General features: G+C 43.6%; 1 protein-coding gene across 3 annotated transcripts; it reads left to right on the top strand.

The window, feature by feature from the left end:
- Window positions 1–13,305: 13,305 nt before the first annotated feature.
- On the top strand, window positions 13,306–61,202 carry LOC112607900 (A-kinase anchor protein 2). Of its 3 annotated transcripts, XM_025359215.1 has the most exons (5): window positions 13,306–13,395; window positions 24,480–26,904; window positions 44,791–44,969; window positions 50,853–50,891; window positions 57,094–61,202. In XM_025359215.1, exons 2-5 carry the CDS (start codon window positions 24,591–24,593, stop codon window positions 57,190–57,192), a joined length of 2,631 nt encoding a protein of 876 aa, XP_025215000.1. In that variant the 5' UTR covers window positions 13,306–13,395; window positions 24,480–24,590; the 3' UTR covers window positions 57,193–61,202. The 3 variants fall into 3 exon arrangements, with proteins under 3 accessions (XP_025215000.1, XP_025215001.1, XP_025215002.1); XM_025359216.1 differs by lacking the exon at window positions 50,853–50,891; XM_025359217.1 differs by lacking the exons at window positions 44,791–44,969; window positions 50,853–50,891.
- The last annotated feature ends 10,887 nt before the right edge of the window (window positions 61,203–72,089 follow it).

Raw genomic sequence — 72,089 nt, 5'->3', positions numbered from 1 at the left:
TTTTTTTTTCTTTTGAGATGGAGACTCACTGTCATCTAGCCTGGAATGCAGTGGTATGATCTTGGCTCACTGCAACCTCTGCCTCCCGGGTTCAAGTGATTCTCCTGCCTCGGCCTCCTGAGTAGCTGGTATTGCAGGCACCTGCCACCATCCCTGGCTAATTTTTGTATTTTTAGTAGAGTCGGGGTTTCACAATGTTGGTGAGGCTGGTCTCGAACTCCCGCCCTCAAATGATCCACCTACCCCAGCCTCCCAAAGTGCTGGGATTACAGGCATGAGCCACCATGCCTGGCCTACGCTCCTGAATTCTTAAATACTGCAAATGATGCGATCTAGGCTTACAAGAGAGGAAGGAGAATTAGATCTATGAATCTAATTAGGCTAAATATTTTAAACAGCTCTTCTCTCAGGTTATTGTTTTTGTTCATATCCCAATTCTGAAATTCATTAGCCTTATAGAAATTTGTTAAACCTGAATTACAGAGTAAAATCAAGAAGCTTTTTTTTTTTTTTTTTTTTTTTTTTTTTCTTTGAGACAGAGTCTTGTTCTGTTACCCAGGCTGGAGTCCAGTGATCTCTGACCTCAGCCTCCTGAATAGCTGGGGTCACAGGCATGCCCCACCAAGCCCAGGTGTTTCTTTTACTTATTTGTAGAGATGAGGTCTCATTATGTTGCCTAGGCTGGTCTTGAGCTCCTGGCCTCAAGCAGTCCTCCTGCTTTGGCCTCCCAAAGTGCTGAAAATATAGGCATAACCCCCTACACCTGGCTTCAAGAAGTAATTTTAAATAATGTTTTTCATAAGAAGTTGAGCCACTTTACTGAAATGATGACATGCTGAATGGTGCATTTCAGCATTGCATAGTGAAACTGAGGGGACTTGACTAAGTTGGGAGCTGGCAAACCCCTTGCCAGCACCACAGCCTTTGCAGATAAAGTCTTGCCTTGCTTCCCCATCCCCTAATGGCAAAATGAATTGCTAAGGTGAGAAAAAGGAATTTTGCACCATCTGCACCAATTCTGAGGCTTTGCAAGTGGTCACCAATGTAGAGAGCATGGTTCAGGGCTACATGTTTATTTTTATTTTCTTTATTTTTATTTTGCATCCAGCATGCTCAGAAAAACTAAAGAGAAAAAAAATGGAAGGATGAACATTTTAGAATACAACAAAGCTGCACCATCCTCCAGTCAACGTTTTGGTTCCAGCTTCCTTCTAGCATTGCACAGCTTGAGATGTTTGTTGCTTGTGTTCCTGCAGCATTGAAGCCCCCACTCCCACACCCAACCCCTGTCATTTCCTGTTTTTAGATCCCCACCTTCTGTCCTGCATGCTGGGGAGGGGTCCATGGCCAGAACCGACTGGCAGCTCTCTGCTATTGTAGGATCCCTCCTATTGTGCTTGAACCTGATTATAAGACAGTCATTCTTGGAAGTGACCAGACATTATCTAGAGAATTCCAACCACTCAACTGAAGAGAAAGTCACTCACCTGGAGTATTTAGAGGAGAACTCCAGGCATCTTTAAGCAGATGCAGATGGGAGACACAGCCCTTGAAGATTACCATCCGAGATGCAGCTAAGATCTCAAAGTGAATTCTTAGATTCAGTAAGCCATGGCGCATCATGTGTTTTGGAAGAGCAAAAAGTGTGTCAAGATGTGCTTCTTTATAGTGGGCTTTGGAGAGCTGGACAGGCCAGGGCTTGGCTCTCAACTCTGCCCCTCCTTGTTTTGTGTCTTTGGGCAAATTACTTAAGCTCTGAGCTTCAATGTGTTCATCCACAAAATAGGGATTAACCCTATTTCACAGAGTTGCCATGAGGATTTATTGAGATAATGTATGTAAATGCCTACGTATTGTAGGTATGCAATGAATAATTGTTATCATCATCCATATCATCTGTATTTCCTGTCAAGGAAACTGGCATATCAGCTAAGCCAGCAAGCACGTGCAAATAGTTCTAGGACCCATTTAGAGTATATGATAAAGTAGAAAAAGAATCTTGAAGCCAGTCTTCCTCGATAAGCTTCCAGCTGAGATTGTCCCAGTTTCTACCTTTGTATCTATAAGAGGCAAGATAGTGGTTAAAGGACCTGGGACAGACTGCCTCCAGTTCAATCCTTGCTTTAGCACTTATGGCTGGAGCCCTTGGGCAAGTCACTTAAAACTCTCTGAACCTTGGTTTCCTGACATGTAAACTAGAGCTCTCAAGAGTACTGACCTCCTACGCTTGTTATGAGGAATAAATGTAATTATGCATAAAAATCGCATGGTCTAATGCCTGGCATATCATAAATGCTCAACAAAGGTTATGAGCACCTCATCATCAACTAAAGTTGCTAATACCTTTGAGGACTCTCAGGCCCTGGGTTCCTTCTCCAGTTTGACAAGGTACATTCCCATTGCCAGCTCTATGACAGGCTGTCTTTGTAACCTGGCTTCTGCGTACAACAACCTACACGTATGCTTCTGCTCCAGTTGGGCAGTCGATAAGCCTACAGCCTTTGCTACGCTGATATGCCTTTATTCCACAGGTATTCCTTTGCTGTTTCTGTTTTATCTACAGGTTTTTATTTATTTATTTATTTATTTATTTATTTTTGAGACGGAATCTCACTCTGTCGCCAGGCTGGAGTGTAGTGGCGCAATCTTGGCTCACTGCAACCTCCGCCTCCCAGTTTCAAGAGATTCTCCTTACTTAGCCTCCCAAGTAGCTGGAACTACAGGCATGCACCACCACGCCCAGCTAATTTTTGTAATTTTAGTAGAGATGGGGTTTCACCATGTTGGCCAGGATGGTTTTGATCTCTTGACCTTGTGATCCACCTGCCTTGGCCTCCCAAAGTGCTGGGATTACAAGTGTGAGCCACTGCACCTGGCCTTTTTTCTTTTGAGACAGAGTTTTGCTCTTGTTGCTCAGGCTGGAGTATAGTGGCACGATGTTGGCTCACTGCAACCTCCGCCTCCTGGGTTCAAGCAATGATCCTGCCTCAGCCTCCCAAGTAGCTGGGATTATGGGATTATAAGCGCCCACCACCACAACAGGCTAATTTTTTGTATTTTTAGTAGAGACGGGATTTCATCATGTTGGCCAGGCTGGTCTCGAACTCCTGACCTCAGGTGATCCACCTGCCTTGGCCTCCCAAAGTGCTGGGATTACAGACGTGAACCACCATACCCGGCCCTGTCTACAAGTTTTAAGAAGCATGAATATCTTGGGGCAACCTGCCTCTGAGAAGGCTGGAAAAATGCTATTATTAGCCTATGGCCAGAGTAGAGAGCAACAGTGAACTACCTGGCATTGAAGTCCCACCATGTTCCCATTGTGGGGCTGGCTGCCCTCACATGCTGTTTTTTCGGAAATCTTCATAACAGCTCCAGAAGGTAGGTGTATCCATTTCCTAGGGCAGCTGTAACAAATTCTCACAAATTATGTGGCTGAAAGCAGTAGTAATTTCTTCTCTCACCGTTCAGGAGGCCTGAAGTCTGAAATTACAGATGGCAGGGTTGGTTCCTTTTGGAGGCTTTGAGAGGAGAATTCATTCCATGCCTTTCTCCTAGCTTCTCGTGGTTGCTAGCAATGTTTAACATTCCTTGACTTGTAAATTAATCATTCCAATTTCTGCCTCCAGATTCACATGGAGTTTCCTCTGTGTACATATCTGTATGCCCTCTCTTCCCCTTATAAAGACACCAGTCATTGGATTTGAGGCCCGCTCTCACCCAGTATGATCTCATCCTAACAAATTATATCCGTAAAGACTCTATTATTTCCAAATGTTCCATTCTGAGGTTCTGGGTGGACATGAATTTTGGGGCGGGACACTATTTGACTCCCTTCAGTACTTACTATATCCATTTAACAGATGAGGACCCTGAGTCTCAGGGAGGAGAAAATCCCTTGCATAAGCATCATACAATCAGTTTGTGATACCCAAGTATTCGCAAACCCTGACCTTCTTTTCTCTAGATTTGTGTACTTCCCACCGTATCACTTTACCACATATAAACAAATGGAGAACAAAGAGTCTAAAAACTATGGCAGCAAAATGGTCAACAGCAGGCAGCCCTGGGATCAAAGAGGGTCTCTGGAGGGTAAACAGGATGAAGCAGAGGCTTTGCAAGCAAATGGCGACCCCTTCCTTGTTGCTGGTTCTCAGATTTCATCCTGTTTCCATAATCAGTATTACTTATTGGCTCTCAACCACCCTGCTCTGCCCCTGGGATTCCACAGTCGGGCAGAGAGAGTCTTCATAAATGAGAGAAGGTAGTAGTTGGTTTCGTTTGCATTAAGAGAAGGAACACATTTCTTTGCACAAAGCAAAATACCCTCCCACGACTCCCCACTGCTCCCCGTATCCCTGCTGGCTTATGCTTATCATGCATCCCAGTGGTACGTGGAGAAATTCCATGCTTTCCTTCTCCTGCAGAGGTTCCTTCCTGGCATTCAGAGCCATAGAAGCAGTGGACGGAAACAGGTGGCCAGCCCTCGGCTGCCCCCAGAGTCTGGCTGCCTAAACTTTTCCCAGAGCGTGGCCCACCAGTGCTGGCCCAGGGTGGGCTTGAGAGAGCAGAGCTGTGAGCAAGACAGGTGTGAGTCCATGTGGTCCCCCTGGTTCTGGCTAAAGGCCAGGGCTGGGGCAGAATCGCGGTCAGAACCAGGTCAGGTCACTGAGGACCTGACAAGGCAAATTTGTCAAGGGCAAATATCTTGCTTTAAACCGCAAGTGCACCTCTGGTATCGTGCTCAGAATCCCTTGTAGACAGTGGCATTCGTTTGCCGCATGAGATGGGAGAAAAATTAGCAGCCCTGGCTTGAGTCTTCATTGCCCCTTGGCTGCCCGCTGTGTCCTGTTTCTCATCAGGCGAGTGTCCCCAGTGCCTGTCCTGATCCAGAATTACCACTTAACCCTAGTGGAGCAGGACTCTCAGACTGACCATCTGGACTTTCCTGGAGTTCTTGTTTCCTGCCAGACTGTGTCAGAGTGAATTGGATTAGCGGTCTGTTTGCTGCACAGCCTGGCTTCACATGTGGCTTTGTGCTTTTGAAGAAACTTGAGACAAGACTGTTCATGAGTTCCTAGAGTGGGTGGCAATTCACAGTGATGCTGATATCCATGACGGTGGGGTGGTTCTGTGCAGGGATCTCTGAACCTTTTAGAACTTTCCATCAGTTTCCCTGAAATCAATAGGTAGCTGATTCCATCAGCTCAAACCATTTTCTTGTTGGAAAGTGGTAGCTCCTTTTGTTAAGTGTTCTTAGAACTCACCAATGATTTCATCAAAAAAGCATCTCTGATGGTTTTCTTTCTCCTCTGGAATTGTGAACATTGTCTTGGAGAAGTGAAGCTTGCCATGTAACACCTGCTTTGAGCAGGGAAGAGCATGGTGGGTAAATGTACGAGAGAGACCTGTTCTGTTCCCTGGACTCAGCTCCCAGAGTCCACCACTGACCTTAGACCCTCAGGCTTCACCGGATGGATAGGAATTAAGTAACAGAAGGGTAGGAATCCCATACATAATCGGTATGGAATTTGGGATTGCCTAAGTGCAGAGTTACATTCTGTTCCAAACCCCAGCATTCACTTTAAACACTAATAAGAGATATGGTGCTTTTTGCCTATGGAAGACTAGATTGAACAAACCCAAAATATTATTTTTAAAACTTTACTCAAAAATTTAAAATACTATAAGAAAAAATGGGACTTAAATTTAATGAACCCGTGTGTGTGTGTGTCTGTGTGTGTGTGTGTGTGCGCGCGCGCGCGCGCATGCACACCTTGTAGGTAGGTGAGGAGATTACTAGATTGACTCACCTGTACATTTAAGTTAAATGGAATAAAAAAAATGACTATTGTTTAGAATAATGGATAAGCCGGCCTCCTATTTTTTGTTCTCCACTTGACTGATTAGTCCTTGGGAAATTCTTCAATGGGATTTTCCTATGACATATTCTGTCTGTGACATAGTTCATGAAATTCGATGGTATTTGATTCCCAAGGGGGAATCTGGTTACTCACAGTGTGTTTCAAAACTTTTCTGGGAATAGGCAGCTCTAGGAAGGAAAATGTCTATGTATAGCAGTAAGCCAATAACTTATCTTCAGTGAAAACGGAAGGCGATATTGTCATGCAGCTGTGTAGAGTGACAGTACTCCTAAACAGATAATAAATTACAGCCAGAAAGCAAAACCTCCTCAAGAGACGGCCAAGTTTTGGTACACATTTGTTCATTGTGGCTGATTAAAGCCTCACTTTTTAACATGTAGATGGAAAATGAAGATCAGAGGTGTTGTAAAACCTAACAAGTAGATGAGCCTTGGCCGTTTAAAAGTCTAAATGTATTTAAAGCTCGAATTTGTAACTTTTTAATTTATGTATGATACTCTCAATCTTTGCTTTTCCAATTACAATACTAATACATGCACCGTAATATGCATCTTTGTTTGTTTTTTGTTGTTGTTGTTGTTGTTTTTTGTTTGTTTTTTGAGACAGGGTCTCACTCTGTTGCCCAGACTGGAGTGCAGTGATGTGATCACAGCTCACTGCAGCCTCCACCTCCCAGGCTCATGTGATCCTCCTGCCTCAACCTCCCACGTAGCTGGGACTATAGGTTCATGCCACCATGCCCGGTTCATTTTTTAAAATTATTTTTTGTAGAAATGGGGTCCCACTATGTTGCCTAGGCTGGTCTTGAACTCCTGGGCTCAAGCTGTCCTCCCAACTCAGCCTCCCAAAGTGCTGGGATTACAGACATGAGCTACTGTACCCTGCCAATAATTCACATCTCTATGAAATAAAAACTATGGACTCCACTTCAGCTTTTCATCACCCCTTTAGCACTGAGTTTCCCCCATTCCTATTCTCCAGGGTTAACCACTGTCTTTGTCTAATTTCTGCTGCTAAAAGAGGATACCTGAGTCTGAGTAATTTATCAAGAACAGAGATTTAGTTCTTACATTTCTGGAGGCTGTCTCATCCCATAGAAGAAGGTGAGAGGGCAAAAGAGCATACAACCTGTGAGAGAAAAGAGAGGGCCAGCCTCACTTTGATAATGAATCCATTCCTGGTTGACCATTCGTGAAATCAGAGCCCTCATGACCTTATCCTCTCTTTAAGGTCCCACCTCTCAACACTGTTAAGTTTCCAACACAGGAATTTTGGGAGACACATTGAAACCACAGCAGCCACAGATAAACTCTCTCTCTCTCTCCCTCCATATATATATGCATATATATACACACACATATATATACACACACACATATATATACACACACACACGCACACACACACATATATATATGAACTACAGAGAGAGGGCAAACTATATATATAGAATAAAGTACATATATATGTGTGTGTGTATACATATATATGTGGTTGCGTGTGTGTGTAGTTCTACTTCCAAGAATTTATACTACAGCCATAGAGGCACATGTAGAAAATGATCTATATCCAAGGATCTCCAATGCCACAATGTTTGCAACAATAGAAGACTAGAAATAATCTAAATTAATAGGGAACTGATCTTTTCATAAAATGGAATATATATTACATATATATATATTCCACGTATATATACACAAACATACACACACACAAATTATATCCTTTATTATTTAATTCAATTTAATTTTTGTTTCTGAGATAGAGTCCTGCTCTGTCACCCAGGCTGGAGTGCAGTAGCACAATCTCGGCTCACTGCAACCTCTACCTCCCAGGTTCAAGTGATTCTCCTGCCTCAGCCTCCCGAGTAGCTGGGACTATAGGAGCCCACCACCATGCCCAGCTAATTTTTTGTATTTTTAGTAGAGACAGGATTTCGCGACATTGGCCAGGCTGGTCTCGAACTCTTGGCCTTAAGTGATCTGCCCGCCTCAGCCTCCCAATGTGCTGGGATTACAGGCATGAGCCACTGCGCCCGGCCTTCTTGACTTTTAGAGAGTGAATTTATCTCCTCCAGGTGCCTAATCACCCATTGGCGCACCATATTTCCTTTTAGTGCTTTCCCACCTTTCTGTCTCTATTTTTAAGTGCTTAATTCCTTTTTCCAGAAGTTAATATATGCATATATTCTAACATTGAAAAGGTGTAGAAAAGAACACAGTGAATAGAAGCTTACCTACACCTGATGTCCAGTGACACCCTTCCCCATTCCAGAGAAAATCTTTGTGATCAGTTTCTTATGTGTCCTTCCAGGGATGGCTTATGAATATGCAAATATATATACACACATACCTACATATATACATATAAGATTATTCATATTCATGTTTGTTAACATCAAAGGTAACATGTTCTTTATAAAATGTTCCATAGCACTTGTTAGTAGATTTTGAAGATTGCTATATATAAATTATTGTAGAGCTGGGAGTTCTTCTATTCTTTTAAAGTTGTATAATATTCCACTTAATGAAAACATCAGGCCAGGCGCAGTGGCTCACACCTATAATCCCAGCACTTTGGAAGGCCGAAGTGGGCAAATCATGAGGTCAAGAAATTGAGACCATCCTGACCAACATGGTGAAAAATCCATCTCTACTAAAAATACAAAAATTAGCTGGGCATGGTGGTATATGCCTGTAGTCCCAGCTACTTGGGAGTCTGAAGCAGGAGATTTGCTTGAACCCGGGAGGCGGAGGTTGCAGTGAGTCAAGATCATGCCACTGCACTCTAGCCTGGAGACAGAGTGAGACTCCATCTCAAAAAAAAAAAAAAAAAAGGGAAAATGTTAGTCCCTTATTAATTTAGGTTATTTCTAGTCTTTTATTATTGCAAACATTGTGGCATTGGAGATCCTTGTGTATAGATCATTTTCTACATATGCCTCTATGTCTGTAGTATAAATTCTTGGAAGTATAACTACTGGGTCAAAAGCATTGTGTGTTTTTTGCCAAATTCCCATCCAAGTTTATGGAGTTGGATGAGGGTACCTCTTTTCATTACATACTGATAACTAATTGTATAGGTGGATAATTGATAACTAATTGTATATTGCTCCAATCAGGGATTCCTTCAGGGATTCCTTTGGGTAAACAAAATCCTGTCTTGAATTGTAAGTATTCCCATCCGATTCACATGTAAGTGCAAATTGTTTTAAAGACCTGACTGCATGCTGAGATGTAGGGTCTTTTGGTGACGGGGCTTGGAGGAGGAACCTATCTGAAGGGTAAGGAGGGAGAGGGCAAGACTGGGCGTGTGAGGAGGAAGGGCAGTTGTGAGGCCCAGGCTTCCTTCTCTGTGTGCCTTGAATTGGGCCTTGGAGCAGCTTGAGAAGCTGCCCCAGCTTCCCTAAGCGCCAGGAAACGGGGAGGGGAACCTTCCCAGTGCCACCCTTTCCCCTGCACCTGCTACTTTGCAATTCCAGGCAATGGACTGGCTCTTAACTGTGTTTGAAGCCAGCCTCTCTACCCTGCGGGGCTCACTCCTTCCTGACCTCTTCAAACCTATTTTTGGAACTTTATGTCACACTAAGGTACTAGTGACTGGTGACTGTCACAAGTGGGATAGTTACATTTAGCAGAATAAAATTCTTCCATTAAAGAGACAAAGTTCTGACAAGGGGATTGTCTATAAGCCACGCCTCCTTCCGGGAACTCTTAAAATCCCTCTCTGCAAAAGTATCACCTGGTTTCCAAGGCAGCTGCTGCTTCTATCATCTCGCAGGCTTTCTTGAGACTCTGCCCACTCAGAACGAGTTCACCTTTGCCCAAAGTTTATGCTAAAACCACAGAACTTACAGAGATTAGGAGAAGTGAATTGTGAGGGTTTACGTAGCTGGGATCTCATTTTACAGACCAGAAAACTAAGACTCAGAGGGGAAATGAGGCCTTCCCAAAACTCCTAGCAGCTGGCCTACAGTTTCAAAGTAGTCTCTTGCTGCCTTACATTACAGACACGTCTTAAGGTTTTTCGTTTTTTGATCATGGCTCACTGCAGCCTTGACCTCCCAGGCTCAAGTTCCTCCTGCTTCAGCCTCCAGAGTAGCTGGACTACAGGTGCATGCCACTGAGCCTGGCTAATTTTCAAATTTTGTAGAGACAAGGTCTCACTACGTTGTCCGGGTTGGTCTCAAACTCCTGAACTCAAGTGATTGATTCTCCCGCTTCAGCCTCCCAAGGTGCTGGGATTACAGGTGTGAGCCACTGGTCCTGGCCTTAAGATTTTTTTCTTTTATTTGCATTGGCCCAAATGCTGCTTGGGTCTGCTCCTTCCTGAGCTGCCTGGTGTGGCTTCCATGAGCCCTGCTGCATTTTGGGGATTCATGGCTTCTAGCCAGAGCTCTGTTCCTAACCAGCAGAGTGACCCTAGGGAATAGGTGGCTGCCATTGGCTGGGGTCTGCCCCTCTGCAGAGTGCATGGTAATCCCCACTTTGCCATTAATGGGAGGATTAAATAGAAGCTATGGAAGGGTATGTGGCACAGACAAGGCACACAGTAGGCGCACCACAGATGTTCACTGAATGATGATCGTAATGGTATCAATTGTCTTTAAACCCCAGTGGCTAGACCCTCATAAATTGAAGTTTACTTCCCAATCAACCAGGACCAAGTTTCAAAATGGCTTCTTTTCCCCTAGGGCAAGGCACCCTCAGAGACTAATGAGATCAGGTTACCGCACCAGGAGAATTAAACCGGCAGTGCAAATTTATTTTCAGAAAACCCACCCCAAGCTCACGGTCTGCGCTTAGAGGGTGTAGAGGTGTGAGCTGCAGCTTCCTGTTACCTGCTGGATTCCACACTGGTCATTTCTCTCTAGAGACTCCACTGTCATCAGGTGTAGGATGGCTCCGTTCATGCTTTTGCAGGCTGAGGCTAGCTTGCTGGTGGTTCATGTCTCCGTCTGCCTCTGAGTATAATCCACTTTTCTGGAGTACCTAACTGTGACTTTGCCACAGAGTATTTTTCTAACCTCAACCCTATTTTTGCAGCTTGGGGTTGAGGGAAGACTCAGGGAAGTGTGTGAATGTATGTGTTTTTGTGTGCATGCACACATACAAATGCATGGGTGTGCATGTGTGAGTATATAGATTAGTTTGCTAGGGTTACCATGACAAGGTGCCACAAATTGGTGGGGGGAGGCTTAAACGACAGTCTCACAGTTGGCAGGCTAGAAATGCAAAATCCTCAGCAGAGTTGGTTCCTTCGGAGGGCTGTGAGGGAAGGATCTGTTCCAGGCCCCTCTCCTTGCCTTATAAATAGTTGTGTTCCCTCTATGCACATCTCTGTGTCTACATTTCCTCTTGTTCTAAAGATCCTAGTCATACTGGATTAGGGCCCACCCTGGTGACTTCACTTAAACGTGATTACCTCTGTAAAGTCTGATCTCCAAATAAGGTCACATTCTGAGGTTCTTGGTGTTAGGACTTCAACATAAGAATCTGTGGAGATGACTCAAGTCAACACACAACGGTGTGCCTGTGTGTGGGTGGAGCATATGTGTGTTGGTGTGTGTAGTGGACTCTGGTGTCTCTGAGATGCCAGGTCATATGCAAACCTACTCCTTGGAAAATAGTACTTTAAGAGCACATACAGTTGTCTTTTGTGGATAGGGCAGATTTAAAACCTTTTTTTTTAAACAAATCTTCCCACGGATGTGGAGGGGCAGGTGCGGTAATGGAGTGGGTCCCGGGTACCCCTTTTGCATCGCTGGTTGAGGGCACCTCATAATGGAAAGTCCTGCCCTGGTTCTTCCTTCTCAAGTGGAGCAATGCCATTGGCATGTGATTTCCCCGCCTCATTTTACTTTAGATGACTAAGTAGCATATTCAGGTGCCTTTGGCTACACAACAGAACATTCCAATTATTCCACAGGGCAGCATCAATTCAGAGTTCCCTTGGAGCTCCCTGGTGACTTGATACCACCAAGTCAGTCACTGAGGAATTCCCCAATATTTCTAAATAAATTTGGAGAATGTTTTTAGCATATGGAAAATGTTGTTTAGATGCTGTAAATATTTGTGAAGTCTACTTTTAGCTTCCTTTTCAAAAGAGCCTGCCTGGGTGCCATCTACTCTGATTATCCCTTCCTTGACTTGTGTGCTTGGGAGGGTCCCAGGAGGTCTGCTGTACTGGCTGGTGTGCAGACCACAGGTGAACCCTGTTCCATCTTTCGGCTACTCACCAGGACAAACTGCTCCAAAACTGACCGCAAATGAGCTAGCCCCACAGAACCATGCGTGGCCTTTGTCATCTTTCCCCCAGTTTACTGTAAATCTCAGTTCTCTTTGTCCTCTAAAATCTTACTGAAAAAGTGAGTACTTCATGGTACTGAAGTGATCTGGAATTCTGACTGACTTTCTAGTTCCGCCTGTAAGTTATGCCCCAAATTTTCCAGGTCAACGTAGAGTTCCAGGGAACGAGGTGGACAGAATCTGGAGGCAGAGTTGAGCCAGCGGTGTTATCAGGCAGGGAGCACTGATAAACACGCCAACTCCCCGTTAGACTCAGTGTAGTGCTGGGGACCCTATTTTGAGGTGACACTGATGTCTCTATCCAAGGCAAATGCGCATCTGTTTTCTTGATGGCAGAGGACTGTTGTTAGCCATGGGATGGTGCAGCTACTTACTCCAGACATTCCTTCAAATGAGAGCACTCATTTCAGACTTCAGATGCATCTGTCCACTTTGGCATGGACTGTAATGTAGCCACTTAAAATACATCTTACGAGGGCCGTTAAATAACGTAAAAAGTGCTTGTGAAATGATATGAGTAAAAAAAAACTTGGCACAGAATTGCATTTACTGTCTGGTCTCAATGATATTAAATATGTATTTCTGAGAAGACAATGGAATGAAACGAAATATTAACTTTTTTTTCTGAGCGGAGGGGAATGAATATTTTTTTTTTCCAAATGTTCTGTGGTGAGCATTTGTTATCACACACACACGCACACATGCACATACCACATGCATGTACACACGCACAAGCACACACCACAAGCTGTCCTGAAAAGTCTAACTGGAGATTTCTCCAGGGTCTTTCAGATTTTTTGCTGCCTCAATACCCCTGGGATATCAATTCCCTGCTTGTCCCAGGGCCCACCTCTGAATTGCCGAGAAGACAGGTATCTGATTCACATCAATGCCACCAGCTCCTGCCTCTCTGTTCAGCCCTGAGTGTGACAGGAGCAGGCTGGGCCTGCTCTCGCTGGGAATGCCGCTGCCCTCCAGCTCCGGCCAGCCAGGGAGGGGCCAGGCTTCTCCGAAGGAGGTTAAAGTCCTTCTTTGTGTGAATGGCCTTTTAGGGAGCAGAGGGAGGGCCCACGGTGACATCACAGTCTTCCGTCAGGAGGCTCAGGAGGAATTTGTCCAGCTTGAGCCAGGGCGCACGCAGGAATCTGTCTGGAAAAAGGCAGTTCTCACTGAGGAGGTTTGAGGCGCACGCTCTGGGCAGGGTAAGCCAAGTCTGCTGACTTATCTTCTTGTCCTTTTCTTTCTAATTTGAAAGGACAGGGTCTTTTTTGAGGCCAGTGTCTTTATGGAGGAGGTTTTCTGAGTCTCTCATGTGTTGTGGAGAGTCCTTTCTTGCTGTAAAGTGGGCAGCCGAGCTCAGACTGGTGTCTTGCTTCTCCTCTCTCTCTCTTTTTTTTTTTTTGCAAATCTTATAAAACTCTCAGCTTTTGTGCTAAGAGGAAAAGAGGACACTCAGTCCTGCACATACAGTGCAAAGCTATATGAGTCGTCTGTGGCAGATCATGCTTTGAAGATGGTGTGAGTGTGTCTGAGAATCTGTGTGCCCTTTTCCAGAACAGAACCAAGTGACTGGGTGATTCTGGTGCCTTGTTTCCTAGCCATCCTCTAGTATTTGTTCAAGAGACTCAGTCCTATGGTCTACAGCTAGCCTTCTGTTTCCATGCTGTGGAACTCACCACATTCACAGGGTGGCTTGGGGGAATACGGTTTTTGGGGGAATGTGTGGTACCTGTCTCTTGGAGGTCTCATGGGGATGGAAGGAGACCCTCACCAGCTTCGTTTATAGGCACAGAATCGTCTGTAGACAGAGGGTTAACCACAAATGCGTCTGGCACCGTTTTTCCTTGGGGCTCGGCCTCAATATAGTGGATTCTGCTGGGTCCACAGTGGTGCTTGGCTTTTGATCCCTGCCGTGACCTGCTCACCAGGCATGAACCCAAGATCCGGAACTATTTTTAAACCAAGAGGGACACAGCAAATTTATAAAGAATTGAAAAACGAGGCTTGCTTTTGTCTTTACCAGAATCAGTTACCCTAGAAATCTCAGCTTGCAGGAGCCAGAGTTCCCTCTGTGGCCTTGAGCTTGGTTTATTCTGGGGTGGGGACTACCTTGCAAAATAATCTCACAGTGAAAAGGGCCTTTGGTGAGAAGAGCATCTGAGGGCTCCTTGATAGGGCCCTCAGTATTCCCCATTGAGGAAAACATGAAACTCACGTCTCTCCTCATTCACGGGAAACCCGGAAGCCTCCCAGTCACTCCTGTAAGAAGTGGGTCTCCAAGTAACGGAAAGAAACAACCCTTTCATCCGCTGCTGCAGAAAAGGCAACAGCAGCTTCCTTCCTTTCCTCCCCTCCCCACTGCTGACCCCCACCACACACACCATCTTCAGTTTCTTTCACAGAAAGCCCAAGCTGTAAATGTATTCATCAAATAACACCTTAACATTTTCCAGATGTGATTGGAGCCACTGACTTTTCAGCAGGGCTAAGAGGATGTTATTAATAGGCTAAGCTGTGGTGCTGGGGGAGACTCCGTTCTATGAGAAATTGACCAGGTCTCCTTCACCAGGAATGTGGGTCAAGACACAGGCAAGCCTTGTTTCCAGTGAAGAGGTGGGGAGTTCCAGAAGTATTTTCATCCCGTCTTCATACTTGTACCTGAGGCATAAGACAGAGGGAATAGCAGAATGGTGAATTACTCTTTTGACCAATACCGTAGAAGCTTTCAGAAAAAAAGGCTGGGCCTGCAGGAGCAGGAACAGGACTCCTGGCCTCCAAAGCGTTGAGTTTTCTTTTTAGAACTGCCCTAGTCACATTGAGCTGTAATGGCTTCATGGCAGGAGATCCATGGAGGCAAACCCAAGAAGTGGTTTTAGTATCTGCCCCTTTTAAGGGTCACAGCATTGACCCAAGCCTGCCGGGTCCAAATTTAGCCTGCGTTTGCCCCAGGAGTGCTTGAGGTCTGGAGTCTGGCCGGCTGTCTTCCATCAGCTAGGAGGGGAGGCTCTAGCCTCCTTAGGGAGTGGCTTGGTTCCCAGTTTCCCACAATCAACACAGGCCCCTAGTTCTACAGGCCGGAAGAAGCTCTGCCGGGGGCATGGAAGAGGACAGCCTGCTCAGGACTGGAATGTGGCCCAAGTTATCACCCGGGGCCTCTCCTCTCTGCCACTTCCCGCTTGTAAGCTCAGCTTAGAAGCCCAAAGCCTAACTCATGCAGCAAGCAATTCCCAGACTTTCCTGCTGTCTGTGCCTTCAGGGAAGGGTGGAACGGGTGGGCCCCCTCAGAGTTCCAGCTTCTTCTCCTTCCTGCCATCTTCAGCAGAGAGGGCCAGAGGAGGTGCAGCCAGCCTGCTTAGGAACTTTGGTACACCGCGCTTTCTTCAATTATTTTTGCCCGGCACGATTTGTGCCGTTGAAGAGGGTTGGAAGTTTATTTCCAGCTATTGCTGCAGCCCTTCCTTCCCCTGGTGCTATTTGTTCTTCTTATGGGAACTGGTACTCACTCCCTCCAAGTCTGTTAGCTTCTTGCTGGGGATGGGGGATCACCTTGGAGCTCTGAGGACCTCACATGGCCCAGGCTGAGAGCATATAGCTGTGCAGGGTCCCAGGGTATGCTTATGGATCCAAGGTAGTGTTGACCTCTTCAACTTCTGTTCCCCTTCCTTATGCCTCGGGTTCCCTCGGTTTGGGGAGTTAGCCTCCCCCAGACCTCCTGACTGTAGCTTTGCCTGGTTTGTCCAAAGCTGATGAGGTTCAGCTGATGTGGTCATCTTTTAGGTCTCTGGGCATCATCTACCAGCCAGGTGCACTTCCTTCTCCCCCCGCCCCCACCCCCACCCCCGCCCGCCATCCCCACCCCACCCTACCCCTTCTGCATTTGCCTTAGTGCTGGAGACATCCTGACTTAGCCAGAAAGTTAAAAGTTTAGGAAGAACCTCTCTAAAGACAGCCACGCATAGCTCGTGGAACCAGTTCTTCATCATGATTGTCGTTGCGTCCTGTGTACTGAAAATGTGACTTACAAAAGAGAGGCAGGATGAGAAGCGAGAACGGAGATACTCTCTGATTTCACAGCTATGAAGAATTTTTGTTTTATAGCCATGCCTCTGTTCCTAGGCCAAGAGTGAGTTTGTATTTTTGGTGGAACTTATAAATAACTGGATTAAAGGATCAGGTCACCTATTATCTGGAGAAAAGCATTTCTAATTTAAATGTCATGGCTTTAGTAGGAAGTAATCTGGGTTATTCAGAGCAGAGAAACCTGGTTGTACAGTCTGGTGTTTGAGTAATTTGGGTCACACTGTGCATTTAGGCTAGGAGCCTGGGAGGTCGAGATGGGTTAGGGACACTGTCGAGCTTTAACAGCCTGAGGATGGTGGGGCAGAGCGGAGGCTGTGAACACAGTGAACATTGTCCTTGTGGTGAAGGACACCTTTCTGCTCTCTGCCTGGGCTCAGGCAGGCCTGCTAAGGAAAATGCACTTCCTTAAAGTTATCTCTGTTCATGACATGCCTAGCTGCAGGCCTAGGTACCCTGGGCAGAAAGAACACATGGGTGTCTATGCCCAGTGGGTCAGGGATCAGGGCCCTGCTGTTGTGTTTTCTGTGCAAATGTAAACAGGCTTCTAGAATCTCACTTGTGGTGTTGGTGAGGAGTTGCAGCCTTTTCTCACAGTGTCCATCACAATGACATGGACATGGGATCTTAATATTTTACCTCTGGCAAGTGGCCAGAGGAAACAGAACCCCTTCAGAGCCCAGCCCAGAGGGTGAAACTCCCAGACTGTGCAAGAAGTCACATTTCTTTCTTTCTTTCTTTTTTTTGAAATGGAGTCTCGCTCTGTCGCCCAGGCTGGAGTGCGGTGGCGCGATCTTGGCTCACTGCAAGCTCCGCCTCCCAGGTTCACGCCATTCTCCTGGCTCAGCCTCCTGAGTAGCTGGGACTACAGGCGCCCACCACCACGCCCGGCTAAGTTTTTCATATTTTTAGTAGAGACGGGGTTTCACCATGTTAGCCGGGATGGTCTTGATCTCCTGACCTCATGATCCACCCGCCTCACCCTCCCAAAGTGCTGGGATTACAGGCCTGAGCTACCGCACCTGCCCCAAGAAGTCACATTTCTAGCTGACACATAGAGCAGCAGATATGTCTCCAGAGAGTTAAGTCTCGACGGAGTTCATCTGTCTCTGACCAAGACTGAATAAAGAAGGCAAAGAGATCATTGACTTTTAAAGCTAAATTGTGAGTCTCACATCATCTGTAGAGATTCAAGCAAGTAAAAGATCAACCAAAAAGCCAAGCTAACTCTCTTTTGATCCATCCACTCTTCTTACCATTTCCCATGTCATTTCAAAAGCCTCCTATTATTGAGAATGCATTTTGATATATCAGGATAGAATGAGAAGAACCCACCTTCAAATCCTGGCTAGGGGACTTACTAGCCAGATGATCTTGAGAAATGTTCCTTTATTTCTCTATACCTGTTATTCTGAAGTTTTAAGACTGAAATAAAATTCGTGCCTTTCCCACTTAACAGAGGGCCATGTTTCAAGCATCAGCTGACATATGTATGTGCATGTACTATGAAATGATAAGCTATTAGACATGTGTCAACTAGAAAATGGGGATGCCACGCTTACAGATGCCCACGGGACAGGCTTGTCAGGGCTGTCTCATTCACTCGTACGTTTACTTGGCTAGCTGAGTAATGGAGATGGACCAGGTTCTGTTTTATCCAGTGTGTGACCCCTCCTCTGCTTCTCATGTGACTGGAGCCCCAGGTCTGGTGGTTCTTGACTACTTATTCTACTTACTGCATTTCAGGGCTTAACTTTTAAGGACATTTTGTGAAATTATTCTCTCTGTTGCAGCACAACTATATCTTCCTAGTTGTGTTCAGCTTCAACTAAAATTCACATGTAAGGATCTGGGGTTAGGGAAAGATTAGGGAGATTAGAGCTGCCATAGGTTCTGACTTTGAGTCTTTCCTGGGCCTTTTTTCTTTAATCTTTTCTTGTTGATTTCTTTTCTTCTAAAAATCTCCTGCTCTTTTCCCAAAAGAAATTCAGTCTGCTGCCAGAAAGAATATAATATCAGTCATTTAAACCTCAGTGTAAAATGGCTTAATAATAGTGAACATTTGCATTAACCGTTTTACAGTTTACATAGTACTTTTAAGTACATTTTCTAACTTAATTCTCAAAACAGATTTGGGAGATATCATTAGTCCTGCTTACGAAGGAGTTCTATTCTCAGCAGAATTCCATAATTATAGTACAAAAAGTCTGGTAGGACTTTTATAGGTAGAGCCAAGAAATGACCCCAGACTCTGGTCTTTGGACACCAAACTCTGAATTACCACATTTTCTGCATTATTTAGGTGGAGACATAGGCACCTGGGTTGTAAATTAAGCCATGTTAATTCGCTTTGCAAAACTATTAAACACTTTTTGGTAGATAAAGGTGACTTTAGTAGCAGCCTGGCTACCAGGTTATATTAAACACAGGTCTCTTGGACCAAATTCTGGCACTCATACAGACTTGTGTTAAATAAACATTTGTAAAAAATGGTATGAAGAACTCTCAGGTCCCTAAGTTTCTAGATGCTACCCCCCCACCTTGCCTGAAGACAGATGTGGGAACTTTATGAAGACAGGATTCTGTTACCATTTTAGTGGGTGTTAAGCAACCAAAGTCCCCTGAACCAAAGGCTAGAAACAAGAATAGTTAGTTCTCAAACCTCAAACACCATCCCTAAGGGTGTATAAACCAAAGGGCTCACTCTATTGGTATATCCCCTTCCTGAAAGGGTGAGGAAGATCTCTAATCCACAAATGTGAACACCACCAATTTCACGGGTTTCTAACATTCATTATGCTAATTGACAGGCCACTAATTTCACTAATGAAAACCTATTTCTCACCTTAATTATGCCAATTAGCAAAGCTTCAGGGGTTCTCCGGAGTTCAAGAGAGCTAAGTACTGATGGAAGCCACCTGTGGGGTGTGGTATCTCTCATTAGATCCTAGGTGACCATTTCTTGAGTTTATGTTCCCAGTTAGGGTGGTTGTCAGACCCTGGAATGTAATTTAAACTGATTTCAGAAGCACACAGCTGTATTAAATTGCCCCTGACCAAGTATTTGAAAGTAAATGGTAGACATCCTAACCAGCTGTTAACTAGTCTAGGAATTTAGTGGGAAAGGCAGGTTTCTGTGTCATGGTGTTAGAGCTCTACCTGTAGGGTGAGCTGGGCCCATCTAAAAAGCTCTCACAGCCCCTTTGCACCCTAGTTTTTCTCTGACCTTAGAAAACCCAGTTTGATGATTCTTTCATATCCTTCTGTTTTTTTGCATTGGGAAATAGTTCATTTCAAAAAGGACTTTCCTGTTGATTGAATGAATGTGCATCTTATCTAAATCTGGAATCACATTCACCTAATCTGAAGCATGGAGAAAATTCTGGACCTTCTTATCTTCAGAGAGAGCAATAAGCATTTGTTGGTTTAAACAAGACATCATCTGACGATACCAAGCCCAGATTCCTGCCCAATCCAGATAGGTTAGATTTCCAGCCCATTTTTATTTACCTGGTGTAGTTGCCAGTGGCTTTGATTCCATCAGGCCATCATGCATGAAGGCAAATTCTTACTGCTTACAGTGGAACTCAGGAATTCGCTCTTTTGTTATCATTGTTGTCTAACTTTACAAAACCTCAAGACCTCTGGTGCATGATTGTGAATCAGTAATTCAGAGTTGTTTATCTCTTTAAATACTTCCATACCAATTAGAGGTTAAACCTGCTGCTCCCTGAGTAGATGGAATTTAGTGTCAGGAAGAATTTTCTGAATTTATGGGAAAGGGGGACTGGATGCCATATAGCTCACAAGAAGGAGGGCCTCTTTCCTGTTTACACCTGCCAGTGTCTAGAGGTTTAAAAAAATGTATTGGAAAGGATTCATCTCAAATTACCCTGGAACCCCCACTAACTTTGACTTTTAACAAGTAACTAGCCTTTTATGTGTGTGTGTGTGTGTGTGTGTGTGTGTGTGTGTGTGTGTGTGTGATGGAGTTTCACTCTTATTGACCAGGCTGGAGTGCAGTGGCGTGATCTCGGCTCATTGTAACCTCCTCGTCCTAGGTTCAAGCGATTCTCCTGCCTCAGCCTCTCAAGTAGCTGGGATTACAGGGGCACTTGCCACCACGCCTGGCTAATTTTTTGTATTTTTGGTAGAGACGGGGTTTCACTGTGTTGGCCAGGCTGGTCTCAAACTCCTGACCTCACCTCAGGTAATCTGCCTGCCTTAGCCTCCCAAAGTTTTGGGATTACAGGGGTGAGCCACTGCGTGGGCTGCTGCTGCTTTTTTTTTTGCTTTTTGAGACGGAGCCTCACTTCCTCACCCAGGCTGGAATGCTCCAACCTCCGCTCTCCGGGTTCAAGTGATTCTCTTGCCAAATAGCTGGGATTACAGGTGTACACCACCATGCCTGGTCAACTTTTGTATTTTTAGTGGAGACGAGGTTTCACCACGTTGGTCAGGCTGGTCTCAAACTCCTGACCTCAAGTGATCCGCTCACATTGGCCTCCCAAAATGTTGGGATTACAGGCGTGAGCCACCACACCCAACCTTTTTTGAGACAGAGTCTCACTTCCTTGCCCAGACTGGAATGCAGTGGCACTATCTTGGCTCACTGCAACCTCCGCTTTCCAGGTTCAAGCGATTCTCAAGCCAAGTAGCTGGGATTACAGGTGTACACCACCATGCCCGGCTAACTTTTGTATTTTTAGTGGAGAGGGGGTTTCACCATGTTGATCAAGCTGGTCTCAAACTCCTGACCTCAAGTGATCCACCCACCTTAGCCTCCCAAAGTGCTGGGATTTCAGACATGAGCTACTGCACTCTGCCAACTAACTAGCATATTTTAAAATCTGTTTGACCGATCACAGAAGACATAACTACTTGTAAATTAATTTCTGATTCAAAGATAATGGCAGTTTTATATATTTTTTTCAGACAACTGCAAAAGTATATTGTCAAATTCTCGTCTTAGATTTTAAAAATTTGGTACCAAAACAACTATTTGTAGTTCAAAAAGAGTGCCTTAGAAAGAGCTGTTCAATTGTTGAGTCCTTAAAAGAAAACATGGAAAGGCATCTGCTCATTCATCATCGAGCACTTGATGTGTGAAACATTCAAGAGAAAGGGACAATGCTGATGTGAGGAGCGGAAAGGCTTCTTGGGAAATGGCTTTGGAGATAAGCCACATCACTCCTTCCTCTGATTAGCAACAAGAGACAAAGAGAGGCAAGTTCTTCATTTGCCTGATTCAGACTAAGAAAACTCTTTTTTTTGTTTGTTTGTTTTATGAGCATACAATTTTAATATTTTGTTTTATTATTATTATTATTATACTTTAAGTTCTTGGGTACATGTGCATAACGTGCAGGTTTGTTACATATGTATACTTGTGCCATGTTGCTGTGCTGCACCCATCAACTCGTCAGCAATAGACTTAGGGCTTTCTTGGAAGTACAGGGAACTCGTTTTTTTTTTTTTTTTTTTTTTTTTTTTAAGAAAGGGTATTGTCTTCTGGAGCTTATCGTTGCTGCTAATTTCATTGTGACCCTGCAGAATAAGTTCCCGTCATGTTTAATGAATGGATTAATTCATTAAACTATAGAACTAATTATTTGCCTTTTAGTTTCCTTTACTATTACGTTGCCCTTCTTCCTCTCCTCAAGTATTCTAAAGCATCTTGTGTTTCAGGAGAGCAGTGTTTTCTAACCATATTTCAGTCCTACCGGCTTCCTACTGTTTTCCCACTCCCCTCCGCCCACCTCGACCCCAAAGCCAAAAAGGATAGAAGGAGAGCTCTGTTGTTCCCATGCAGAATATCAGCAGTGAGTCATTAGCCAAAAGAAGCCAGGGGTAAGGGTGCCATAGGTAATCTGACTCATCTTAGCAGTACCATGAATCTCTCTTTGTCTTCTTATTCCAATAATAATTTTCCATGGAGTGGGCTAATTTTGGCCTAGGTTTACTTGGAATTGAATGGCCGCCAGTAAGTTTCAGCATTCAGATTTTGTGTAATTCTTAATGATATATGAGTAGAAGTTACCGACAATGCCTTATCCAACAAAAAGTTTAGTTAACAGTTTTAAAAGGGCTGGCCCTGCAGGATGGCTCACGCTTGTAATCCCAGCACTTTGGGGAGGCCAAGGCTGGACTACTTGAGTCCAGGAGTTTGAGACTAGCCTGGGCAACATAGCAAGACTCTATCTCTACAAAAAATTTTAAAAATTAGCCAGGCATGGTGACACCCACCTGTAGTCCTAAGGGAAACTGAGGCAGGAGGATCCCATGAGCTCAGGAGTTGAAGGTTGCAGTGAACTATGATCACATTACTGTGCTTCAGCCTGGGCAACAGAACAAGAGCCTGTCTCTTTAAAAAAAAAAAAAAAAAAAAAAAAAAAAAGGAAGGTAGCAGCAAAAATTACTATTTAATGATGGTCAAAAATAAAAAATAAAGATGTTAGCAATTATAAATATTGTGTTAAGTATCACTGTTTAACAAAGACCAGACCTAGACTGGAAGAAAATCAGAGAACAGAAGATGTTGACAAAAGGGGAATACTCATTATTCGTGCCTGTTAATGGAGAAGACATATACATTACTTGAATAATTTAAGTCTGAAAGGAAACGTGGGAAATGAAGATTGAAGGAAACCCCCCAGTTCATGGATAACCCGGAGAGTTTTTCAACATTTTGACAGCAATGTAGAGCACTTACGGTGAACTCCTGTGTTTTCTTAGGTCTTAAAAACAAATCCATAATTATCTACTTTTTGGGGAAGGATTTTGAAATTAATTTCCTGAGAATCATCCCAAGGTGGTGCTTTAATATTCTAAGCATTTAAAATTGTTGAAACCTTAGATAAATGAAGATTACACCCTCTTGCAATTTTGCATTGTCCTATGTCAATAATACAAGGCACATTATAAACTTGAGATAGGGAGACAAAGCCGACCTAGGTGTTAGTAAAGTCCTTGAGGGTAACTCTAATTAAATTTATACTTTACTGGAATTCTTTGAGATAAGCCAGAGTCCTTTGATATGAAAAAGAAAATCATCTTATAATTTGAAAATTAATGTTTCTAATGCCAAATAACAAAATTACATAGGCTAGATAACTGGTAGAAAAATAGGATAGATAAGTTGGGCATGGTGGCTCATGTCTGTAATCCCAGCACTTCGGGAGGCTGAGGCGGGCAGATTGCTTGAATACAGGAGTTCAAGACCAGCCTGTGTGACATGGAGAAACTCTGTCTCTACAAAAAAAAAAAAAAAAAAAATCAGCCAGGGGTGATGGCACACACCTGTAGTCCTGGGAGGTGGAGGTTGCAGTGAGCCAAGATGGCACTACTGCACTCCAGCCTGGGCCACAGAGCAAGACCCCATCTTAAAAAATAATATGTGTATATATATGTGTGTGTGTGTGTGTGTGTATGTGTGTGTGTATATGTGTGTGTGTATATATATGATGGATTTTAAAACATTAAGAAGATAGAGTTTTCTTATTGAATCACAAACTGAAGATATCACATATAAAGCAGTTAAGAAACTGGAGGAGAGGTACCATTGGCCATTAGTTTTTCAAAGCAATGCTGACTTCTTAACTAAAGAGTATTATTTTGATGCAATCCCAGAAAACAGCTGTGCAGTCAGTGGCTTTGGTGATGGTGTTTATAAGGCACATGGTCAGTAACAGCCGTGGCAGTGAGGCACTGTAGCCTATGTGCTGCCATTAAAGGGATCTACTGTTTTCCAGTATTTTATTCTGGAAAGATTTTCCAAAAAGTTTCTTGTCTCCAGAATAACTGCATTATATCTGGCAGAGAGTCATATGTTTTAAAGATCTGTTCATACAAAAGGACCTTCTTTTTTCAATCCTATTAATAGTCCTATTGCATAGCCTGCAATCATTTGCTACAAAATACTTGGGAAGACTCTGGTACAATAATGATGTAATCCCTTCCACCTTAGTAGATAAAATTTAAAAATGGCACTAGCATGTAAACAAAATGGAATCTGTAAAATAGAGAGGGTTGGGCACCCGTTACTACAAGAAAATGAACATTTAAGGGATTATTAGGAAATTTCTATTCAAAAGAATTTGTCACTGTGGTTTCCATTTTCCTTCCTCTTAGTTATGAGTCAGTTTGTCAGCATTCACATCCATAAGAGATGCAGTATTTAACCCCGACTTTTGTTTTCTCTTTATTCCAGAAGCCTCCCCAGCTTTCTGAGGATGATATCCGGCTAAAAAGCGAGGGAGACGACTATAGTGCCACCCTCCTGGAGCCTGTTACCAGCTCTCTTTCCCCAGATCACAAGAACATGGAAATTGAGGTGTCTGTTGCAGAATGTAAAAGTGTTCCTGGAATCACCTCTACCCCACATCCCATGGACCACCCTTCCCCTTTCTATTCACCCCCACATAATGGCCTCCTCACTGATCACCACGAATCCCTGGATAACGATGTTGCCAGAGAGATCCGCTATCTAGATGAGGTGCTGGAGGCCAACTGCTGTGATTCTGCTGTGGACGGAACATTCAATGGAACATCCTCCCCAGAGCCTGGTGCAGTGGTCCTGGTGGGCGGCCTAAGCCCCGCTGTCCACGAGACGGCCCAACCAGAACCCACTGAGAGAACAGCTAGCCAGCAGGCACCGCCTCACATCGAGCTCAGTAATAGCAGCCCTGACCCCATGGCAGAGGCAGAAAGAACAAATGGCCATTCCCCCAGCCAGCCTAGAGATGCGCTGGGGGACAGCCTGCAGGCCCCTGTCAGCCCCAGCTCCTCAACCAGCTCATGGTGTTCTTCCCGAGACGGAGAGTTCACTCTCACCACACTGAAGAAGGAGGCCAAGTTTGAGCTGCGTGCCTTCCACGAGGACAAGAAGCCCTCCAAGCTCTTTGAGGATGACGAGCATGAGAAAGAACAATACTGCGTTAGAAAAGTGAGGCCTTCGGAAGAGATGCTGGAGCTGGAAAAGGAGAGGAGGGAGCTCATCCGCAGCCAGGCGGTCAAGAAGAATCCTGGCATTGCAGCAAAATGGTGGAATCCCCCGCAGGAAAAAACCATCGAGGAGCAGCTGGACGAGGAACATCTGGAGTCGCACAAAAAGTACAAGGAGCGCAAGGAGAAAAGGGCACAGCAGGAACAGTTGCTGCTGCAGCAACAGTTACAGCAGCAGCAGCAGCAGCAGCAGCAGCAGCCCCCATCGCAGCTCTGCACAGCCCCTGCCTCTTCTCATGAATACGCAAGCATGATTGACAAAGCAAAGGAGGACATTGTCACAGAGCAGATAGATTTCTCTGCTGCTCGCAAACAATTTCAGCTGATGGAGAATTCCAGGCAAGCAGTGGCCAAGGGCCAGAGTACACCCAGGCTGTTCTCCATCAAGCCTTTCTACAGGCCTCTGGGATCAGTCAACTCGGACAAGCCACTGACTAATCTGAGACCACCTTCTGTCGGGGGACCTCCAGAAGACAGTGGTGCCTCAGCCACCAAGGGACAGAAATCCCCCGGTGCCCTGGAGACCCCATCGGCAGCAGGAAGCCAGGGCAACACAGCCCCTCAGGGGAAGGAAGGGCCCTACAGCGAGCCTTCTAAACGTGGGCCCTTATCTAAACTGTGGGCAGAGGATGGAGAATTTACGAGCGCCCGGGCCGTCCTCACCGTGGTCAAGGATGATGACCATGGGATTTTGGATCAGTTCTCAAAATCTGTCAATGTCTCCTTGACCCAAGAGGAGCTTGACTCTGGTCTTGATGAATTGTCGGTGAGGTCTCAGGATACCACAGTCCTGGAGACCCTATCCAATGATTTCAGCATGGACAACATCAGTGACAGTGGGGCCTCCAATGAGACAACCAATGCCCTCCAGGAAAATTCACTGGCTGATTTTTCTCTGCCGCAGACGCCACAAACTGACAACCCCTCAGAGGGCCGAGGAGAAGGCGTCTCCAAGTCATTTAGCGATCATGGTTTCTATTCCCCTTCCTCCACGCTGGGGGACTCTCCGTCGGTTGATGATCCCTTGGAGTATCAGGCTGGCCTCTTGGTGCAGAATGCCATTCAACAAGCCATAGCCGAGCAGGTGGATAAAGCTGTGTCTAAAACCAGCAGGGATGGAGCAGAGCAACAGGGACCTGAAGCAACTGTAGAGGAAGCTGAAGCTGGGGCTTTCGGCTCAGAAAAGCCTCAGAGCATGTTTGAGCCACCTCAGGTGTCTTCTCCTGTTCAAGAGAAAAGGGATGTATTACCAAAGATTCTGCCTGCTGAAGACAGGGCACTCAGGGAAAGGGGGCCCCCCCAGCCACTGCCAGCTGTGCAACCCAGTGGCCCGATTAACATGGAGGAGACCAGGCCCGAAGGAAGCTATTTCAGCAAGTACTCGGAGGCAGCTGAGCTGAGAAGCACAGCCTCCCTCCTGGCCACTCAAGAATCCGATGTGATGGTTGGACCCTTCAAGCTGAGGTCCAGGAAACAGCGGACTTTGTCCATGATCGAGGAAGAGATCCGAGCAGCTCAGGAAAGGGAAGAGGAGCTGAAGAGGCAGAGACAAGTCTTGCAGAGTACACAGAGCCCCAGGACAAAGAACGCCCCATCGCTGCCCTCCAGAACATGCTATAAAACTGCCCCAGGTAAGTGAGGTGCCTCACATGAGAGACATGCCACAGCAGTCTGTTGTTGTTGATTCCAGCTCATGGGTTTCTATGTGGAGCCTCCTCTGTGTGTGTCTGGAATAAGTGTTGGGGGGACACTAGCATGAGAATTCCAGCATACAGGAACATGCCACAAAAGTGTCAGAGTGTCCTCTAGAAGCACCCTGAGCTTGGATGGAGTTTGCCACTTTCCAGAGGATGCAATCGCTCCTTTTTTGTTGTTCTGCTTTGGACTTGGTTTGTTATAAAGAATTGTTCTCTTTTACTTGAAAGCCTGCCCTTGTATGAAGGAGAGGCTGTTTGTGGCATAGAACCAGAGTGGGCCCGTGTGTGGACTATGTTGGAATCAGTAGCTTGACCCTCAGTATCTGTAGTTAAGTCAAACCCATCTGATTTGGGAGCTGTCCTCTACTAACCCCTTCTGAATGCTGGTTCTCTTCCCAGCAATGATAGTCATGGCTTGGCATTGCAGACTGGTCCATGCAAAATGTTTTTGTTCATCTTCTGTGTAACTGGGTTTTTCTTCTGAAGTCACCACAAAGCAACTACTTTGGAATCAGGGGTGGGCACATCTTTTCTTGTCATGTGACCCCTTTCGAGAAGTTGAATGACTCTTCACAAAGGCAAGTGTTTAATCCCTTCATATTGCCTGGGCAGTCCCTTTTTTGAATACTTTGTGTAGATGGTTGATGTTAATTAGGGTGCTAATTATTATTGCTACCATTTGGATAACAGTGTGACCAGTTATTTTGATTTTCCATGTGGATTTGATGGCAATCAGGGATCCACGCATCTTCAACTGTGGATTTGATGGCAATCAGGGATCCACGCATCTTCAACTGTAGAAAACACTGCTCAAAGCGTGGTCCAAGCTAGTCCAGAAATCATTTGCTACTGGTTCATTCTAAGTTCAGACATTGAGAGTAAGCATTTGAAAACTCTTATTGCAATACGATATTGTCCTGAAATCCAAGCGTGGGATTTTTGCATTTTACAAAACTATTGCTTCATAATGGACTGGTGGGGAGAAACTGATGTTTCACTGGAGAAAATTTCAGAATCATTACCCTAAAGTATAATTGTTGACACTTATCTTGGTCCATCCAGATCTTAATCTTATCTTGACACTTGGCTTCCATCAAATCTACAATAACACAAGGTCACTCTTCTCATTAACTTTTTAAATTTTGAAAGAATCTCCAACCTAAAGAAAAGTTCCCAAGTACAGTACAAATGTCTTTCTATTTTGAATCATTTGAGAGTAAATTGCCAATATGATACCCCATCACCCCCAATTTTGTAGACTGCTCCCTAATGTGGGTCTCTGATGCTTTCATATGATTATTTTCAGGTTGTGCCTCTTTGGTAGGAATCCCACTAAGTTGATGCTGTGTTCTCACTGTATCCAAACAGGTAGCATGTGGTATTAGTTTGTCCCATTATGGGGACAGGTGTCAACTCTGATCACTTAATATTGATTATGATCACTCCATTGATGGAGTGTCTGCCAGGCTTCTGCACAGTAGTTACTTTTTTCTTTTGTAATTCGTATATATTTTGTAGGGCAATACTTTGGTATTATGCAATTTTCACCCCACTTCTTATCAAACTTCATTTATTTATGTTGGTATGATCTCATGGATTCCTGTGATATTCAATGGATTATAATTCATTTCTTTTATTATTTTTATCCTTAACTTGTTCAGTTACTGCTCACAGGAGCCCCTTTTGGCTAACTTATATGTCCTTTGGAGATGTCCCCGTTATCCTTTGAATGCTTCCTCAATTTCTGGCATCGCAAGATATTCCAGTTTCATCTTATACTTTCCCAACCCTGAAATCAGTCGTCTCTCCAAAGAGCACTAGTATCTGATGATGGAGAATGGTATTTACAAACAAAGATCTGAGTGCGAGCTGTGCTCATTGTTATTGCATTGTCGCTGGCCCCGGGCACTCTCAGTGGACAGAATTAGAAATTATACACATCTCTCTTGAAAACCATGAGTTTGCCCCATTGCTTTTTAATTCTCATATAATAAAAGGCTCATTCATACTTTCTCCCTTTCCATATTTGTAACCACCTTCTTGACAACAAGGTTTTGTTTTTAATAAAAACTTAGTTTTTATTATCTGTAATATGTTTATTATTTAACTAGCCCTCCTTCCCCCTCACTCCAGTATAACCAGTCTCTTGTTTTCCTCACCAAACTTGGGCTCCAATATCATTTCTGGGTGGCCACTGCCACCCCCCTTCACCAACACCCTCCTTACCCTCCCTGGGCTCCAACACTACAGCAGGTACCATCTTATTCAGCCTGGCCTAGTGACTTTTGGACTGAATTGTTTGGGAAGGAAAGGAAAGGGAGGAAGAAGAGGAAGAGTGCAGTGACTTTCTTAATATATGCCATCAAATTGGTGATAAAGTTTCAACAAATGAATAAGGTGGGGGGCGGGCACAAACATTCAGACCATAGCATGAGTATGTTCAGGTTTCTCTGGCTCTGTCTGTTAATCGAACCCCTCACCATATTACCTTCAACTTTATTTCCAGCACATAAACAATTGTCTAATATAAAGACATTTTAATGCTTTCTCCTGATTCCCCCACCGGCTGTTGTCCATCAGGCTTCCCCACCAGGACCAAGGTTGCCTTAAACAAGTCAGCATCCTAAGGCTTGCCAGTGGCATCTCAGCAACCCAGTATCAATCTCCCCAGTACTTCCCTCCATGCTGATACTGATCTGTTCTCCCATATCCTACCCTCATAGGATTGATTTCTGCTTCCTACAGGGGGATAGTAATTCATCCGTGCAAGTCTGCTCTAGTCTTGATGTCATATTGAGTACAATCATGATAATGATATGCATGCATGTCATTTCTTCATGTTTATCTGTAGAACATTTAAAGCAGGCACCCGGACTTCCCAGAATTACAACATGAGTTGAACGAAATGGAATGTAAAGTACAATTTTCTTCCTGTTCATGCCTGGAAATCTTTGGAGTATTGCTTGGCTGGCCAACCTCCAAGTTCATGATTAGGGAGAAGGCTGACACATGACTCTGAGCAGCCAAACTAGACAATTCATGACTAGGGTCAGAACTCCTGGCTCCAATGGTTTTGTGAATGGAGATATTACCAAGTTCCTATGGCACATTTCATATTTTATGCCAGAAGAAGTGACTCCACTAGTTTGTTGTGTGACTCAGATTGATGATTGGATACTTGGTGGTGAAAAATACAATTTTTAACTTCTCTGATAGAAATCATGCTGGTGGCATGCTGGAATCCTAAAACCTTAAAGCAAATAAAATCCAAGCCAAGATGTGGTAAGGAAGGAGAAATCTTCTAATTCTTTCCATACAAAAGTCTAGACGGAAACCCCATCCCCCAGGTGTGGAAATGATGTTTGGTTTTGCTTTTAGTGTCTTTGCTTTTAAAAGATGGACAATGAATGATAGAAGTTCTGTTTTGAAAAGCATATAGTCATTGTTAATGACCAGGTATCTGGAAATTACCTTGTTGGTTCTTATTTGACTTTTTTTTTTTTTTTTTTTTTTTTTTGAGACAGAGTCTTGCTCTGTCGCCCAGGTTGGAGTGCAGTGGGGCAAACTCGACTCACTGCAACTTCCACCTCCCAGGTTCAAGTGATTCTCCTGCCTCAGCCTCCTGAGTAGCTGGGATTACAGGCACCCAACACCATGCCCAGCTAATTTTTTTGTTTGTTTGTTTTTTGTATTTTTAGTAGAGACAGGGTTTCATCATGTTGGCCAGGCTGGTCTCTAACTCCCGACCTCAGGCGATCCACCCGCCTTGGCCTTCCAAAGTGCTAGGATTACAGGCGTGAGCCACCATGCCTGGCCCTTATTTGACTTTTAAAGGAAGAAGCTCCACTTTAATAGAATTTGAATGACATTTGTTTATACAGAGGTGAACAAAAATGTGTAGTCCCTGCTCTCAGGGAACTTAATGGTTCAGTAAGAGAAACAACATTAAACAAATGAGGCAGTTTTATGACAGAGAAGCACAGAGACCTGTAGGAGCACAAAACAAGGAAGACCATGTCATTTGGAGGGTAAAGAAAGTCTTCCTTCCTTAGGAAATTACTGTCTAAGCTGAGAAATGAAGGGGTAAAGTTGGGCTCAGGGTGTAGGGGAGAAGGAAAGGCACCTAAGAGAGGCTCAAAAGGAATAGAGAACTTGGCACATTTGAGATGTTTAAGAGTAAGTTAAAGGAAGAGATTTAAAACAAAACAGAAACTGATTTGGAGTCAGACAACCAAGAGCTCTGTCAATCATATTAAAGGTTGTAGACTTTAGAGTTTACACTGTGGTCAGTGAGAAGCCTGTGAGAGTTTTTAAAGGAGTAATTATCTGAACACAACCCCGAGCTGTCCTGCCTTCACTGTGAGTTGATGGACTCGATGTCTTCCTGTTGTAATGAATCCATTTCACAGGCTTGGATTGAGCTCTTCCTGCTTATGAGCACTTCGGAAGGCTGGCGCCGTCTTGGTGAACACCCTGTATGTTATGTGAGGAGCCATGCTCCCAATAGTGTGTGCATGTGTGCCCTCTGCTGATGGCACTTAGAGACTAAAAGGAGGAAGGCCGGGGTGCTGGTGCATGCCTGTGATCCCAGCACTTTGGGAGGTGGAGGCAAGAGGATTGCTTGAGCTCAGGAGTTTGAGACCAGCCTAGGCAACATAACAAGGCCCCATCTCTTAAAAAAAAAAAAAAAAATTAGCTGAGTGTAGTGACACATGCCTGTAGTCCCAGCTACTTGGGAAGCTGAGGCAAGAAGGTTGCTTGAGCCCAGGTGTTCAAGGCTGCAGTGAGCTATGATTGAACCATTGTACTCCAACCTGGGCAGCAAAGTGAGATCATGTCTCAAAAAAAAAAAAAAAAGAGAGAGAGAGAGAGAATAAAGGAAGCACCTTTGCAGGTACATGAGCCTGATTTGAAGGGGTAACTCACACACTGCTGTAAAACACCCTTGAGGAAAGAATTAGGGGGTGGGATATCCAAACATTGTATTGAAGTTGCAGTTTAAGACCTTTTCAAATGTCTTTTCATATTGGTGTTGCCAACAGTTCTCACTTTAGTATCTATGTCTATTATTAGATATCCTGGTTTCACTTCCAAGTTCTAAGCATGCCAGAGAAACACGGTTAGGTGATGATTTGTTTGGTTTTTTGAAAGTTTCTGTTTCATGCCAGATGTTGAATTTATCTACCAAGTCAGATCATTCACCCCATGAGACCTACATTATGGAGAGTGGCAAAAGAGAAGGTGGTGTAGGTTGCTATTAAGTTCCACAGCTTGGGGTGTCTGTTCATGTCTTCTAATATGTGGAAAGATGTGACCGTTATAAATCTTACTTTCGTAAGATGTACAGGAAGTATTGACTTCTGCTGCTGTCTAAGATTCCACATGAGGTGATCATTATATTATTATAAAGATTCTTTTTTTTTTTTTTTTTTTTTTTTTTTTGAGACGGAGTCTCGCTCTGTCGCCCAGGCTGGAGTGCAGTGGCGCGATCTCGGCTCACTGCAAGCTCCGCCTCCCGGGTTCACGCCATTCTCCCGCCTCAGCCTCCCGAGTAGCTGGGACTACAGGCGCCCGCCACCTCGCCCGGCTAGTTTTTTTTGTATTTCTTAATAGAGACAGGGTTTCACCGTGTTAGCCAGGATGGTCTCGATCTCCTGACCTCGTGATCCGCCCGTCTCGGCCTCCCAAAGTGCTGGGATTACAGGCTTGAGCCACCGCGCCCGGCCTATTATAAAGATTCTTAACTGGGTCTTTGTTCTTTCCCCTTCATTATCTGCAAATATCACAAGGGAAAGTCTTAGGAAAAATATGTTTGTGAGTGTCCACACAGTCTTCATGAAGCAGACCTTGGTGGAGTGTGCCATGCTAAATTAGAGCCAGATGAGGCACGGTTTTATTTGAGGTGGCCCCATTGCTCCATGGGGGAAGCCCCTGTGTCGGCATCTGACGGAAGGATTGATGATGAGAGAGCTCTCTATCGGTAGTACTCAGTGCCTCTCTTTCCTGCAAGGTAGGCACCAACTGTGCAGCTTGTAGGAGCCCTGCCGGCTGTGTGAAGCTAGCTAAAGCTTACTGTGGCATGTCCACAGATGGTTATTGTCCACCACCATGTTTCTAGAACATTCTCTGGTGACACAAGTCTAATCATGGTAGTTACAATTTATCAAGGCCTTAAAGCTGCATATAATACTAGTTATTTCACACTTGACATTTCTTATTTTCTCACTGAATCCTCCCAACAGCCCTCTCAGATACAAATTAGCCCTTGAGGCCAGATATATTTCTGGATTCAGTCTTTTTCTGATTTTAGAGAATTTATAAAGTACATACTATTATTTAGAAAAGTAATGCAATGAATATACTATTATTTAACACAACTGGCAGGTTCTGGGGCAACACCCTGTGATCAAATTAAATTTCTACTCTAAAACTTGAGAAGAAGAATTAGTTACATTAAGTGGGGAAAGACTAGGACACCCTCATGTCAGCTCATGTCAGGTTTTGCTGCCAAATAAGTTATGAAAAATCTTTCTTTTCAGACTTTTTTGGATTTGGGAATTATGCATGAAGAGTTGTAGACCTGTAATATTATTCTTTTTCAAAGTATTACTACTAGAGCCCAGAGAGATTAAGTTGCCCAGGGTCGCTCAGTGTGAAAATGGGAGAGTCTGGTTTCAAACTCAGGCTCTCATTTGTCTCCAAAATCCATCTGCTTTGCCCTACCTTCTTCTTCCTGTCTGTTGAGCTTGCTCTGCAAGGTATGCAGTAATAGCTTCTCTCTCCAACCTGTAGCTCAGGTTCCCTCTACCCTTTCCCAGTCTCATGCCCAACCCCTGCATTTTCCTGGGTCCTTCCTGATCCTCCTTTTAGGAGCCACTATAGCTCTGCAATCCTTCTCTTGCAGTGGCCTGGGTATATAAATTTGACTCTCAGAGGCCATGAAACAGCACTTCCCTAGTGACCCAGGATGATTCCTTTCTGCTTTCAGAACTCAATTCTAATGCCCCAAATTACAGTAGGCAAAATCACTCAGGCTGTCCAAAGATCTGAGCAGATAGCCAAGGGACTAACTTAGTCCACTTCAGCCATCTAGCCTAGCTGCTCTTGTGAGTTCTTTTTGAAAGTTTATTTCCCAGGAAGAAACTCTGCCATTTACTCCAGAAACAGGCTCATTCCTTGAAAACTTTGAAAGAACTGAGTACTCAAGCAAGGAAGCAATTTTTAAATTTGAGGATGAGCAGGGACAAGTGTTCATTATTCTGTTAACTAAACATGAACACTTTTGGTTCAGTGGGGTCAAAGTCAACTAAGTTAGTTGACTGGTGATCATTGAGCACCATTACTACGTACTGTTCTCCTTGCCTTTTAAAAATTGAGCTTTCTTCCTTGGACCATAACTTCCCTGTGTTCTCTTTACCTAAACCCAGCAAGTATGTTTTCTTGAAAAATGCATGCCATTTGGAAAGGAATTGGTAAGAAAAGACTATGTTGAAGCTGTGTTTGGCAAGGGGTGACGGTGTGCAATGAAATCAGGACTTTTCAAAGTATAGAATTCCACATTCTTTTTAGACATTACCCTTAAAGTTTTGGAAAGGGCAACTGCCATGATTAAACCTGCCTGTCAGCCTCACTCTTGAGATGCTGTGGGCCCAGAAGTCTTTCTTCTGTAACAAGCCTGCGATCACAGCTTCTGGGCAGCAGAACTTTGGAAAAAGCAGAACGTTCCCCACCAGCTGAATTCCCTGGTGTAAGCAGGTTCCGCTGTTCCTGCTGATTGTGCTGGGTCTTCAGATATATCCACATGTCTGGGTTGACTCCTGCTGGTGCTGGGCCACCACGTGATGTCCTCATTGCCTACTTCTGCATGGCCTCTCCATGCCGCAAGTTAGTTAGGGGAGCATCTTCTGAGGAATCAAACTCAGCCATGTACAAAAACAGATGCATAGTTTTCAGGTGACAAAGAGGAGGTGAATCAAAGAACCTAATTCTTGCAAGTTCCTTGGTAAGAAATAAGAAGTAATCAAAACCAGGCTTGGGAGCAGGATATCCTCTGTGACTGCTGGAGTTCAGGGCAGAATATGACTGTGTCTTTTACTAGCCATAGTTACTTGCTGTGTACTTTGCCAAGGAGATTGGCATTTCAGGTCTATTTGATCTTTGTGTGCTACATACGTATGGGGTGGAAAACTAGGGGGTGAGGTGGGTCAGGCAGAGAGTTTGTGGACAGACCATTAGAGCACCGAAGAATACATGTATAGTTCTTGTAACGAGATTTTCTTTCTCATGGCCTTGAAGGTAAAGTAAAAGGCTTCTCAAAACCTGTGTGTATCTAACTCGCAAGTATTACTAGTCTCTCTTTTATTTCCCATTACTCAAGTATACATTTATATGCGAAGGCCAAGCGAGGTGGCTTATGCCTGTAATCCCAGCACTTTGGGAGCCTGAGGTGGGTGGATCACTTGAGGTCAGGAGTTTGAGACCAGCCTGGTCAACACAGTGAAACCCCATGTCTGCCAAAAATACAAAAATGAGCCAGGTGTGGTGGCGCATGCCTGTAATCCCATCTACTCGGGAGGCTGAGGCAGGAGAATCGCCTGAACCCGGGAGGTTGTAGCGAGCTACAACCCCTACTGCACTCCAACCTGGGCAACAAAGCAAGACTCTGTCTCAAAAAAAAAAAAAAAAAAAAGTGTGATGTAAAAAAGCTGGTCAAGGAGAATACATGCTAAAATGTGACAGTCACTTCTCTGAATTCGTATCTCAAGCTTAATTCCTGACTCCACTGCTTGCTAGCTTTGTGACCAAGTTACTTCACCTCTGTAAACTCAGTAAAATAGGAATAAAGTTATACCAGCCTCATAAAAGTTGAGACAGGGCCTGGTACATAAAAAGCTCCTAGTAAGAGTTATTATTGTTGTTATTACAACATTACAGTTGCTCTTTTGTTTTAAGAAAAAGCCTAGAGGCTGATCGCTTGAGACCAGAAGTTCAAGACCAACCTGGGCAACATAGTGAGACCCTGTTTCTATGGAAAAAAAAAATAGCCGAATTTAGTGTTGTGTACCTGTAGTTCTAGCTACGCAGGAGGCGAGGCTGGAGGATTGCCCAAGCTTGAGTTCAACACTGCCATGAGCTATGGTCACGCCACTGGACTCCAGTCTGAGTAACAAAGCAAGACCCTGTCTCAAGAAAGAAAAGTCCAGAAAGCCTTAGTAGAATTATTTAGGAGTTGCTGTTTCGCACAGTTGTGAGCCTGAGATAAATAACAGAACACATATGATAAAATTGCTTTCTATTCCTAGCTGGGATTTTTTTTCAGTTACTTCCTTAGAATTAATATTTCTCTTGGAAACTTGAGGTTAGGAATAATGAATTTTCAGTAGTCCACTATGATTTCAAAAACTAAAGAGTAAAAAATCCATCATTAAATGTATTGAGTGACAATAAAATTACATGTATTACCATAAAAATGTTTTCCTTTTGGGAGGAGGTAATCTTCACACAGCCAAGCCTACCATGCTGGTAGAAAAGTATTTAACAGAAGGATCTTGGTGGAGAATTACTATTCACCATAATTTTCATTCTTACTGTTTTCATTAACTTTTTTCCTTTTTGGTCTTAAACTCTGGTTGCCCTGTAAGAGCAGAGCTCTTTCTTTCCTTCTAGAGTTTTCATCCTCTTCCAGTTGTGTTCATAGGGATAAACCCTATATCAGCAACTCGTCCAACAACCCGACTTACCTTTAAGCAATAGTATTTGACAGTTTCTCAGACTTGTTTGCCAAGCAGGGGTATTTCTCATTTCTGAGCTAGGTTTATAATCTGAAGATTCATATCATCACATTCTCCCACCCCTGGGGCCTTCAAAGGAGGAGATGAAAGAAGAAGGGGGCCGGGCGCGGTGGCTCAAGCCTGTAATCCCAGCACTTTGGGAGGCCGAGACGGGCGGATCACGAGGTCAGGAGTTCGAGACCATCCTGGCTAACACGGTGAAACCCCGTCTCTACTAAAAAATACAAAAAACTAGCCGGGCGAGGTGGTGGGCGCCTGTAGTCCCAGCTACTCGGGAGGCTGAGGCAGGAGAATGGCGTAAAAACCCGGGAGGCGGAGCTTGCAATGAGCTGAGATCCGGCCACTGCACTCCAGCCTGGGCGACACAGCGAGACTCCGTCTCAAAAAAAAAAAAAAAAAAAAAAAAGAAGAAGGGACCAGCTCTTGGTGTGCGGGCCACAGCTGGAACCGCACAAGTCCGTGCACTCTGGGGCTGACAAGCAGGATGCTCCCTTGTACTGAGAGGAAGCGAAATTGAAATTGCAAGTCTGAGCTCATTTCTTTCTGGTGACTTGTGGGTCGCTTTAGATGTTTGCAACCTTATCCCAATGCTGTGTGAAGAAAGGAGGTCATTGAAGGAGGCCCCGGCTGAGGCGTGTCCTCTGGTGGGTGTTTTTGTTCGGTTCAGTTTGGTTTTTAAATATGAGTGGGTGATGGCTTTTTCTTTTCTTTTGAGAAATGTGGAAACAAAGGCTGTTTGATTTAAGTCCTCAGACTTCATGCATAGAGAGAGTAATAATCACCCAAATCATCATATCTGACCAAAATTTTCAGAACTTTTGGAATCCTCATTCTTGGCTTTTTAAAAGTTAGACCTGAAATCCAGAAGGAGGATTTGGGCTGTCAGGGATGACAACAGCTGTATTCTGAGTGCATGCAGCCGTCTCTTGGGTTCTTTGGGTGGGAGGAATTGCAGATTCTTTTCTCTGCCCCCTGTCAGCACAGCCCGCCACAGATGCCCAAGGGAAATCCGTCTTGCCTGGAAAATCCAGAAGCACAGCCAAGGCATGGCTTGCTTTCTCTGGACCACAGTGGTATAACTATTCATGATGAATAAGCAGGAAACACCAATTTATGCTTTCCCACTCATGATGGGAGACACCACTAGCTAATTTGGAGTGAAACTCATTGGCTTTCCTTGCTCCTTAGTCTACCTTGCAATGCTACAGTCTCGTGAGCACCACCATTGCAGAGATGAACAGTTTTTTTCCTTCTGAGCTCCTCTGGGAATGCACTGCCTGGGATGATGGAAGGGCTTGTGGATCTGCCTAGTCCATAAAGGTTAAAACAAGCAGGTTTATCTGCTTTTCTCAGCATGGGCTAATAATATTTACAAGAAAAGTTTTCTGGTTTGTTTTATATTTTAAAATTAATGTGTGCTTATTGTAGAAAAAATGTAAAAAGAATCAAGTGATTCATAATCCTACTCCCCCAGGAATAGCCACCTTTCTAGATTTTCTCCATGCCCATAGGTGCTTGGAAGGCAATATTGGGTTGATACTTGCATTTGTTTCTATTGTTGCTGTGACAAATTACCACAAATATAGTAGCGTAAAAAAATGCACATTTAGCCAGGCACAGTGGCTCATGCCCGTAATCCCAGCACTTTGGGGAGCTGAGGCTGGAGGATCTCTTGAGCCCAGGAGTTCAAGACTAGCCTGGGCAACATAGTGAGACCTTATCGCTAGTAATAATAATAATTTTTTAAAATGCATTATCTTACACATGCATTATCTTACAGCTTTAGAAGGCAGAAGTCTGAAATTCATCTGCTGTGGATGAATATCTGACCAAAATAATTTTCAGAACTTTTGGAATCCCCATTCTTGGCTTTTTAAAAGTTAGACCTTAAATCCAGAAGGAGGATTGAGACCCCCTCCCTCAAATTCATATACTGAAGTCTTAATCCTTAGTGTGGTGGTATTTGGAGGTGGGCCCTTTGGGATATAATTAGGTTTACATGAAATCACAGAGTGGAGCCCTCATGATAGGATTAATGCCTTTGTAAGAAGAGACATCAGACGGCTTCTCTCCCCACTGTGTGAGGACACAGCAAGAGGGCAGCTGTCTGCAATCCAGGGAGAGAGCCTTCAGCAGAAACCGACCATTCTGGCACCTTGATCTTGGACTTCCAGACTCTAGAACTGTGAGAAAATAAGTGTGTGTTGTTCAAACCATCCAGTCTATGGTATTTTATGGCAGCTCAAACAAACTAAGACTGCGCTAAAATCAATGTGTCAGCAGGCAGTGTTCCTTCCAGAGGCTCTGGTGAAGAGTTCACTTTCTTCCCTCTTTCATTCTGTTGTTGTTCCTCCGTCTTCAAGGCCAGCAATGCAGCATCTTCAGATCTCTCCCTCTCTCTCTGACCCTCCTACTTCCCTTCTGCAATTACATCAGACCCAACTGGATATTTCAGGATAGCTTTCCCATTTCAAGTACCTAAACTTAATCACAACTGCAAAGTTCTTTTTACCTGTAAAGCAACGTATTACAGGTTTGGGGGATTAGGACTTGGACATTGTTGGTGAGACCATTGTTCTGCCCACCATAGGAGGCAACATATAGTGTTCATCTTATGCTGATTGAGTGTCTGCCATGTGCCTTGTACTTTTGCCTTCTTTCACACAGTTAATAAGTGGCGAACTAGGATTTGAACCCAGGCAGTCTGCCTCTCCCAGCTGCACTCTTGAACTCCTGCAATATCTCTACTTTTGCAATCTGCTTTTTCTCTTAATATATTTTGAATATTTTCTCGTGACCTTAACCATTCCTCTAAGTTTGAGAGTCTGAAACATGATTTATAATGGCTAAATAATACTTCATTGCCTAAATGAGCCATAGCTAACTTAATCATTCTTCAATAGGAAGATATCTTGCTGTAGTTAAAAAAAAGACAGTGCTGAACGTTCTTGTACATGAGCTTTGTGCCCATACTTAATTATTAAATGAACTTGGGCCAAAAAAGTTCCTTGGAAGCTGGTTAACTACTGCACACTAGACAACAGTATTTCCTAAACAGTTTTTCTCCCCCCCCCCGCTCCTTCTGTATTCATTTACTTACTTTAAAATTTTTTAGAGATGAGGTCTCACTGTGTTAACCAGGCTGGTCTCAAACTCCTGAGCTCAAGTGATTCTCTGACCTAAGCCTCCCGAAGTGCTGGGATTACAGGCATGAGCCTCTGCACCTGGCTTTTTTTCTTGAGGTATTTAATAGATTCTATGAAGTGAGGTTTTCTGGTTAAATAAACTTGAGAAATGCTATACTTCCATTCCTGAATTAGAGCTTCCCAATCATATTAACACTAAAACCAGAAGTCCTCTGGTAAACAAATCCCTCTCTCCCTCCTTGTTTTCTTGAACCCAGTGTGTCCCAAGCTTAATTTGACCAAAGATTTTTTTATTTGTGGCGTCAAGTACTATCTTACAAAGCTAAGGTCACAGGACATAATGTTAGAAACACATCTTTGGAGTCAACCAAGTGAAGCCACTTACCCTCAAACACCTTCAAAAGCTTAAGTCTAAAGCTACTCCAGATGGAATAGTTTGAATATAATCACATTTACGAAATAAACTCAAATGTTTCCTATCCTCCACTCAGAATTTCAGTCTAACATTGTTCTAGTGGTTCCTTATGTTCATTTTAGAGGTCACATTATACCTGTTCCTGGCTCTGTAAATGTTAGGACTGGCCATCAGCCAGGTCTGCCCTGAGGTCTACATGGCACTGTGTGTTCATGTTGTTGTTCAGGGATAGTGACTGAGGTCCTTGAGGAGAGCTGTTCTGGCCAGGCATGGTGGCTCATGCCTGTAATCCCAGCACTTTGGGTGGGCGAGGCAGACTGATCACCTGAGGTCAGGAGTTCGAGACCAGCCTCACCAACAATGGTGAAACCCTGTCTCTAGTAAAAATACAAAAATTAGCCAGGCGTAGTGGAGGGTGCCTATAATCCCAGCTACTCAGGAGGCTGAGGTGGGAGAATCACTTGAACCCAGGAGGCAGAGGTTGCAGTGAACCAACATCACCGCACTCCAGCCTGGGCGACAGAGCAAGACTCCATTTCAAAAAAAATGAAAGAAAAAAAAGTGTTCTATAGAGTGTTCAGTGCAGGTGAGGAACTGGATGGCAGGATGTGCTCACTGAAAATGGGGCAAATGTCAGGTGTCACAGGCTATTGAATCATTCATGAGGTGAATAAACCGATAGCAGAGCAAAGTTTGCGGGAGTAAGCAAAGCTGGACCTGGGGTTACTGGGGAAGTGCTGGGTGGGATGCACCCTGGAGCAGTGAAAAAGAAGTACCAAAGGTAACCATCATGGTTTGGGGAGTCTACTGGGGCATGTCCTCTGGGCCAAGGGACTTCAAGCGGCCTTATGAGGTCATGAAAAAGGATGTAATTGAGCTCCCAGGCCTGTGGCACAGACTATTTGTATCACACTCATGTAATGATCGAGACCCAGACAGTGGTGCTGTCTGCAGTGTCTACTATTGGGGGAAGAGCATCCGGAGTGCTGTCAGCATCCTAATGGAGAGGACCTCTGGCTGCAACTCTGCACCTCTGAGGAAGTTGTCAGGTGTGGAACAGGTTTCTCTCCAGCCTTTTAGCAGCCTGTGTGATTCCTAAGATGGCACCCAGAGTTCTGGTGCCTGGTTTGAACCATACTTGGAGAGGAGCATCAGAGATCACAGGGCCCAGCAGAGAAGCCTGGCTGAGCTAGCTTCCCTTCATACTGACCAGAATGATGGCCGGAAGTCTGGGGATGAGGCATAGTGTCTTCTCTCTCTGGGGACCTGTGATAGCCCCTCCTGAGTGGGTAGACAGAACCAGAACATGGGCTCAGTTATCCAAAGGGACCATTCTCAGCCCCCTTGTCCCTGGCAGCCCCTGCTCCAGAACTGCTAAGCCAGCATTTCTTTCCTGTTACTCCTCTGACCTCTAGTGGCTAGAACTGGAAAAACTTGCTCTAGGGATGAAATCATCAATAAGCAGGAAATGTCTTTAATGTTTAATGGCTGAGCACTTCTCTATAGTCATCCTTCACCCTCTTTACAGCATTCTTTCTGCATACATCCCATAATTTAATTCAGCCATCATCAACACTGGGTTTGGGCTCCAGACTGTGACTGTTACTATTTCATGTAACTTGGGATGGAGTTGGCATCTGGGCCTCTGTGGTCATGACATCCACCCTAACTACATCCCAGGGTTGTTGCAAGGCTCAGATGACATGAAGCCTACAAAAGCAATGATATATAAATCCGCTTATTACTCCAAAGCCATTGAGTCTGATTCTGTAGACCTAAAATGTTTTAATTCATATATTTTGGTGAAGGCATTTAAGCCCTTTCCTCTAATTCTCTGTGGGAGATTCTGTCCCAATCCATAAGCATTTACTTGTGGTTGTTATGTATATTTCATAATGGACTTACTGATTACTCAACAAACATGAATTTCCTACCTCATGCCGTATACCACCGCTACTGCTGGGGTCTGGCAATGACCAGACAGGCAAAGCTCTACTCTAATGGAGTTTACATTCAGATGAATTAAAGGGATTCATAGACAGGTGAAACATACCCCCCTGTCCTCGGGATGACATTATAGCTTAATTGAGAAGACAAAAGCTTCAATAACCAGATAAGATTCAAGTCAGTATGTGAAAATGGCCTTCACAGAAATATAAACAGGAGTTCCACTGTGCTGTGTGTGAAAGGGAGAAGCTAGAAGCAATGAATATAGGCTGTGCTTTCTAGGTGTTTAATGCTGGAAGAATGGCTGCTGGGAAGTGATCCAGACACTTGAGAGGTCAACTGGAAAATGATGAAAATTAACCTGGTAACTGGTGTCTATTTCTGGTCCCAGAAGAGATGCAAAAATTGTATGCAGAATATGCGTGAAATTGTTCATCTCACCCTATAGTCATATTATTCTTTGAGATTCCAATTAAATAGTAGCTAGATTCATTAATGCTTTCTGTTCTGAATATTAACCTTATAAATATTAACTTTGTCCTCATAAGAACTATCTGAGGTAGGTACCCCTATCATCATACTCATTTTACCGATGAGGAAACTAAGATATCAAAAGAGTAAATAACTTGCGCAAAGTGATTTGGCTGCCAAGTCATGGGTTCAAGCCCAAACCGGCTGGCTCCAGAGCTTGCATGCTCACCACTGAGCTATATTGTTTCTTAAGCCTTCAATTAAAAAGTCAATCAGAATTTTCAGAGATGCATACTAAGTGTGCAGGAGTGAGGTGACCTGAATCTATGATTGGTTTAAAATAATTCAGCAAGTCTAAGGAAGGAAGGAAGAGCCAATTATACTAAAATCTTGATAAATGTTTACTCTGGGTGATGTTTATAATGTTTATAGGGGTCATTATAGTGTTCCCTAATTTCCATAATAAAAAATAGAAACCTTTTCCAGTGAATTTGGAGATCTCGAAATACTTATTATTGTACTGTTAATGTCAAAAGACTTTTCAGTTATCCTGGTAATTTAGATCAAAGCAATGAATCTCACTTTTATTAATGTAATGTGGCTATGAAATGGAGTGCCCTTTTCTGTATATTAAAACCTATTTTCCACCTAATCCCCAAATGTGACAGCTGAAAGCTAGGAGAATTTAAGTGATCAGCCCATGATTGAAGTGGGAATATGAAATGATATCTATAGTCAGTCACATAGCCAAGTACTGGAAGAGCAGGAGTTAAAAACCTGGGTTTCCTGGACTCCAGGCCTTTGTAGCTCTCATCAGAAGGAGGTTGCACCAGTAAAGGGCTAAGCAGCCCACATAGAAACATGGACACCAGGCTTCACTTGTGATTCCTGCTACACCAGGCAGTTGCCAAGTTAGAAGCCTGGGATGTAAGATGAAGAAAGGTGAGTCATCTTCGGCTTGGAACTGGAAGAGGTCAAATGGTCCTTTTCCCTCCCAAACGGGGCCATGCAAGCCCCATTTATCTTGTGTGTTTTCTCCACATTCCTTGTTCACAGATTCTAGCCGTGTCAACTACAAAGGGCATAATTGGAAAAATCCTAATTGTACTTGAAGATACTTCTCAGTAGTGCATTTGGGGCTCTGTGGCAATAAACCCACCCCTTGAAAAGCCAGAAGCCAGGGCCAGGCATTTCTTGGGAGGGAGGGATGGAAATGGTCTTGGTAAGGGTGTGTAGAGTCATCACACCACTGTTGAATTAATCACTGACCTCATCTCTCCATCCTGAGGATTCTTGGAGGACATTGCAAGAGCTGAAATCTCCCCATTCCTAAGGCTGGTGTGCACCTTTTCCACTGCCTTTGTTGGTATATACTTCTTAAGGTCTGGGATGCCTTAAACCCTCATGTTTCAGGACCCCAGCAGGTGAGGTAAATGAATGAAGCTGGCCAGTATAAGACTGGGGTGAACTGAGAAGAACAAGCCTCATCCTTATTCAAAGGTTTTATAACAGTGAGCTGTCTGCACAAAATGCCTGGGCAGGTCAGCAGACAACTGGCTTCCTCTGCTATAGAGGATAGACCCTGGTGAGGAAAGCAGGAGGCCTGGGTACCATCACTGGCTCCCTGTGACTTCAGCACAGCCTTCCCTTGGCAGAGCCTCAAGCTCTTTCATCTGTTAAGAAGTGGGTCTCTGAGTCTCCAAGGTGCCACCACCTCTGACAGTCTAATTCTGTGATCTGTGATAGGATACATGTCTCAAAACAACTGTATCTGTCTGTCCAACATATATTTGCAGACTGTGTGCCGGGCCTGTTTGATCTAACTGACTTTTTGGAACTTGGTGTCCTTGAGATCTTTGGATGGGTTGGTGCATTAACCTTAAGTGCTTTGATCCTGTAATATAATAAAATGGCCTACACTTAACCATCATTCTGGTACCATTCCCTGTGTCAGAGGTTGTTGCTCTTTTATTTGCCAGTTTTCTCTTCTTTCTAAAAGCAGTCATGAGCAGACAAGCTTAGAAAGGGTGTTCTCTTCGTGTTGTTTCAGGGAAAATAGAGAAAGTCAAACCTCCTCCATCCCCCACCACTGAAGGCCCCAGCTTGCAGCCTGACTTAGCCCCTGAAGAGGCTGCCGGAACCCAGCGGCCCAAGAATCTGATGCAGACCCTCATGGAAGACTATGAGACACACAAATCTAAAAGGCGCGAGAGAATGGATGATAGTAGTGTAAGTTTTTCCTCCTTTCCTCTTTCACTTCTCTGAGCGCGGCCGTCGGTGTGGCGTGTGGCATTGCAGTCCAGGCACAAATGTGTATGTGGTTGTCTGGTCAGCATTAGGGTTCCAATATAGGTTTTCAAATATGTGGTTTCACATGCCTGGAACTGGGTTTGGGTTTTTGCCTGTTTCAAAAAAAAAAATGTTGATCATGCAGGGAGCTGGTTGTTTGCAGCCAAGTATAGCTGGAGTTGACCAGCAAGGCTAGTGGGTAAGATGTTTGGTGCATAGAAAGACAGCATGCAAGGGCCACACAGGGAGAGGGATGCAAGGGCCCTGAAATCATCCCTAAACACCTGGGAGCTGATTTCTACCATTGCCCAGTAGAGATTGTATTTCTCTAGAGAAGGATGAAGATGCTGTTCCTTCAAAGCTGACCCTCTAGGCAATCCCTAACAATGTTACACAGTGCTTAAAAGACCGAGTGTATTTGGGACTGTTAACAAGCCCATGTGCATAGCTTGACAGCAAAGAGCCAGTTAAAATGACAGTTGAAAACCACATGGCTACTTTGCTACCCCCAAACCCTAGGAACTTTGCACATAACGTTCACATTAACTGTGAAGGAAGTCATCTGCTCTGTGGTTTCTTTCTCCAGTTAGAGACGTAGGAACTGTTGCTCTACACAGTCCCAGGAGCCTGGAGATCAGCCTCAGGGTTCATGCCAGCCTCCTATGGGTCTTCTGGCACCAGCCTCTTAGCACATATTGAAGTCACCACCTCCTCCCCTGACTGTACTCAAGTCACAAATAGTTTGGGTTGGTTGAGGATCCTACCCAGTTTACTTGAGACAGTCCTGGCTTATGCCCGTTGTGATGCTGGGATTATTAATATCCCCTTTCACTCTTTTGTTGTTGTTGAGACAGGGTTTGTCTCTGTTACCCAGGCTGGAATGCAGTGATGTAATCATGGCTCATTGCAGCCTCGACCTCCTGGGTTCGGGCAATCCTCCTGCCTCAGCCTCCTGAATAGCTGGGACCACAGGCATATGTCACCACACCTGGCTTATTTTTTAACTTTTTTGTAGAAAGGAGGTCTCATTATGTTGCTCAGGCTGTTCTTCAACTCCTGAGCTCAAGGGTATATTCCCACCGCAGCCTCCTAAAGTGCTGGGATTACAGGCATGAGCCCCTGCACCCAGCCTGCCTTTCCCCCTTGAAAGTGTCCCAGTTTGGGTGATAAACCATCTGGTCACCTTAAACTTGAATACTATGGGGTTCACAGTAAGAATTTCCTGCTGCTGGCCGGGCACGGTGGCTCACGCCTGTAATCCCAGTACTTTGGAAGGCCAAGGCAGGCGGATCACGAGGTCAGGAGATCGAGACCATCCTGGCTAACACGGTGAAACCCTGTCTCTACTAAAAATACAAAAAATTAGCCAGGCGTAGCGGCGGGCACCTGTAGTCCCAGCTACTCGGGAGGCTGAGGCAGGAGAATGGCGTGAGCCCGGGACGCGGAGCTTGCAGTGAGTCGAGATCGCGCCACTGCACTCCAGCCTGGGCGACTGAACGAGATTCTGTCTCAAAAAAAAAAAAAAAAAAAAAAAAAAAAGAATTCCCTGCTGCTTTATTGCCTTTATATCCTAGCTGGCTAAGTTAAAGGATTTCTGGAGTTGAAGCCCAGATACTGAAAGTTGCTTTCAAAATATATGGTGGTAAAGAAAGGAAGAAAGCAGATGGATATCTGGCAGCTGGCTACTCACTTGGCATCTCCCAGGCTTTCCCTTGTGTTTACACCTGAACTGCATGGAGCGCTGTCTCAGTTGCTGTATTAGGTTGCAGCTATGCTACTGGGCTGTTCACTGTATTAGACACTGGGATGACGCCTGGCCCTGGGTAGCTGCTGCAGACATTTCCACTCCTGAACTTCACTGTAGGGGAGCCAGCAGCTCCGTTCGTGAGCCTGTAGGATTTTTCCCTGGCTCCTCAGTCACTTTCACCAGCCCTTCTTTGAAGCCCCACTTCAAAGGATAAAGTTTACCTTAAGAATTTTCGGGAGGCTAGATCATTTTGAAGCTTGGTGCTCTAGGTGTCTGGTTTCTTTTTCTCCCAGCGACTCTGCTCAATACATCAGCAGCTTTGGCAGAATTTAGCCAAGTGGATGCCCCACACTCTGATGTGGATGGGGAAGAACAAGTAGAACCACTTAGCATGTGACCCACGCGTGTGTTTGCTGAGCACACTCTACTTGCCACTTGTGTGTGTCTTTTGCGTTGGAGTGCAGATGATAGGGAAAAATACTCCATACAGATGGGTAGAGGCAGTTCTCACTCATTTTGTAAAAGCAGAGGGCTGGAAACTCTTTCGTGCACACGCTGACACTCTGGCAGCCACCTAACAAATGCCAACCAGGTTGGATTTTTTCCTTTGCATGAATGAAGCTGCTTAGAATCAGTGTTTTAATATGCTGATTGCCCTTCACTTACGAAGTGAAGAGGCAGCCTCCTCTCTCTATATTTCCCAGTAAATAAACATTTTGAAAAAGGAAGAGACCTAACTAATTAAGCTGTTAATATCCCTGGATCTTGGATTCAAAGCCAAATGTTTTGCACTGTTATTGCTGTTACAACAGAACCAAGTTTGCTGTTCTTGAAAATTCTTAGGATCAGGACAAAATCTACCAATCCACTATATGCTCTTTTAAGAGTTCAAATCTGAAACAACAAATTCAGATTGCTTCTAAAGCAAACATATGATCATCAGTCAGGCTTCAAATGAGAGCCCTCTCCTAGCCCTTCCAATTCAGGGGACCTTTTCTCCTTTATCTATGTCGATCACTGGTGAATGTGTTGAAGTTTACCTGTAGGGATGAACAAAGATTCATTTATTTCCTGACTGATCTGTGGCCCCTTTTCCATTTTTTTTCTTTAATACCAGAAGGATAGTAATAGACAGCAGATGGATTGCTGGGGGGTTGAGTTATGTAACTGGCTTACCTATCCGTAGAAGCATAAAGTTAATTCTCTTAAAGGTAAAGTAATTCTGGTCTCTAGCCTCCATTTACATACACTATTCTCACGGAGAAACATGGCTTCTGAGACTCTCCACCCTCTAAGCACCTCAGTGGCTCACACCTACATACCCAGCATCTCCCCATGTTATGCAGCATCACCCCTGGTACCTCCATTTGCCAACATTCTTTCCAGTAAGCCACTTGGCAGCGTTTTGGCATGCCCTTTTGGAGATGATAAATCATACCTGAGAATCAGTACCTGTCACATGATTAGAATACAACCATGTGTTTGGCCATTGAAATTAGCAGTTCTTTGTGAATTAAGCAAAAATAATAATTATTTTTTATTCTTTCTAAGGAGAAAGCAGAGTTAAAAACAAGACAGGCACTGATCATTGGAATATGTATAAAGTGCGATATGTTAGACACAATGATACTGAGGAGAGTGAAAGACAGAAGGAGAAGAATAGAATGTAGCTATGGCGGAAGTTTTGCTGAGTGAGAAACACTGATCTTTGCCATCAAAACAACTTCAGTGTCCCCTGAGGCCCCGAGCCCCGAGCACCATCAGAGTTTTGGTGGCCTCTGGGGTCCTGTCCACCGGGACTCAGCTCAGGGCCCTGCTCTCTCCAGTTTTCCACTTTATAAAAAGTCATATGCAGAGAGGCCCCTGGCTTATGGGAGTCAGGGAGTGGTGTTATCCAAAGGTTATCCCCAACCAGCCATATTTGTTACTAACTCAGAACTTGAGCAAAGTACTCCCTTTAGTGGCCACAGTCTTCACCCACCTGGGCTGATTTCTTTGTCCTGCATATTGAAGTCGCCAATGAGTGTCTCCAGCCTCACTTATTAATGGACCTCTTGGCTAATTCTGGGGACAGGAGGATTACTATCCCCACCCCCACCCACTTACCCAGGGCTGTTTACCAACTTATGCAAGGCCTTTGTGTGAATTAGGAAAAAAGTCACCCTTGTTCCTCTATGAAGATGCAGCCCTGCACCAGCCACACATTTTGGGGGTAGAGTAGGAGACTGGGCTTTAGTACCATTCATCCCTTTAGTCTGATGCTTTTGTGCAGTGCACGCACCACACACGCAGATGCAGCAGTCCTATTCATATTGTGAGTTTCTCTTATCTGGAAATGTTCTCTTATGTAGAAATGTCCCCTTATCTGGGTCTCATACCATTTCTGCTCAGTCATGCAATTCCTAATGGACAAGTGAATCCTAGTTTCCTAAAGGGCTTCTTGATGCCTTGCAAAGGGACTGCCTCCAAGGTGGGGTTGCCCACTCATGGATCTGGAAGACATTTGGATCAGTGGGCACAAATGATGGACTATTTGGATGTTTTTCCTTCAGGCATGAAGAATCCCTTTAGGAAACTATGACTCATCAGTCTGTCCTAAGTGACATGACTGTATTTAGGCAAACAGTATTTTTCCAGCCAATTATTTCCCTAACCTGACCTGAGCCTCAGAAAGTCAGTGATGCTCATAATCATCTCGAGGGTTTGCTTTGCCTTTCTCAGTTGGAGGGATGCTGACCAGAGTCCAAATCACAGCCTTCTGGATGTTCAGCCCCATCTTTACTTCTAGCACAGGATCTGCTCTCAGTGGGGTTTTCCTGTGTGCGCTCTCTCTCTCTTTCTCATCCCATGACTTAATTACTGAGAGGTCATCCAACCACTCTGTCTTGTCTTAGAACAAGAGAAGACCTCGTCAGTTCTCCTGGGCTGCATCAAAACTGAGAGTTCCTGCACACATTACCCTTCCAGACCAGGACATGCATTGAGAGTTGTGGCCATCGTCTCGCTCAGTGGGTGAAGGAAGCCCATCTGCCTCCTGTTCCCCCAGACTCTACAGGAAGCTCAGTGATGCCTTGTGCTTCCCTAACTCTCTCTTGGGTTCTCACTCATACCCTAGTGAAGGTGCAAAGGAGAGAGAAGAGCTCCTGACTTGTCAGCCCCCAGCCATTAGCCCAATCATGACAGAACTATAATTCCTAAGTGTTACATATAAGAAGCAGTCAGCGATCACAGATGTGGGATCCCACCTAACTAGTCTATGGCTATCAATGCCCCAAACCAATAAATGCTGTAAATGCCCCAAGCAGTGTAAATGTGTGCTCATTACCATAATTCTGGAGAGGGATGTCCCAAATCGGTCCTGCTATCTCATTTTCCATTGTCAGGCCATTTTTTTTCTGTACTTCGCGGAAGACTTTTAGTCCCCTGTAGGAACAAAAGGATCATTTCAGTTCCTAAGTGCTCATACTAATAATCCTAAATAATCACCTGAAATTGCTATCAAAGGATGATCCCACTTTCAGGAACTTACCCAGGTCCCCAGGGTTCTGACTCGGGAGGCTGTGTGGTCTCCCTAGGCAGGACTACCCTTAGGCCAGTTTCAGAGAATCTGCCTCCACAAACCAACTCCTGTGATTAGGATCTTCTTTTAATGGAACAACAGGTTACACGACGGCTTTGGGGTTCAGAGAAACATGGGAAGAGAAAGGCTATTTGGCTACAGATTCTAGCAAATCCCAAATGGCCCCCAACAACCTTGCTGGTGGGCAGCTGGTTGTGTGAAGAGGGGAAGGAATCTTGTTAATTCAAAGGGCAGAAAATGAAAGCAACGTTTTGAATTAGCAAAGTACGGCTTATCTGATATTTTTATTAGTGAACAATAGGGTATCTAGTTGCTGCAAAGGAAAGACTTATAAACTAATATCAGTTGGAGAAAGTTGTGGCATGGGTGTAGAATGGCCTCCTGGTATTACTTCCCCTCCCATCCTCTTCTGGTGTAGTGCCTGTTCCCGGCTAGGGGGTGTTCTGTAAGTGTGTCACTGCCATGTACTAACCCTGGTCTTTTCCCTCTCTGCCAGTACACTTCTAAGTTACTGTCTTGCAAGGTGACTTCCGAGGTACTTTTCAATTTGTTTGTCTTGGTCTTACTGAATGCATGATCCAGCTGCATGCTGTTGTGGTTTGCCATTTCCTGAGGAGTTAAATGAAAATGGCAAGAAAAATGACTTGTCTCCATATGTATTTTTTTGTGCCTTTTCTGAACTATGCCTCAAAATGTTGGAGTCCATGCAACAGTGATACACAATGGTGTGCTTTGCCGTGCTGTGCTGTGGGGGCGAGTGGGAGGGTACTGGGGAAGACCTTGCCTGCTCACGGATCTTGAAGACGTTTGGACCAGAGGACATAAGTGATGGGCTATTTTGGTTTTTAAAGTTTCTTTAGGAATTAATAGCAAGTATACTTGGTCTGGTTGGAAAACAGTGCAGCTCATGCAGATTGAGCTATTGATTTTCACCCATTCTTTGTTTACCTTAACATAAAGCTAGAAAGCTCCATTTTATAGATTTAATATCAACCATCCTAATCTACAAATTTATCAAATGTGAACCATCCCAGGCCTCCCTCCCTCCAATCTTTAAACGTGTATTTTTTAGAAACTCTAAGCCTTGATTTCTCCAAAAGCCTCCTTGTTTAAGAGACAAGGTCTTACTCTGTTGCCCAGGGTAGAGTACAGTGGTGCAGTCAGAGCTCACTGTAGCCTTGACCTCCTGGGCTCAAGCGATCCTCCAATCTCAGCCTCCCAAAGGGCTGGAACTACAGATGTGTGCCACCATGCCTAGCTAATTTTATTTTATTTTATTTTATTTGTAGGGACAGGGTCTCTCTATGTTGCCCAGGCTGGTCTCAAAATTCTGGCCTCAAGTGATCCTCCTGCCTCAGCCTCCAAAAGCATTGAGGTTACAGGTGTGAGCCACTGTTCCCAGACCCCAAAAGTCTTCTTCTTTCCTTTTACACAGATTTCACAAATATATGTGCTATGAGAAGGCATATTTTTCTCTTTTAATTTTTTTTCTATTTTGTCCAGTTTTTCTTTTTGCTGAGAAAGCACAATATTTTTCATATTTTTATTTCTGTATTTTATTTTGATTTTAAAAGAATTATTTTAAATATACAGAATTGTAGAGAGAATCATTCGTTCATTCATTGAACAATTTTCGAGGCTCTACTATGTGTCAGGCATTGTTCTGGGTTCCATGAATACAGCAGTCAACAAAACGAGTTCCTGATATCATGGAACTGGCATTCAAAATAATGTAAGATAATAAAATAATAAAACCCACCTACCCAGCTTTGTCCATTCTTATCATTTCATGATATTTAATATTTTTAAAAGAATACAATTTAAGCCCTCTCGTTACTTCTCCCAGTTCCCTCCTCCCCTACAATCTCGCAGAGGTAACTATTTTTGAGCTTGTCGTTCATCATTTCCGTGCATGGTTTTATACTTATACTATACATGTGTATATACATAAACGACACCTTATTTTTGCATGTTTAAAGACATTCTGTAAATGGTAAATCATGTTGTAGTATCTTCCGCTCCTGACTTTGTTCTGTCTGCATTGTTTTTAGATGTGTCCTTGTTGATCACTGTGGCTCTGGTTCATTCTTTATAACTGCTGTATGGTATTCCATTGAATGAATATATCACTATTTATTCAATCTTCTATTATGGAAATGTAGACGATTTCCAGTTTTTCTTACCGTTAGAAATAATGCTTTTATGAATGTTATTATACATGTCTCTTTATGTACCTATGGAAGAACCTCTCTATATCTAGGACAAGAAGCACTGGCTACTAGCCCGATACATCCTAACATTTACTAGATATTGTAAATTATTTTTCAAGTTGGTTGCATTAACCTGTGGCATAATAAGTTTTTGGTCTCTCATTTAGCCAAAGAATTATATTTAAATATAGAGCTGACCTGCTGATTATCAGTAATTTTCTTTCATAAGATATCAAATGAATACTGAGAATGTCATTCTGTACCTTCTTTAATGTCTAATTGTGATTCTCATCTGGAGGATGGCAGTTTGAAAATTAGGACTTAGCCCATCTCCCCTTTGAGTCCATTTAAAACAGTGAAAATCTGGTCAAATATATCCAAGGAAGATAGAGTTGGGCCCACTCTGTCTTCAATTTAAAAGCAGATTGGAAGATGAAATATAAATATTAATATGAATAGGGTGATACTGTTTAACATATCTGTCTTTTGTTTCATATGTCCAAATTAAAATTGTCTATATTGATTGCTATTCAAAGTTAAGCAGTTCACTTGAATTCCCTAAGCATTAGAGAGAAAAATTAATATTAAAGGGTTGTGGAGAGAGAATTGTTTTTTATTCCCCACCAGACCTGAATGTGAATTTGTGAAAGCAATAAAACTTTATTTATTGATTTATGTAGTTTACTTTTTTTTTTTTTTTTTTTTTTTTTGAGACACAGTCTCACTCTGTTGCCCAGGCTGAAGTACAGTGGTGTGATCTCAGCTTACTGCAACCTCTGCCTCCCACGCTCAAGCGAGTCTCATGCCTCCACCTCCTAAGTAGCTAGGACTGCAGGTGCCAGCTACCATGCCCAGCTAATTTTTGTATTTTTAGTAGAGACAGGTTTTCACCATGTTGGCCGGGCTGGTCTCGAACTCCTGATCTCAAGCAATCTGCCCACCTTGGCCTCCCAAAGTGCCTGAGCCACTGCACCCAGCCACAATAAAACTTTAAATCAGATCCTTTTTTGTTTTCCCCTTTCCATTTCCATGGGGAGTGTTGATTGCACCTCTCTGATGTGTCTCCTTCTGGACTCCTTACAGTCATTGGGCAGCAATGTAGGCTGGTGGCCTCAAGCATCAACTCTGCACCCAGAGTGCGGAGTTCCAATCTTGGTTTTGCCTTCTGCTAACTAGGTAATTCTGGGCAAGTTACTTAACCTCCCTATGCTTCAGGTTCTTCATATAAAAAATGGGAGTAATAACAGCATAAATTTTGTAGACTAGTGGTGAGGATTCAAACAGTAACATAGAACTTAGGACGTGAGTACGTCTATTATTAGAGCCCCAGAGACATGTGCCTTTTTGCCCAGAAAATAAAGGAATGAACTTTAGAAAGTAAAGTTAATATGCAGTAATAAACTAGTAATAAAAGCTCTAAATTTGCTAGAGATTCACACGCGCGCGCGCGCACACACACACACACACGTCTGAATTAATTACAGAACAGATGTTCATTCAAATACCTTGGTTTTTGAAACTTCTGAAGACCAGTTGTGGGGCGGCTGTACTCCCAGCCTTATGAACCCAAAGACAGTTTTATATCAAGGTTGCCAGGTATTTCAGTAATGATGTTTATTTTCTTGTCTGTGCCATTACTAGCGGCTTTAGATTTCACTAGAAATTTATTGTATGGCCATGGTAAGTGATTGTGTGACCATGGTAAGTGGGCATACAAACTAGGGGAATTAATCAAGAAAAGAGAGCTCATTGTTGGTGTAAGTGAATTATTTGAGCTCTTGACAAGTAGACGTCCAAACCCAAGCTATGTTAAACGTTTCCATAGTTATGAATATTATTTTTCTGCCCATTACACTTTTCATCGCTAAGCTCCACGAGGGAAGGGACTATTCTATCCTCAACAAGAAGCACTGTGCCTTATACTTGGTAGGAAACTAATAAATATGGGTAAATTGGATCTATAGATGGCTTGTAACAAGAGTTCCTAAAGAGTAGAGCAAACTCAATTTGCCCAAGTTGTTTGAGAATCAAAATAGGGTTTAAATAACAAGATGAAAAACATTCCAAGAGGATGGGGATCATAATTTTTAGAACTTTAGATTTATTTTTAGCTTTGATGTAAACCTTTTTGTTTGTATCTGCAATCTGAAAGGCAAAGAGATGATCCTTTTATACAATGTAGAGTTCTTTATAAAACGCCTGATATTTGTATGCCACTTCATAATGTATAAATCCCTTTCACATGATGATAGAAATAATTATTCCATCATATTAGGCTCTATTTGAGAGCTTACTATGCACTGGGAACTATACTTTACATACATTGCCTCATTGATTTCTCTGTCCAACTTTATGCTGTAGTTTTTATGATCCCCATTTTATATGGGGATACTGAGGCACAGGGGTAAGTGACTTTTCCAGGGTCACAAGGATTTGAAGTAGACCTGCTGGACTTCAGAGACCACAGTGCCTTCTGAGTAAGCCTGTGAAGTGGAGTAGCTGTGTTCTCCATGTTATAGATAAGAAATGTGAGATAAAAGATGAACAACAGAGGACAAAACTGGAAATAGAGCCCAGGACTTCCACGTGCAGCCCAGTGCTGTTTTTCAGTTCTGTGCTACCACACATTAGACTATTAGAAAAATTTCTCTATTTAACTATAGCAGATTTGGAAGCATGCTTTCCTCCTGCTAATTTCTTATTCTTAGATATCTGTGGATATTGAGTGAGTGACCATGATATGCTTATATGCAAAACATATTATGCAAAACACACATGGCTTATGTGCTTAACAGTGCATCATTCATTCAGCAAACATGACTGAGGAGGAATGGGGGAGGCTTCCCAGAGGAAAACACGTTGAAGCTCTTGGTGGTGCATTTATTTGGCAAAGGTGCAGAGAAGCAGGTTGAGATGGACCCCCTGATCTCCCATCTACCCAGAATCTGCTTATGTCTGGGCTCCCACCTCAGCCTGTAACTGCATCTCCTTGCTTCTCTGGAGTTGCCAACTGTATTAGTCAATTTTCATACTGCTATGAAGAAATAACCAAGACTGGGCAATTTATAAAGAAAAGGAGGTTTAATGGACTCACAGTTCCACATGGCTGGGGAGGCCTCACAGCAGAAGGCAAAGGAAGATCAAAGGCATGTCTTAAATGGCAGCAGGCAAGACAGTGTGTGCAGGGGAACTGCCCTTTATAAAACCATCAGGTCTGGTGAGACTTACTCACTATCATGAGAACAGCATGGGAAAACTCACCCCCATATTCAGTTACCTCCCACGAGTCCCTCCTGCTACACGAGAGGATTATGGGAGCTACAATTCAAGATGAGATTTGGGTGAGGACACAGGCAATCCATGTCACCACCATCACTGTGCCTTGCCTAACTGATTATATTTAGAATAAGCAATGCCTTCGTTGCAGTTTGGATAATCAACCAATGTTGGCTCTATTGGACTTTTCTTTAAAATCAGAAACTATACGTCCTAAGCAAATGCCAGAGCAACTGGTAAGAATGCCTGGGCTTGTTTTTGCTGCAGTGTCATGATATAGAACCATTTTTCATATGTTGGCAACCTAAATGCCATTAATCTGGAATCTTTTCTTGATCAAACTGAAACTGGAGCAGATAGGCTGAAGTCTCTTCTCAGGAGTCCATGGACTGCTCTAGTGAATGGAAGGAAGGGATGCTCTCCCTCAGTGGTAGTGAGCCTACTTGTCCTTAATGTTGTCACCTTTCACTTCATTGATTAGCATATGGGGTCTGAAGTTGCATCAGAATGCTGAGATTGCTTTTATTGATCCAATAACTTTTTTTTTTTTTCATGTAATGGCTTTTTTAGTTTAATTTTGCCCAAGTAGGTTTTTGTACTATAAATATCATCATGGCTTATATAGATTTGCAAAGCTTGATGGACTGAATCCACACTGGTCTCATTGTTTGGAATTATTTTCTGGATTGCTTGTTTATGAAGAGACTGAGATCATCTATAGTGTGCTGTCCAATATGGTAATCACTAGTCACATGGAGCTATTCAAATTAAAATTAACTAAAATGAAGTAAACGTAAATATTTAGCTTTTCAACCACACTAGCCCTATTTCAAGTGCTCAATAGCCACGTATGGCTAGTGGCTACCATATTGGATAGCAGAGATACATTTTCATCATTGCACAAAGGTCAATTGGACAGCACTGATCTGTCGCGTGTAGAGATCTGCTTTATCTGAAAACTTGATGCAGAATCATAGCTAGTTCAAAAACTTGCAGAACATTTCATGAAAATTAAATCTCTCTATAGTGAAAAGTAGGAGTCAAGTAGCAGATGAATTTTGGCTGTGAGATGAATGCATAACCAGAACCACCCATTCCCCTTTTCCAGTGTCTCTCCTGTCTCCCAGCAGTACTTTATCACTTTCTCCTCTCAAGTTGATAAACAGAAAGGAAGAAAGAAACAAAGAAGTTGGTTTGTGTTCATAATTAACATCCATGAACTCTGCATAATTTTTTTCCCTCTCTTTACAGGTCCTTGAGGCCACACGGGTTAATCGAAGAAAGAGCGCACTAGCTTTGCGCTGGGAAGCAGGGATCTATGCCAACCAGGAGGAAGAAGACAATGAATAAACTTCCTTCAACCCAGGAAGCGTCTGTGGTGCTTGGGAGACCAAGAAACCAAGAAATTTAACAACTGAAAGCATTTTAATGGACTATTTATTAAAGTGCAAACAAACTCAGCAATCCTTATGTAGACCAGAAGCTGCAATACACAATGATGAAACAAAAAGGAAGTCCACCCATCAGACTCTGGACACCCAGGAGTCAAAAGAGAAAGGACTTTTTTTGGTGACTCAATCCCCATGTCTGGTTTTGGGCCAATCCACAATGGATCCAAAAGGACAAAAGATGTTACAAGCAAATCAACATAGTTGCTACAGGCAGAACTGAGACCAGCCTCTCCGGGTGATGAAGGACAATGGTGATAGGGCCACTTAGAGAGCAGTAGGGCCCAGGCTGGTGCAGCCTACATGGCACAGGATATTTCCCTGCACCAGTTTCCCACCTGTCACTCACAGCATCGGAGGGTGTTGCATTAACTCCATTTTCTCCAGCAGCCATAAAATGAATGGCGTTTCTCTCCATATTTGCCCAGAAGAGGCAGTTATGATTCCACTTCTCTTACATTTAATTATTTTTAATTGAGAACAACTCATGATCACAATTCATAAAATCCATATTTTAAGACAATATTTCTTCATGTTGCAAACACAATCTATTCTACATGAGGAGCCTGAGAAAGGGGAAGAGAAAACCAAACCAAATGGATGATGTTAGCTTTAGGATCGTGTCTGCTTATAATATTCACTGATCTGCAGTTTATGAGAACACATTTTCACAGTTACGTTTCTTCATAGGAAAACTATATTTAGTGGGCAACAACTATTTTTATGATGGGATGGGTGAATATATACATGTATAGAATCTGTACACATTGAACAACTTGGTTCAAGATGGTGGGGGCATTTTTAGAGTGGCAATAATTGAAAAAAAAGGTGAACTCTGCCTTGGAGAGGTAGATGACAAGAAATAAAAAGGTGTTTATAACTATTTTGTTTTATAAAGTGGGCCTTAGAGATAGGAAGAAGAATGATGGCTTCTTTTTGGATCAGTCAGAAAGGAAACAGGAAAGAAAAGTCAGGAAGGTAGAGAGAGAAAAAGGGAGGGAGGGAGGAAGAATGGGAACAAAATAGGAGGTAAGAGATACTATTTTTGCTGAGCAACCAGTGTTTTTCAGGATGCTACAAAGAAAAATATAGAATAGAAATTTAAGTACAGGCTTGGAATCAGCTACAAATCCTAAAGATGGGGTGAGTGTGTGTGTGTGTGTGTGTGTGTACACCATTGTGTGTTTGTGTAAAATGCGTATGTTCAGGAGTAAGGGTGTATGTGTGTATGTATGTGGATTAAAATTCCAGAGTGACCATGGCACTTGGGTGTACAGGTAATTCCTCCAAAGCTGTTTGCTGGCTTCAGGAGTGGAGTGAGAATTTCTTTTTTATGAAAAGGGATATAAAGGCACCGAGCTGATGCAGTATTTGTAATATTAAATTGACCTAACAAGGTATTTGCATGAGTCACAATTGCAAAGTTTTGAGCAGTTTTGTAATTTGACATTTAGGAAAGTCTCCTATTTATTCTCATGCTTTATATTCATGCTTAGTATACTATAGAGGATGCCAGCTTTAATCTTTCTGTCATTTAAAGCAATATGATAAGGGTATTCAATAATTGGGTGCCCTAAATTTCTGGATGAGAAAATTTTCAGTTCTGGCCTTGAGAAAAAAAAAAACAACCAGCCTTCTTTTTTTTTTTTTCTTTTTTTCTCCTTTGTTTTAAAACTGTGGTTTTTTAAAAAAGCAATAATTAAGTCAGACCTCACTAAAAATCATTTTTGTTTTTATATTATGTCATAAGCTCTAGTGTGTTATTCTAACAAGTAGCAATTTCACAAAATTTGTATGTAGATGTTAATGCACATTTCCTTCTTTTATTAGACTAGTGTTGACTCTGGGGGGGACATGTATTCACAGATGAGAAGTAGGCACAAAGTAAAAAATGGAACCATCTACTAACAAGGATCCTTTAAAACTGCCAAGGGAACCAGTAACTTGAAGCCACATTCTACAGATGGCAGCCAAAAGAGCACATGGGCAATTGGCACCATCTTTATATGGTTTGTTCTCCTGAATATTTTGAGTGAATTCTCAACAAAATGTTCTAGCCGCTGGGGTCACAAAACAAGTAAGATCCCTGTTGCAAGAAATTCATTTTATAGTGAGGGAGGCTGGCATGGAGACTAACATTCTCAGGAAAATGAGATCGGTGTTAGATTAGAAGTCCTGACATGAAATGGGAGGACCCAGGAAGGAGGATCGTCTTTACCTGAGGATTTCCAGCCAGAGGTCCCAGATGCCTGGGCTGAGAACCCAGCAATAGGGGGCATTCCCAAAGCAGACACAGGGATAAGAACAGAGGAGGCAGTAGCATTGCACAGCCCCAGGCACAGTGGCAGTTAGGATGGCTGGAGAGTAGGATAGTTCTATGGATTGCACAAAAAATGTGATGTGCTTCATGTTGTCTCTGACTCATGGATCTGGTAGAGACCATAGACATGATATAGACTAACTTCCCCGTTTTTCACAAGAGGAAACCATCCTTATGACTTACCTTAAAGTTTTTTGTTCTGTTTTGAAGGAAACCATGTGCTACATGAAACCTACATTTGACAAGAGAATGTACAGCTAAGAGAAAAGCTTAAGAGGCCACACTATTGATGGAATCGCTTTAGAGGCAGATGAAGTGGTCTTTGACCACAGTTGACTGAACCAGAGCACTTATTGCTTAAAGATACAGAGCTGGGGGTTCTTGGGCCATGCTCCGTGTGTGGATAAGGAAAGAAATGCTGTTTCTGGGACTCTCCCACAGTCACAAAGCTGTTTTCACTGTGGCCCCTACATCTCTTAACTTTTGCTAGTACTCCTGTGCTGCCTTCCGGATTACTGCTGTCTATTTTCTTGCTCCACTCACTGAAGATCCTAATATAATCCCATTAAAATGTAAATTACAGTTTACTTGGGAGAGCCAGATTTTCTCTGTGCTCTTGAGTTTTTTATTCATTCAAGAAACCTTGGGCCACCGCTTTGTACATAATACCGTGCTAGGCTCTGGGATCCCAACTGGACCCTTTTAACTTTCTGAAGATGGGACCGTCCCCTGGAGGAAAGTCATTCCTGCCTAATCCATCGAGAGAAAGAGGCTTACGAAAAACTTTGCCTCTGATGCTCGGCCCCACCCCCAAATAGCACGCAAGCTTGTTAACCTCACCTCTTACAAAATGTTTAGATTCTGTAGATGTTAAAAGCCTTTCTGGAAGTATTGCATTCTGCCGTGTTTATAGGTGTTCACTTTCCTCCGGAGCTGATTAACTACTGACATGCCTTGGCTTTCTCATCCAGAAATTATGGAAACAGGGTCTGTCAGTGGCAAGAGGCCGGGCTGTGTTTTACTTGGATGACACAATGCAATTTACTTGCCTATTCATACCCATGCATGCTGCTCACCCTAGACAATGACATATAAGCCGTATATAGATCAATGTCCACATATATATACACACACACATATATGTATAAAGCGTTACAAGGAACACTAAAACAGTGTTGATTCTTGTCTCTGAAGATGAGTAATTAAACCTTTTTTTTTCCCAACTAAAGAATGGATTTAATTAAACTAGGTATTGAAAAAAAGTAGCCTAAGTGTTAGAGATGGTGAATATATTCCATTTTAGTTTAAAGAACCAATTTCCTGAATTTTAAGCATTCAGTGAGCTGCCAATTTTGATTTTGTGTTGCTCTTTACCCAAATTATGTTTTCTTTGTTTTTCTTTTTTGGGGGGAGGAGGGGGAAAAAGCAGCAATACTGTGTTTGGAAATTATACTCTGTATCTGGCTTTCCTGTGTATGTTAACCACTTAAATGTTATTATCCTGCTTTGGTTTTATAGTGATTGTGAGGCATTCAATGCAAGTATACAGTTATTTTCTCATTAAAATCCAATGTGTGTTGAGTTTTTATAAATAATGGCTGCTTGTTTGACCGTGAGGGAGGGTGGAAGACTGGGCCAAACAGTGGCACGCCAGCGTCCTTGGCCACTACTGTGTGACAGCTTCTGCTTCCTCATGTTCGGAACAAAGGAACCAATCCGAGCTGAGGGGACACTGCTGCACCAGGCTGTTCCCACAGTCCCCTTTTCAATGCTGTCCCCAGCCACCCTGGCTAGATGCCAGAAGCTGCAGGTGCCTCTTGAGGACATAGACTCGAAGCCACAGCAAGAGCTGGACAAACAGCAGGATGAACTGTAAATTCCAGCCTTGCCTGTAGCTTTGGGCTCTAACCTTTAGAATACATTCTGAGCACCTGTATTTGGCTCTCCTCTGCAAGGAATAGCTGATGGCTACATGTTGACATGAAGGACTCCTTTTGTTGTATTCAACATAAAGCCCCTTTCCCCAAACTCTTACTCTGGTTTCTTTATTTTCCTACTCTTCTACCCCCAACTCTTTTTCTTTTCTTTCTTTTTCTTTTTTTTCTAGAGCTTTATTATGGTATAATTTACTTAACAAAATTTACTCATTTCAAGAGCATGCGAAGACCACAGGTTTATCAGGAAGCATCCTCACCACATTTCCGCCTGTCCTCCCTTCTACTTCCTCCCTCCCGCTTCAGTCTCTAGCTCCTCCATCCCATCACTCAGCCCTGGGCCCCTGGCCCCTGACCATCAGTTTCCTGGTCTTTCCCTTGGCCCCTCTTCCTGGTACTTCCTTTCCAGCTGCCTTTTTCTCTCTCTCCCCATTTGTAACTCTTCCAGCCTTTTTCTCCTCAGGATTTCCAACCATATATTCCTGTTCTGAGCATCTGGGGGTGTTCTGTGGCACCTGTCGGGGCTGACATCTTTCGACCTCTTAAGTGGTAAGAGTTCTGAATTTGGAAGTGGGGGCACCCCTTTAAAAATTTGATCAAAGTCTAGAAACAGTGGATAACACTTGTGAATGTCACTGAGAATGTGACAGGCACTCCAGGCTCTCCATGACTGTGATATATTTATATTGATTTCCATTTTACACAGTAGGAAACTGCAGCCCCAGGAGGTTAGTTTTTCAATGCATGGCTTGTAAATGGTAGTGCTTGCATTTGAACCCGGGCTCTTAACCGCTCTTCCCACAGAAGCACACACTGACAACTTCACATACAAGGTTGAATAAGCCTGTTGATGTGTGTGAAGTCGAAATGGGCTTGTACCATCTCCCCGCACTGTACTGTACAGGAAAGGGGCTCTCAGGGATCAAAGCCAAGGCTGTGATAGGAGCCCAAGTCTAGGGGAAGAGTGGGGTTTTGGTGGGAGCAGCAAAGAACTTTCTTCCTTTGGATGAACTTTCTCTGGGTTCTTCTCTTTGAGATCATCTCTCCCAGGAGATGGTGACAGCAGACGGCCCAGGCATCCCAGTTGCCAAAAAAAGGACCCAAAATTGACTGCAAATAGGGTGATAAAAATGTGATAAAATTAAATTGTGGTGATGGTTGCACAATTTTCAATGTACTGAGAATCATACACTTGAGTAAATTTTGTCAAGTAAATTATACCACAATAAAGCTGTAGCAAAAAATAAAAGAGAAAGAAAGAAAGAAAGAAAGAAAGAAAGAGAGAGAGAGAAAGAAAGAAAGAAAGAAAGAAAGAAAGAAAGAAAGAAAGAAAGAAAGAAAGAAAGAAAGAAAGAAAGAAAGAAAGAAAGAGAAAGAAAGAAAGAAAGAAAAAGAGTTAGGGGTAGTAGAGGGAGCAGAAAAATAAAGAAACCAGAGTAAGAGTTTGGGGAAAGGGGCTTTATGTTAAATACAACAAAAGGAGTCCTTCATGTCAACAAGTGGCCATCAGCTCACTTGCTGATGAAGAAGAAAACTTGCTCTCCAGGCTGCCTCCAAGAACCAGGGGCAGTGGTGCTGTGACCACCTATGGATTCAGTCCTGGTCCTGTTTCCATCCATCACTACTAACATCTGGAGGCTTCAGGCAGAGGTAGGGATGAGATTTGGCAGGCAGGCGTGCTGGGAAGGAAGGAACTCAGGCCATGTGTGAAGAAGCAAGTCTGCTGCAATGGTAGAGGAAGGTGCAACACTCACAATAGAAGTTATTTTTGGGGAGGCTCCAACCACAAAACTACCAATGTTAAAAGGCATTGGCCAGGCGCGGTGTCTCATGCCTGTAATCCCAGCACTTTGAGAAGCTGAGGCAGGCGGATCACCTGAGGTCGGTGTTCAAGTCTAGCCTGGCCAACATGGAAAAACCCTGTCTCTACTAAAAATACAAAATTAGCCGGGCGTGCTGTTGCATGCCTGTAATCCCAGCTACTCGGGAGACTGAGGCAGGAGAATTGCTTGAACCCGGGAGGCAGAGGTTTCAGTGAACCCAGATTGTGCCATTGCACTCCCACCCGGGTAAGAAGAGTGAAACTCCGTCTCAAAAAAAAAAAAAAAAAAAGACATTAACCCTCTACCCAGTGAAGGGCAGTTATGCAGGCTCTTTGCTCTGTGATGTGTGTCTGTGGGAAGGGATGGGGGCCTGTGTCCATTATCCAGGCTCATCTCCCCTGTTCTGTATTTGTGGCAGAGACTGTAATTGTGAGACTACACAAGGCCATGAGGTTACTTTGGAGCACACTCATTTTAATTATGGGGTTCCTGGGCCATGAGAGGGTGGTGACTATATTCCTCTCTACACAGAACCCACATCAAATTCAGAATTGAGCTGCTAGGGACATAGAGAACAAATGGGAAATTGAAAAGGAGAATGCAAAAGGTTTTAAATGTACAAGATGACACCAGATGAAAAAATGGGGACTCAGGAAATAACTGGAGATGCCACACCAGTAATTTCTAAGTGTCGCCCAAGCATTCACATGCTTTCTGCAGGAGAAAGAAGAGTATTTGCGTGGTGCACATTGTTTCATGTTGCGAAGACGTGGTGATCTCAATGTCAGTTAACCTTGATGGGAGAGTTATCCAAACTCTGAATGGAGAGTTATCTTTGTTCTAAATTCAAAGTGGGCGGACTCTGAACAACTAGAATGAGACTACTGCTACCCGAGATAAGTAAAATCACAAATCAGTTTGGTTTTTCTCTGCCTGCTCATGTATGGAACATTCAGTGATCCACCTGCCTTGGTCTCCCATGCCACTGCACTCTAGCCTGGGTGAGAGAGTGAGACTCCCGTCTCAAAATATATATATATATATATATATATATATATATACACACACACACACACACACACACACACACACAGAGTGAAATAATTGATCAGCACATATCAAATACATATAAAATATATTAAATGAATGTTAATAGGTGGTGCCATAAAACAAAATATTTACAGAGATAATACAGGTAAATACAACCAAACAAATGTATGGTGGGTGGGTTGTTTGAGACAGAGTCTCCCTCTGTCGCCAGGCTGGAGTGCAATGGCACGGTCTCGGCTCACTGCAATCTCTGCCTCCCATGTTCAAGTGATTCTCCTGCCCCAGCCTCCCAAGTAGCTGGGACTACAGGCGTGTGCCACCACACCCAGCTAATTTTTTAATATTTTTAGTAGAGATGGGGTTTCACCATGTTGGCCAGGCTAGTCTTGAACTCCTGACCTCGTGATCCACCCACCTCATCCTCCCAAAGTGCTGGGATTACAGGCATGAGCTACCGCACCTGGCCATTTCTGTCTTTCTGTCTTTTCTTTTCTTTTCTTTCTTTCTTCTTCTTCTTTCTTCTCTCTCTCTCTGTTTCTTTCTTTCTTTCCATCTTCCTTTCCTTCTTCCTTTCTTTTCCTTTCCTTTCCTTTCCTTCCTTCCTTTCTCTCTCTCTCTTTCCTTCCTTCCTTCCTTTCTCTTTCTCTTTCTCTCTCTTTCTCTCTTTCTCTCTTTCTTTCTTTCTTTCTTTCCTCTTTCTCTCTTTCTCTCATCTTTTTCTTTCTGTCTCACCTGGAAGCAGGCAACTAGTTCCTGCACAAAGGTCTCTGGACAGGACCCTCAAATAGACTTTACTTTTGCAAATGTCTGCCCATCCTCACCCAACCCTCCAAATTCAAAGGAAGGATATTAGCTTTCCCTGAGGTTCTACAGGCCCAGGATCCTTTGTTGCCCTATGATTGTTTGACTCATCTGTCACCTCCACACCTAAGAATGCTGGGCATTGGGAGGAGTACAGCCAAGGTTGGGTTTTTTCTGTGCCCGGCAGCCTCTGGTGTTTGCCAGTGGCCGACACACCACAGGTGGACCCAGCTTATTCAGAGGCAACTCTTGGGATGGATGCTGGTTGTCATGGAAACACTGAAGATTTCTTTTTGGAATCCTGGGCACCACAGTCATATTGCTCGTTGCTACACCCTTTCTGACAGTTTGAGTTAAAGTAGAATCATAAAAGGGACAATGCTAGGAGAAGCAATAAAAGAAGAGCATCACATGCCACAGTTTCTAAGGGTCTCACTTCTGAACATTTTATTATCTCTGCAATCAGAATGTGTCTTACAATCCCTGCTGCATGGGCACAGACGTGATATACCTGGCCTGGCCTAAGCAAGGGGAAACTTGGCTGTAGCTGTTGCTATTGGGGTCACCATAATTGAGTTTTCAGCCTTGCTGGCCATGCATGTGTTGTTTAGGTACTGACCCATGCAATGGAAGGCAAGAGGAATGGACAAGCCTTAGAATAGATTTTAAACATTTCAAAGAAATAGAAGCTATTGTAAATAATTTGTTCATCATTTGGATCATTTTTAGGATGGCAAGCATGAGTTTGATGGAAGCTGCCTGCTTATTTAACTATGAGCTTAGTCCAATAGGAAAGTGCCAGTCACCAAATTTACAGAATGGGTATGGCTGACTTGGAAGGAAATTCCAGATTCAATAGTGGAGTACCCCCTTAAGAAATGCTGTGCCGACAAAGCACAGTGGCTCATGCCTGTAATCCTAACACCTTTGGCAAGCTGAGGCGGGAGGATTGCTTGGGGCTAGGAGTTTGAAACTAGCCTGGGCAATAGAGTGAGACCCCATCTCTACAAAAGCAAACAATTAGCCAGGCATAGTGGCACATACCTGTAGTCCCACTTGAAGGCTGAGGCAGGAGGATCACTTAAACCCGAGAGGTTAAGGGTACAGTGAGCTATGATCATGCCACCGCACTCCACCCCGGACAACAGAGCAAGATCCTGTCTCAAATAAAGAAAAGAAATACTGCACCAACACACATGGCCACAGGCGATGATCATGTGTATAAAAGTGTGGAAAAAGAACTCAGGAGAGCTAGACTTTAAACATAAAAATGTCTTAGGAATACCTTAGCCAATTTATTTTGTTTGTACTTTCCTTTTTTATGCATGCACACAGTGATGTAACATAAAAATCTATATTTAATAAGCCCAAAGGAGCTATTCAATGGGTACAAAATAAACATTCTCAGTGATTAGAGGGTATTGGGTTGTCGTCTAAATGGCAGTACTTTTTCTTAATGGTTACATTTAGAAATTCAAATTCCAATTGATGGCGTCTGAGATGTGATGAAATGTGGTAATAAGGCAGCTACAATTCATTACAACTATATGCTAAGTCGTGTTATTCCTCCTTTTTCACTGTTGAGAAACTGAAGCACAAATAGTTGAAGTGATGACTCATGTAAAGTCATCCCTATCTAGGCAGTCTTACCAAAGTCAGAGTTCTTAACCACAGAACTAAAGAGAATTATCAGTGAGGTAAAGACATTTTAACTTTGTGATAAAGCTATAAATTTGAACAAGAGACTATATTCACCTCTCTTCTGTATTGTGTTGAGAACAACACAATTTCTCTTTATACTGAGAATGTGGTTTGGGGAAGAGCTTGAGCTTATTGCACCTGGAGCCTATTATCTCTCCAAAGGTAGTAAGGGGCCAGGTGCCGTGGGTCATACCTGTAATCCAAACACTTTGGGAGAATGAGGTGGGTGGATAACTTGAGGTCACGAGTTTAAGACCAGCCTAGCTGGGTGTGGTGGTGGGGGCCTGTAATCCCAGCTACTCAGGAGGCTGAGGCAGGAGAATCACTTGAACCCAGGAGGTGGAGGTTGCAGTGAGCTGAGATCATGCCACTGCACTCCAGCCTGGGTGACAGAATGAGACTGTCTCAAAAAAAAAAAAAAAAAAAGGGTAATAAGGGAGCTAGGATGCATAGGAAAACCCCTATGTCTTTGTAGAATCTGTAATTGCCTAACACATTCTTCCTGCCCAACACAGAGAAAAAAATATTTCGCTGAGACCATGGTATTGCAGTGAAGAAAGAGTTTAATTAATGCAAGGCTGGCCATGCAGCAGACAGAGTTATTACTCAAATCAGTCTCCCCAAAGGCTTGGGTTTTTCAAGGATAGTTCGGTGGACAGGGGTCTAGGAAATGGGGAATGTTGATTGGTTGAGGATGAAATCATAGGGATGTGGAAAATGGTCCTTGTGCACTGAGTTCACCTCTGGGAGGGGGCCACAGGACCTATTGAGTCACAGGACACATGGATCCGGGTAGAGTTAGTCGGTTGCCAGAAATGCAAAAGTCTGAAAAACATCTCAAAGGCCAATCTTAGGTTCCCCAAAAGTGATGTTACTTATGGGAGTGATTGGAGAAGTTACAGATCTTGTGGCTTCCAGAACAATGGCTGGTATAAGTTAATGGATGTGCTTTGGTCAAGGATAGGCCAAGGTAGGATGTTTACATTCTGCGTGACTCAGCGAGTTTGTAGTGCAGGTGCATAACTCCGCTTGTTATAATGTAAATACAGCTATGTAGCCATAATATGGGAAGGCCATCACTTGGCTCTATGCCACTATTGACTGTAAAAAGTATAACTGCCCTGCTGACACTGTACAGATGCTCTCACCCCAAGAAAGAGAGAGAGTCAAAGTTGTCTTTGCAGATGGACAGAGGAGAGCCAGGACACCGCTCAACTTGCTTGTTCCCAGAGAGAGAAAGAGTTAAGCTGCTGACCCTGAAGGGATTGCTGGCCATGCAGCTGTGCATGGGACCTGCCAGAGCAAGCAGCCAAGACAGAGCAGACATTGTAAGAGAGCTGCTGATGAGAGAGATGCTGAATAAAGCTGTATTTCACCTACCTACGGCCCCCCAAATATTCTTTCAGCTATCTGCCATTGATCCATGAACTCCCTTCGGACCTCAGCATGGGCTGGAAACTGACCCTGGACCTAACAGCTGGTTATCATTTAACCACACCTTTATCTTAGCAGAATTCAGGCCCCTCTCATAATCCTAATCTTGTGGACTTTCATTAGTTTTACAAAGATGGTTTAGTTTAGGGAAGGGCTATTATCATCCTTGCTTTAAACTATAAACTAAATTCTTCCCATGGTTAGGTTGGCCTACACCCAGGAATGAGTGATGACAGCTAGCCTGTGAGGCTAGAGGCAAGCTGGAGCCAGCCATGCTAGATTTCTCTCACTGTCATAATCTTTGCAAAAGTGTTTTCAAATCTCTATATCTTTTGACCCAAAACTGGTTAGGAACAACACAGAGCAAGTGTTTATGTGATCAGCTGGGTTCATTCTATCTTTTTTTTTTTTTGTAAAGCTTTTTAGTAAAGGGTCAGATAGTGAATATTTTAGCCTTTGTGGGTCATACAGCCACCCAATTCTGCCACTGTCACCTGAATGTGGCCACAGACAATATAGAAATGAACTAGTGTGGATGCGTTCCAGTAAAACTGTATTTATGAACATTAAAATTTTTATTTTATATAATTTTCACAAGTCACAAAATTTATTTCTTTGATCTCTGTCAAACATTTAAAAATGTAAAATCGGACTGGGTACAGCACTTTGGGAGGCTGAGGCACCGATCACCTGAGGTCAGGAGTTCGAGACCAGCCTGACCACAGGTGAAACCCCACTTCTACTGAAAATAGCCAGGCGTTTTGGAGGGCACCTGTAGTAGTAGTCCCAGCTACTCGGGAGGCTGAGGCAGGAGAATTGCTTGAACCTGGGAGGCAGAGATTGCAGTGAGCCAAGATCACACCACTGCACTCCAGCCTGGGTGACAGAATGAGACTCTGTCTCAAAAAAAAAAAAAAAAAACCCAAAACAACAACAGCGACAAAAAGTAAAATCCCTTCAGGATGTACAAAAGCAAGTGGCAGGCCAGATTTGGATCCCAACTTTAATTTTTCTGCCCCTGCTAGAGGGTCGATACCTTTTCTCACAAGGGTTCAACATTTGTGATCAGGCAAGGAACTCAAATTAGGGCCCTGATACGTTTTCCGTGGAATTGTTGACAGTTTGCTTATTTTAGATCAGATTTCTGACTTACAAAGTTGCCATGAGAATTGAACCATATGTCATATGCAAAGTGTTTGGTGAGAGGTTGATACAGATGTACTTAGAGTTCATTCTTTCTAAATTCCTACATTTAGGGATACTTATTTGAGTGCCTACTATGTGTCACGTTCTATGAATATAAAGAACAAATTTAAAAGGGGGATTCTTAGGATGGTTTCAACTGGAATTAGGGAAGTATGTTAAGTTCTCTCTTAGCACTGGGAATTTGGGAACATAGCAGGTGTGAGGTCAGGCAATGTTTTCACACCTGCATTTCCTTAACTATTAAATAGGCCATCCAGTGAGAACCTGCACTGTCTTAGCATACTTTTAATTTTTCCACTCACTATGGGATTCATATAATTATATATTCTTCTGGACATGAGAGAGACTGCTAGGTGATAAGATGTTTAGTAAAAACGAGAAGGGTTTCAGAACTCATTAGTAGAGGATCACAAGGTTCCAGGAGCTCTAAAGGAGAAATTTAGGCACTTCCCAAGATAAGCATGAAGGTGGCAGAAGCTCCTTCATTGATCATGGAAAGGGTTAAAGATCAAATCAAAATTATTGAAAGGCTCAGGGAAAATGCTGGCTTCAAACCCAGGTGGCTACAATCCCTCTTTAATGAATTAAAATCTACAGGTACTTAAAGATAATGGAAAGGGTTCCTCACACTACTTTCAATGTTTTCAATTGACTCAAGATGCTCACATTTACCTGCAAGTATAGAATGTGACCAGGAGGTGGCAGTGGTCCCTAAAGTAAAAGCAGCTTCTATAGCAGGAACTTGCCTAGGAGGCCAGGAGGACTTTTCTTAACCTTCACACTAACCAGGAATCCATGAGATGTACGTATAGCCATTCCCAAAACACTGCAATGAACACCCCAGTGTGTGCAGTCCCATCTGTAGATCAAATGTGGCACTTACACACATTTAAATAGAAAACTGACCTTGTCGCCAGATGGCAGAGGATACCTGCATGCTTCCATCAATCATGGCTCATCTTTCTTAAGGGCTAGCTCTGAACTAGGCACTGTGCTGTGCATCTGCTATGGATTATCCCATTAAATTCTTACAACACTCCTTTGAGATACATAAAACTAGTTTCACCTCCATTTTACAAAGGAAGAAACTCACTCAGAGAGTTTGATTAACTTGCATGAAAGGAGAGATCCAAACCTGGGCAGTCAGAGCCAAAGCCTGTGCTCTTAAACTTTCCTTCTCATCAACTTCATTCAATAGCAAACAAACTCCTATTCTTGGTCCTGGGCCAGGTCTGCTTTTTCTCAGACCAGTGGCGCCTACCTTCAGCACAGACCAGCGTCAAGAAGGGAGATGGTACAACTGAGTTGGAAATTAGGCCGTGTACAATGAAGTGGCTCAGGCATGGGGATAAGGGTGGGGTGCTGACAGTGTCTGATAAAAGCACCCACTGGGCCGGGGGCGGTGGCTCATGCCTGTAATCCTAGCACTTTGGGAAGCTGAGGCGGGCGGATTGCCTGAGCTCAGGAGTTTGAGACCAGCCTGGGCAACACAGTGATACCCCCTCTCTACTAAATTACAAAAAACAAACAAACAAAAAAAACAAATAGCTGGGCATGGCTGTAGGCGCCTGTAGTCCCAGCTACTTGGGAGGCTAAGGCAGGAGAATGGCGTGAACCTAGGGGGCAGAGCTTTCAGCGAGCCGAGATCACACCACTGCACTCCAACCTGGACGACAGAGCAAGACTCCGTCTCCAAAAAAAAAAAAAAAAAAAAAGGCACCCACTGTCCCTAAGAGCGAACACATGCTAAAATTCTGGCTCTTCCCAGCTGCTGCCTGGAGAGCACATAGGCATGTGGCCTGCCTTCTAAGTTATCACGAATGTCTACTGAGTTATGCAAATATTCTGGCCTGTCATGAGAACAATCTCCAGCTCCCCGCCTTGCAGTTGCAGTGTCTGTTTGCTGACCTCCTGCTGTTCACAAGTACACACACACAAACACACACACACATTTTACGGAATCACCCCAGTACTAAGGTGCCCATTTCTATATTGGGTAGGGTAAAGCTAAACGGCCAACAAAGAGACCCAGTAAATAATTCAGTGGCTGAAAGAAGATAGAAGTCTCTCTCTCACATTACAGCCCAAGAGGAGCATTTGAGGTCTGAAGGCGGATTTGTTCTAAGCAGTCATTTAGAGGCTCAAGTTCTTTCCACCCTGTTGCTCTGTTACCCCCAGGACCTTGTTGTCATGGGCATGGTCCAGCCTTACGAAAACTGTAAGGTACAGTAAAGCATTTACTGAAAATACAGGTGGTTCCATTCCCTGAATCCCCAGTAGCTCTAACTTCCTTGCCTTGATTGAGACAGACAGCTGACCAACTTCTGAAGATTAGGGAACAGCCGTGCCAGGGTTCCTGCTGCTACCATAGATGCTGGCAAAAGAACGACTCAAACTAAGTCCAAGGTATAAGCTGTTAGAAGTTGATTGAGGGTGCACATCCTCCCTCATTATTCAGTCCGCACCTAGTTTATTCCTTCCCATAGTTATAACAGCAAAAGCTATGAGGAGAATAGCTCCAAGGACAGAT

The sequence above is a fragment of the Theropithecus gelada genome, chromosome 15 (assembly GCF_003255815.1).
Source record: "Theropithecus gelada isolate Dixy chromosome 15, Tgel_1.0, whole genome shotgun sequence".
Classification (NCBI taxonomy): domain Eukaryota; kingdom Metazoa; phylum Chordata; class Mammalia; order Primates; family Cercopithecidae; genus Theropithecus; species Theropithecus gelada.
This window is presented reverse-complemented; position numbering and strand designations above follow the sequence as displayed.

Excerpts from the sequence above, each read along its gene's own strand:
- LOC112607900 (XM_025359215.1), top strand. The coding sequence starts at position 24,591 with ATGGAAATTGAGGTGTCTGTTGCAGAATGTAAAAGTGTTCCTGGAATC. Across the intron at positions 26,905-44,790 it reads ATGCTATAAAACTGCCCCAG|GGAAAATAGAGAAAGTCAAA; the intron begins GTAAGTGAGGTG and ends GTGTTGTTTCAG. Across the intron at positions 50,892-57,093 it reads CTTGCAAGGTGACTTCCGAG|GTCCTTGAGGCCACACGGGT; the intron begins GTACTTTTCAAT and ends CTCTCTTTACAG.